General features: G+C 44.7%; 2 protein-coding genes across 2 annotated transcripts in view; both read right to left on the reverse strand.

The window, feature by feature from the left end:
• Positions 1-1677: 1677 nt before the first annotated feature.
• LOC138851070 (twisted gastrulation protein homolog 1-A-like) lies at positions 1678-38596 on the reverse strand. Its single transcript, XM_070104647.1, has 5 exons — positions 38442-38596; positions 34758-34983; positions 28561-28740; positions 6659-6857; positions 1678-3247 (listed from the first exon to the last, which is right to left on the reverse strand). Exons 2-5 carry the CDS (start codon positions 34981-34983, stop codon positions 3106-3108), a joined length of 747 nt encoding a protein of 248 aa, XP_069960748.1. The 5' UTR covers positions 38442-38596; the 3' UTR covers positions 1678-3105.
• Positions 38597-48522: 9926 nt separating this feature from the next.
• Positions 48523-72089, reverse strand: part of LOC128703405 (twisted gastrulation protein homolog 1-A) — a 23992-nt gene continuing 425 nt past the window's right edge. Inside the window, exons 2-5 of the mRNA XM_070104648.1 lie at positions 70549-70774; positions 66180-66380; positions 52512-52710; positions 48523-50042 (exon numbers count right to left, since the gene is read on the reverse strand). Coding sequence (XP_069960749.1) covers positions 49901-50042; positions 52512-52710; positions 66180-66380; positions 70549-70774 — 768 coding nt within the window. The 3' untranslated portion in view covers positions 48523-49900. The remainder of the gene's footprint in view (positions 50043-52511; positions 52711-66179; positions 66381-70548; positions 70775-72089) is intronic.

The following is a 72089-nucleotide window of genomic DNA, read 5'->3' on the forward strand; positions in this document are numbered from 1 at the left end:
TAATGTAGGCAAACACTAGGCTATGTTAGCCAGGGAGAACTGGCAGCCCAAGTTTGAATGCTGGGGCATGGGTATTGAGACCGCCATGCCTTCTTCTAAGACTAGACACCGTCGTAGCAGCAAGTGCCATGATCAGCAGGCGGCGCCCCCACATGTCTTTACATACTAGACCTGGGGAAATCTGGTGGAGGCACCTTGACGTACCATAGAAGTCCTCCTCCATCAGGCCCATACAGTAAGACAAGACCTCCCTTTTTTCTTAGGATCCTGGCCAGTGGCTGGGGAAAATTGCGAGTGAGTTGTGCTGTGGCCTTCGTGCAGCTGGCAGTTCATGACCAGTACGTACTGGCGCCTCTTGTCAGCCTAGAAGCTAGCGTCACTCTCTGCATAGTTAGTCTAGGGGATATATGCCCCCCTTGGAAATAGGAATTTCTGAGGTGCAGGCAGGTCACTAATAACGATTGAATATTGCAGGAATTAAGGCTCCCAGCTGCACGTGGTTCTGAGGGAAAGTCCATGAGGCTAAAGCTTAGGGAGGTTGAAGACCAGAATAGATTCTCCAACACCAAGTTAGTTAGTCCTTCATACGTGCATGCAGGCGAGATTTCTTGCAACATCAGTCATTTATGAAAATCTGTCCTATGAGCCACTTGTGATGCTGAGGTACCAACCTCAGGGCTCGGTGTCAACAGAGCTTGCCAGGGTAGACAACTCATATGGAGGCAGTCCAGACAAATTTTCACATGGCAGTTGTATATGTAGAAATGAAGATTATTATTATTATGGATTGCCCATATCCTTTTCCCCAGATTGTGGAAATTATCACCATCATCAGTCCTATTAAGTACCAATAACATCAGAAAATGTCAATACCTGGAGAGGGTTTTGGGGGTCAATGCCCCCGCAGTCTGGTCTGATTATAACTTGGTTATACTTTACATATGGACAGCTAGCATCACAACAGCTGATAGCTTAATTTAACAACTTTCAGAGATAGAATTCCATACCTCTATTATAGTAATAATAATAATAATAATAATAATAATAATAATATCTTTATTTCTACCAGTACATGTACAAGGTATACAGACCATAGCCGACATCAGTGACATACTACTATATAGAAAGTCACTTGTTACGTTAAACATTTCCAGCAAATTAGGTCGATTTTGTCCCACACCAGTCCACTAACACCCAGGATGCGACCCACACCAGTCCACTAACACCCAGGATGCGACCCACACCAGTCCACTAACACCCAGGATGTGACCCACACCAGTCCACTAACACCCAGGATGTGACCCACACCAGTCCACTAACACCCAGGATGTGACCCACACCAGTCCACTAACACCCAGGATGTGACCCACACCAGTCCACTAACACCCAGGTATGTATTTTCTCATGGGTGAACAGGGACAGCAGGTGTCTTATGGAAACACATCCTAATATTTTCCAGCCATACCAGAGATTCAAACTCCGGACCTCAATGTGAGAGCTGAGTGCACTAGGGATCGAGCTGTCACCAAGGGGTTTAGATACCCCAGGTTAAGAACCCTTGGTCTATATCATCGTCAGCAGCAATACCATCATATTGATGAGGGTCTCAGATCGAGACGAAAAGACCCAGACCAACTATTGTCCTCTGTCTACCCATGACTTAAATAGAAACACAAGGGAAAACACGTTTTTATTGCATATTCTGACAGTTAGTAACAATGGTAGAATAACTGACAAAATGTTAGGTAAATGAAGCTTAACAAAACTCCTGGAGAGCAAAAGGCTGCCATAATAAAACGTCACATTAGTTGCATGTGATTATTTACTTGACGTATTCTGATAAGTGTGAAATCTTAATTAATGTGAATATTCAAACATAAATTGATGCTACATTGTGTGTTGCTGATACATCTCGGTATAAATATAGAAATACACATCGTCAGGTCTACCTGCACATATACACCTCTTATAGTATATACTCAGTTAAACACATCTTGTCGTATACTCGTATACATTTCAATACATTTCTCAGTGCTTAACAATTCGTAAACAGGTGAAGTTATTTACCAATATTGTCTCTACGTCCACAGCAAGACTCGAACCTGCAAATAATATAACTTTGTAAACAAGCCTGGTACCCCAGGGTGTGGGGAAACATCGTCTACCTCCGGCTAGGCGCCTGTACTTATCTGGGGTCTGGCTCTGTGGTAAAGTACTGTGTTCTCTGATATAGAGTTTGCAGGTTCGAGCCCTGCTGTGGACGTAGAGATAATGTAAATATCTCTCAGTGTATATAGCATGGGAGATACACACCTCTCGGTGTATATCCAGTAAGATGTGTATTTTTCAGTGAACATACACTACACTGAGAGCCACACATGACTGTATATACCCTGACTGAGAGGTGTGTGTCTTTCGGTGTACATAGACATATGCATATATATCAGTGTACAAAAAAATGCCACAGTGAAAACAATAAATGAAACCTGATCAGTTTCATGTGTTTACATCTTCAGAAGATGTGTCTAAGCACATGAAAGTGCTCGGGTTTTATTTCTTATTGTCACTGTGGTATATTTCCTACTTGCAATCATGCGTTTGTGATTTCTTCCACATACGAGTATATAAATATAGGTATTTGTATATCAGTGTATATACATAGAGATGCAAACAGTAAGCAGGTGATATCACAATATACAGAACAACCACTGTGAAAAATAGTAAACTTACAAGCGCTCAACTCGTGAAATTGTAATGACACGATTGCAAACATACCATACCAGTGGCCAGCGTGTCGGCTTGGAGTTTTACGACTCTGATCGCGGGTTCTATGCCCGCTCGTGGTATTTTTTTTCCAAGTGTTTTCTTGATTTCTCACATTATCAAGGAACAATTGTTTGATATGAGAAATCTTGAAAGTGCTTGGATGTTCACTATTTTTCACAGTGTTTGTTCTGCATACACAGATACACAAATATCTGTACTTCCCTCTGAGTAATTTCTTCTTATACAAAAACTACAAGTTAGGCTGGCCATTGAAGGGCGGTTCAAATTCCTTGAATGAAGAGCTCCTCTGCCAGCATCAGGGCCACCTGTCTATGAGACCTACAAGTTTGGGTCGCCCTTAGCAGCCCCGTCACCCTGCGCGGCCGCTTCGTCAAAGTTATCAGCTGAGTTATTGGCCTGGTGCTGGTCAGTGAGGATGTCATCATGGTTCTCCTTGTTTACCATGGGGCATTGGATGCACCTGTGGGGGTATGGGGGGCATTAATGAGGAGTCAGGGTCGTTGCTGTCCGTCCTTGCATCAGCAAAAGTATTGATGTTATGATACAGATGCCTTATGCAATCTTAAAATGTAGGCGTATCAAATTCTAATGTGTGTGTGTGTGTACTCACCTATACGTCATTTCAGGGGTAGATTCACAGCTCTTCTTCATTAGACACTACTAGGTCCATTCTCTCCATGCTCCAAAAGCCTTATTGGACCTCTTCTTAAAGATATATATATATATATATATATATATATATATCTATATATATATATATATATATATATATATATATATATATATATATATATATATATATATATATATATATATGTCGTGTCGAATATGTAAAACTGGTCAATTAGCAAGAACTCCTTTAAAATTAAGTCCATTCTAAAATTTTCTCTTATACATTTAAAGATATATTTTTTTCATTACTGTTAATGTAAAAAAAATTAATTTTGTACCAAAAGAATCTTAGAAAACTTACCTAACCTTATTATAAAAAGAACAATTTATTTTAGCCTAACCCAACTAAATATATTTTAGATTTGTTTACAATAATTTAATACTAAATAAACACAGTGAAATATATTTTTTTCGTTAGGTTCAGAATGATTTTGGCGAAATTATTGCATACACAAATTTTCACTTGTCCTATATGGCAAGATGAGCGTTGCTATATAAGCCAAGATCGCAAGTTCTGCCTATTCGGCACGACATATATATATATATATATATATATATATATATATATATATATATATATATATATATATATATATATATATATGGATCCTACCTCCACTACACTGTCTGGCATGTGGTGTATATAATTCTGTAACTGACTCTGAAGAGATTTCTAAAAGCTAACCTGAGATCTCCCAGTTGCGCAAATGTTGCGGATACTGTTTCATGTGCCCCTTAGGCGATATACTTGGTGCTATTCTCAGCCAAATGCCCTTTTTAAGTAAAGTTTGCAGCCTTTGTCTTTGAGAATTTCTGTTCTTTGCTTGTCCCCTTCTTTTCATAACCTTGCATGGGCTGGGGCTGAATTCCAACAGTCACTTATCAGAGCAATTCCACAGCTTTTCCAGGTCCGTTTGTAGTCTTTCCTTGTATTGTGTGTTTATTCTCATCTTCACGTATTCTGAAACAAGGATACATCAGTGTCTTGTGGCAGTTTTTTCACATATCCCTGGAGTATACTTGAAGAGGGTTTCAGGGGTTATCACCCCCGAGGCATGGTCTGTGACCAGGTGTCGTGGGGGGTTCAGTGATGGATTTGGAGAATAAACACACACATGTTGGATGACTTGGCAGTGTGTATTAAATGAGAGAAGCCGAGAACTTGCCTGTCTGTCTGCCCTTGCCTTCTATTAAAACCTGACTGGCTGACCTGCTCTGAGGCACAGTGGTTCAAAAGGACTCGTGACATCGCAGCCAATGACTCACATAACGGTTAGTGATTCACCTAATGGTTTTAATGAAGTCACGTAGTCAGGGAGGTGGTGACTGTAACGGTTACTGGTATGAGTACACAGTACTACTGACACAGACCTCGTGGTGGATCAGGGCCTGATCAACCAGGCTGTTACTGCTGGCTGCACGCTAACCAATGTACAAACTACATCCTGGCTGGTCAAGTACTAACTTTAGGTGCTTGTCCACCTACTTGAAGACAGCCAGGGGTCTATTGGCAATCCCCTTTATGTATGCTGGGAGGCAGTTGAACAGTCTTGGGCCCCTGACACTTGTGTTGTCTCTTAGCGTACTCGTGGCGCCCCTGCTTTTCATTGTTACTCCAGCAGCATTACCAGTCCCTGTGATGATCTTGGTACAATCTTATTGTTACATTCATTTTAAAGCCGCTTCCTGTAATCACTTTTTGTTTCCTTATTGTTCGACATCTCTTGTTTTATTATAAAGCTGTCCCGTAGCTCGCTTGGAAGCACACTCAGCCCACACACTGAGGTCAGTGGTTTGATTCCTGGTACGGGTGGACACATTAGGGCGGGTTTCCTTAAGACACCTGTTGTCCCTGTTCACCTAGCAGTGAATAGGTACCGGGGTGTTAGCCGACTGGTGTGGGTGGTATCCTTAGGGACAAAAATAACGTAATTTACCCGAAATGCTCTGCATAACCTGGGACTTTCTGTATAGTATGTCACTGATGTCTGCTATGGTTCGTGTAAGTTGTATAATGTACTTGTAGAAGTAAAGATTATTAATATTATTAGTAGTAGTGGTATTATAATTAATATTAACAGTAGTTTGGCATTTGTCATATGCCTTGCCGCTTCATTACTGATGTCCATCACTGTGTTGTCATATTTCTGTCTTGGCCTCCTGCTGTTTGGTATCGGGTTGCACATCACTGTGCACAAATTTATAATAAATAAATAAATAAATAAATAAATAAATAAATAAATAAATCATCACCTTGAGTTTCCCAGTGTGGAGTGTGCCTAGTATGCACTCATATTACTCCTCACTGTCTGTGCAATTAAATAGCGTTTCACTATTTTAATATTTCACTTATTTTTTTAAAAATACAAAAAGTCCATAAAAATCTATGTGTTTTTGAAAATTTCGATATTTGAGAGGAGTTGGATTTACATACTTCATTTTTTGGTTAACCAAGCCCCACTGAAGTGTGATTTAAAGTGTTTCCTTCTACCTCTGTTCTCACTATCCTTCCCCAAACCATGGAACGGGTGGGGCTTGAACCTATGGCAAGAGAGTCCTAAAACTCACAGGCCAGTGCGTTCCCCACCAGGCCAGCTGACTCTAATAAGATTTATGCAGCAATTAAGATTCGTTTCATAATCTGGTATCCTGCTGGTAACATTATATCCGTTATCACTGAATTTAGTCACTGCGACTTTTTTTTGTGTTTTCTTAGGTATTTTACTGATATGTTAAGCTATGTATGATAATTGTACTTATGTGTATCTGTACCTAAATAAACTATATATCTGGGGACTGTTTATTCTGTCTTTCCATTCGTCCGTTATATCGACGGAATTCGTACACCATACCTTCAGTTTCCGTTCTCATACTGTGTTCTGGTTCTCTGTGTTCTGGTTCTCTGTGTTCTGGTTCTCTAGGTCATGTTTCTCTGTGTCCTGGTTCTCTGGGTCCTGGTTCTCTGGGTCCTGGTTCTCTGGGTCCTGGTTCTCTGGATCCTGGTTCTCTGTGTCCTGGTTCTCTGTGTTCTGGTTCTCTGTGCTCTGATTCTATATGTCTTGGTTCTGTGTCCTGATTCTGTGTGTCCTGGTTTCCTGATCCATGTCGTGGGTTATGGAGATAGAAGGGAAAATAGAGGGAGGTAGGGTAGGAGAGAGGTCCTTTTGTTAGAGATAGATAGATAGAGAGAATCACTCACCTACTCTCATTAACACCATAGTTGATGCATTGGGTGCCCACACACTCACAACATCCGTCGAAGAACCACCGGTAGGCAGCGGCGCCCATGGACTTACAGGTGTCCTTACACCTGCTGCCGGAGACACACTGAGACATGTACAACACTGTGCAGTTCACAGTCACTTGGTCCACCTGCGCAGTGTCCTGTGGGTGCACAACTGCGCACACGAGAAGAATTTAACAAAGTCATCCATAAAAACTTCATTTTCTCTGTAAACCATAATAAGACAGAAAACGGAAATAAGGGAAACTAATTTAAAACTTGCACTCTAGGGAAAAACATACTTTAAGATAATGAAGGTTTTATAATGACTGGATTATTGTTATAATAAAAAAGAAGCGTTAAACCTACACGGTATAATGACTGGAATATAGCATAAACTGGAGAACAGAGGTAAGAAATGCAATCAGGAATTGGAAGTAGTGAGGTTAGATCCGAGGAATGAGAGTGGTACCTCTAATTCCTTAAATCAAGAGACGCAGGAAAAAAGGTAAGTAAATTATTGAGTTTAGGAACTAAACTGAGTCCATCTATCATCATTCTATCATGCAGGAGGAGCCACATGTCTATGGTGCATCCAACAAAATAAGCAGACTCTTGGATGTCACTACCGCCCGGCTCCGGCTGGGTTACAAGTATCTTTGGCAGGTTAAATCACCACCACCAGATGTAGACCAAACGAAATGTAAACTTTGCCAGATGGATTATTGTCACACCTTGCGTCATTATGTACTGGAGTGCGATAAAATTAATGAATTTAGAAACAACTCACTCAGAAGTGTTCAAGAAATGGCTAAGTATTTTATCCACAGTGGTATATTACAGACCATTCTGGAGAAATACCCTGACTTTGCTAGCTGTAAATAAAGCATTACCACATATGTGTGTGTGTGTGTGTGTGTGTGTGTGTGTGTGTGTGTGTGTGTGTGTGTGTGTACTCACCTATTTGTGGTTGCAGGGGTCGAGTCTTAGCTCCTGGCCCTGTGTGTGTGTTTGTGTGTATGTGTATGAGTGTGTGTGTGTGTGTGTGTGTGTGTGTGTGTGTGTGTGTGTGTGTGTGTGTGTGTGTGTGTGTGTGTGTGTGTGTGTGTGTGTGAGTATGAGTGTGTGTGTATGAGTGTGTGTGTGTGTGTATGAGTGTGTGTGCGTGTGTGTGTATGAGTTTGTGTATGTGTGTATGTGTGTGTGTGTGTGTGTGTGTGTGTGTGTGTGTGTGTGTGTGTGTGTGTGTGTGTGTGTGTGTGTGTGTGATTATGTGTGTGTGTGTATGAATTTGTATGTGTGTGTGTGTGTGTGTGTGTGTGTGTGTGTGTGTGAGAGAGAGAGACTCAACAATCAACATTTGCACCAATAACTCACTACAGTTGTGACCAGGTGTGGAAGTGTGAATTGCTCATTACTCTAAAATTTGTTCATGATTGCAGCCATGTATACACGTAAGTAACCATTCTTACAGTATTCATTACCTTTGTAACTTGTGAGTTCATTACCTTTGTAACTTGTGAGTTCATTACCTTTGTAACTTGTGAGTTCATTACCTTGTACCTAGTTCAGCCATCAAAACTTTGGAGCCCGGTCCCTGGACCCATTATGTACCTCTGTAATCTTTTGACTACCGCCCACTGGATGGGTATGGGGTGCATAATAAACATATTAAACTAACTAACTGAATTTCACAAAAACTTAGAAAGTGAGTAATATTGACTGGCTTGAGCATCGGAGATACTTTTATTTTGTGCAAATAGAAAAGAAATGGGGTAATTTTTTGTCTCTAGAAATATTTAAAAAAGACCCGTTTATAATAAACTTATCCTAAGATAAACAAACCACGGTACGACTTGCTTGCCGTGAGTTCAACCCCATCCGTACAATGGTTCGTTTGTTGTCGTGTCATTACGATTTTGTGAGCCATGTTGACATAAGTTAACTTGGCCCGGCTTGCAAGGCTCTCTTTTCACACACTGAGGGTCCGGGTTTGATTCCCGGCAAGGGTATGAACATTGGGCGTGTTTCCTTACACGTGTCCTGCTCACCTAGCACGTAGGTACCTAAGTGTTAGTGGACTGGTGTGAATGGCATCCTGGCGGACAAGATTGAGGACCACAATGTAGCTAACCCTCCGGGGTTAAAAATCCCAACAAAATTTTATCTTACCCAAAGTTTAGTTGGTATTACTGGAACCTCATAAATTCTACCTCCCACCGTGTCTTCCATTGTAGATGACACCTGAGTTTGTCCTCCACTGAAGACACTGCAAGACCTTTAAATTACCTGGAGTTTACCTGGAGAGAGTTTCGGGGGTCAACGCCCCCGCGGCCCGGTCTGTGGGCCACAGAAAAAAATATGGAGTTCAATGATGAGAAATTTCAATTACTCCGATATGGAAAACGTGAGGAAATTAAAACTATATCGGAGTATAAAACAAATTTCAACCACACAATAGAACGAAAAACTAATGTGAAAGACCTGGGAGTGATAATGTCAGAGGATCTCACCTTCAAGGACCATAACATTGTATCAATCGCATCTGCTAGAAAAATGACAGGATGGATAATGAGATAAGATAAGATAAGATAAGATTTTGTTCGGATTTTTAACCCCGGAGGGTTAGCCACCCAGGATAACCCAAAAAAGTCAGTGCGTCATCGAGGACTGTCTAACTTATTTCCATTGGGGTCCTTAATCTTGTCCCCCAGGATGCGACCCACACCAGTCGACTAACACCCAGGTACCTATTTGCTGCTAGGTGAACAGGACAATAGGTGTAAGGAAACGTGTCGGAATTTCCACCCGCCGGGAATCGAACCAGGGCCCTCCGTGTGTGAAGCGGGAGCTTTAGCCACCAGACCACCGGGCCACCTTCAAAACTAGGGATTAGGGATGCCAAGCCCATGATGACACTCTTCAGGTCACTTGTTCTATCTAGGCTGGAATATTGCTGCACACTAACAGCACCTTTCAATGCAGGTGAAATTGCTGACCTAGAAAATGTACAGAGAACCTTCACGGCGCGCATAACGGAGATAAAACACCTCAATTACTGGGAGCGCTTGAGGTTCCTGAACCTGTATTCCCTGGAACGCAGGCGGGAGAGAGTTAGTTTAATATCTTTATCATGCACCCCATACCCATCCTGTGGGCGGTAGTCAAAAGATTACAGAGGTACATAATGGGTTCAGGGACAGGGCCTCAAAGTTTTGAAAGCTGAGCAAGTTACAAAGGTAATGAACTCACAATTTACAAAGGTAATGAAGTCACAATTTACAAAGGTAGTGAATTCCAGGTAGGTCTGGTCACAATCATGACAAGTTACAAAGGTATTTACAGATTACAGAGGTACGTAATGGGTCCAGGGACTGGGCCCCCAAAGTTTTGATAGCTGAACTAGGTACAAAGGTAATGAACTCACGAGTTACAAAGGTAATGAATCCTGTAAGAATGGTTACTTACGTTTATACATGGCTACAATCATGAACAAATTATAGAGTAATGAGCAATTCACACTTCCACACCCGGTCACAACTGTAGTGAGTTATTGGTGCAAATATTGATTGTTGAGTCACACACACACACACACACACACACACACACACGGGGCCAGGAGCTCGGACTCGACCCCCGCAACCTCAACTAGGCGAGCACACACACAAACACACTCATACACAAACTCATATACACACACACACACTCACACACAACACACACACACTCATACACAAACTCATACACACACACACACACACACACACACACACACACACACACACGCACACACACACACACACACACACACACACACACACACACACATACACAAACTCATACACACACGCACACACACTCATACACACACACACACACACAAAGGTTTGCAACCTGGAGTTTACCTGGAGAGAGTTCCGGGGGTCAACGCCCCCGCGGCCCGGTCTGAGACCAGGCCTCCTGGTGGATCAGAGCCTGATCAACCAGGCTGTTGCTGCTGGCTGCACGCAAACCAACATACGAGCCACAGCCCGGCTGATCCGGAACTGACTTTAGGTGCTTGTCCAGTGCCAGCTTGAAGACTGCCAGGGGTCTGTTGGTAATCCCCCTTATGTGTGCTGGGAGGCAGTTGAACAGTCTCGGGCCCCTGACACTTATTGTATGGTCTCTTAACGTGCTAGTGACACCCCTGCTTTTCATTGGGGGGATGGTGCATCGTCTGCCAAGTCTTTTGCTTTCGTAATGAGTGATTTTCGTGTGCAAGTTCGGTACTAGTCCCTCTAGGATTTTCCAGGTGTATATAATCATGTATCTCTCCCACCTGCGTTCCAGGGAATACAGGTTTAGGAACCTCAAGTGCTCCCAATAATTGAGGTGTTTTATCTCCGTTATGCGCGCCGTGAAAGTTCTCTGTACATTTTCTAGGTCGGCAATTTCACCTGCCTTGAAAGGTGCTGTTAGTGTGCAGCAATATTCCAGCCTAGATAGAACAAGTGACCTGAAGAGTGTCATCATGGGCTTGGCCTCCCTAGTTTTGAAGGTTCTCATTATCCATCCTGTCATTTTTCTAGCAGATGCGATTGATACAGTGTTATGGTCCTTGAAGGTGAGATCCTCCGACATGATCACTCCCAGGTCTTTGACGTTGGTGTTTCGCTCTATTTTGTGGCCAGAATTTGTTTTGTACTCTGATGAAGATTTAATTTCCTCATGTTTACCATATCTGAGTAATTGAAATTTCTCATCGTTGAACTTCATATTGTTTTCTGCAGCCCACTGAAAGATTTGGTTGATGTCTGCCTGGAGCTTTGCAGTGTCTGCAATGGAAGACACTGTCATGCAGATTCGGGTGTCATCTGCAAAGGAAGACACGGTGCTAGTCCCAGAGCTCAAGGGAATGTCGTACGAGGAAAGGTTAAGGGAAATCGGACTGACGACACTGGAGGACAGAAGGGTCAGGGGAGACATGATAACGACATACAAGATACTGCGGGGAATAGACAAGGTGGACAGAGATAGGGTGTTCCAGAGAGGGGACACAGGGACAAGGGGTCACAACTGGAAGCTGAAGACTCAGACGAGTCACAGGGACGTTAGGAAGTATTTCTTCAGTCATAGAGTTGTCAGCAAGTGGAATAGCCTAGCAAGTGAAGTAGTGGAGGCAGGAACCATACATAGTTTTAAGAAGAGGTATGACAAAGCTCAGGAAGCAGAGAGAGAGAGGATCCAGTAGCGATCAGTGAAGAGGCGGGGCCAGGAGCTGAGTCTCGACCCCTGCAACCACAATTAGGTGAGTACACACACACACACACACACAGGAGGCCAGGAGCTGAGTCTCGACCCCTGCAACCACAATTAGGTGAGTATATATACACACACACACACACACACTCATACGCAAACTCATACACACACACGCACACACACTCATACACACGCACACACACACACACAGGAGGCCAGGAGCTGAGTCTCGACCCCTGCAACCACAATTAGGTGAGTATACACACACACACGCACACACACACAAACATACACACACACACACACACAGCACACTAGGACAGAATGAGAGGTTGGAAGACATGGAAGGAACTAGGACATGTGCAAGGACCTTACCAGATACCTGTGGGGGCCAGGAACAGGTGAGCAGGAAGGACAAACCAAGAAGCATAGGGGCCATAACTAGGGAAGGGAGTGAAGGAAGGAACACTCCACGGGAAGGAACTAAAACACATCAGAGGATGCAATGTGAGTCACAGTGGGAGGTGGAAAGGGATAAGATAAGATAAGATAAGATTTCGTTCGGATTTTTAACCCCGGAGGGTTAACCACCCAGGATAACCCAAGAAAGTCAGTGCGTCATCGAGGACTGTCTAACTTATTTCCATTGGGGTCCTCAATCTTGTCCCCCAGGATGCGACCCACACCAGTCGACTAACACCCAGGTACCTATTTGCTGCTAGGTGAACAGGACAACAGGTGTAAGGAAACGTGTCGAAATGTTTCCACCCGCCGGGAATCGAACCCGGGCTCTCCGTGTGTGAAGCGGGAGCTTTAGCCACCAGACCACCGTGTTTGTCTATGGGCTAGACGAAGCTAAAGGGGAAACTTATGATGAAAGAAAGCAGGAGGAGAAAAAAGCGACTGAAGATATCATGAAGGTGATAGGCGAGGGGGACATGACCCTTGGTGGCAAATTTTCGGAGAATTGGGTGGTTCACAAAGAAAAGGAATCGGCCTCTCAAAGTAATTTTCAAGGCAGCAGAATCAACCCGAACCATGATCCTGCAGGAGAAAGCACGGCTGAGAGGCAAGCAGGAGTTCCGGAGTGTGTACCTCGATCGAGACAGAACACAGGACGAAAGGAAGACAATGAAAGAGAGAATTCAAAAACGTAAGGAGAAATGGGAGGAAATGAAAAAGGAGAGCAGAATAACCCAGGATCAAATGGAAGGACAAGCGCACCCCCCAGAAACACCTGCAGAAGGACTCCAGCCACGACACCCCCAAGGCAACTGAACAATCCAAACCAACCATCGCACACCGATCCCTCTGTTTCCACCCCCCGCACCACAGTTACAGTATTAGAACAGAAGTTGAAGGTTTGGTACACAAATGCAGGTGGATTAACGAATAAACATGAGGAATGGCAAGAAAGAATCGATGAGAAGTCCCCAGACATCATAGCAGTTACAGAAACAAAACTCACGGAGACAATAACAGATGCAATCTTCCCACCAGGATACCAGATCATGAGGAAAGATAGAAGGGGCAGGGGGGGAGGTGGGGTTCCTCTGCTCGTAAAAAACAGATGGAAATTCGAGATAATGGAAGGCATAGATGAGATGGGAGAAAGAGACTACATAGCAGGTACACTTCAGTCTGGGGAACACAAAGTGGCCATTGCAGTGATGTATAATCCACCACAGAACTGCAGGAGGCCAAAAGAGGAATATGAAGAGAGCAACAGAGCAATGGTGGACACACTTGCTGAGGTGGCAAGAAGAGCTCACTCCAGCAGAGCAAAGTTGCTGGTTATGGGGGATTTCAACCACAGGGAGATTGACTGGGAAAACCTGGAGCCACATGGGGGTCCCGAAACATGGAGAGCCAGGATGTTGGACGTGGTGCTGGAAAACCTCATGCACCAACATGTTAAGGACACTACCAGAGTGAGAGGGGAGGATGAACCAGCAAGATTGGACCTTGTGTTCACCCTGGGCAGCTCAGACATTGAGGACATCAAGTATGAGAGTCCCCTAGGAGCTAGCGACCACGTGGTTCTGTGCTTTGAATACATAGTAGAGCTGCAAGTGGAGAGAATAACAGGAGTTGAATGGGAAAAGCCTGACTATAAAAGAGGGGACTACATAGGGTTGAAGAACTTCCTGCGGGAGGTCCAGTGGGACAGAGAACTGGCAGGAAAGCCAGTAAATGAAATGATGGAATATGTAACAACAAAATGCAAGGAGGCAGTGGAAAGGTTTATTCCCAAGGGCAACAGTAACAACGGGAAGACCAGAACGAGCCCCTGGTTTACCCGACGGTGTAAGGAGGCAAAAACAAAGTGCAATAGAGAATGGAAAAGTACAGAAGGCAGAGAACACACGAAAATAGGGAGATCAGTCTCAGAGCCAGGAATGAGTACGCACAGGTAAGGAGGGAGGCCCAGCGACAGTATGAAAATGACATAGCATCGAGAATCAAGACTGACCCGAAACTGTTGTATAGCCACATCAGGAGGAAGACAACAATCAAAGACCAGGTGATCAGATTAAGGACAGAAGGTGGAGAACTCACAAGAAATGATCAGGAGGTATGTGAGGAGCTGAACAGGAGATTTAAGGAAGTTTTTACAGTAGAGACAGGAAGGGCTGTGGGAAGACAGCACAGAAGGGAACATCAAGAGGGAATATACCAACAAGTGTTGGATGACATACGAATAACTGAGGAGGAGGTGAAGAAGCTCTTAAGTGACCTTGACACCTCAAAGGCGATGGGACCAGACAACATCTCCCCATGGGTCCTTAGAAAAGGAGCAGAGATGCTGTGCGTGCCTCTAACCACAATCTTCAACACATCCCTTGAAACTGGGCAACTACCTGAGAAATGGAAGACAGCTAATGTAGTCCCCATATTTAAGAAAGGAAACAGAAACGAGGCACTAAACTACAGACCTGTGTCTCTGACATGTATTGTGTGCAAAGTCATGGAGAAGATTATCAGGAGGAGAGAGGTCGAACACCTGGAAAGGAACAAGATTATAAATGAAAACCAGCATGGGTTCATGGAAGGCAAATCTTGTATCACAAACCTCCTGGAGTTTTATGACAAGGTAACAGAAGTAAGACACGAGAGAGAGGGGTGGGTAGATTGCGTTTTCCTAGACTGCAGGAAGGCTTTTGACACAGTTCCCTACAAGAGATTAGTGCAGAAACTGGAGGATCAAGCGCATGTAAAAGGGAGGGCACTGCAATGGATAAGGGAATACCTGACAGGGAGGCAGCAACGAGTCATGGTACGTGAAGAGGTATCACAGTGGGCGCCTGTTACGAGCGGGGTCCCACAGGGGTCAGTTCTAGGACCAGTGCTATTTTTGATATATGTGAACGACATGATGGAAGGAATAGACTCTGAAGTGTCCCTGATCGCAGATGACGTGAAGTTGATGAGAAGAATTAAATCGGACGAGGATGAGGCAGGACTGCAAAGAGACCTGGACAGGCTGGACATGTGGTCCAGTAACTAGCTTCTCGAATTCAATCCAGCCAAATGCAAAGTCATGAAGATTGGGGAGGGGCAAAGAAGACCGCAGACAGAGTATAGGCTAGGTGGACAAAGACTACAGACCTCACTCAGGGAGAAAGACCTTGGGGTGACCATAACACCGAGCACATCACCGGAGGCACACATCAACCAAATAACCGCTGCAGCATACGGGTGCCTGGCAAACCTGAGAATAGCGTTCCGATACCTTAATAAGGAATCGTTCAAGACACTGTACACTGTGTATGTTAGGCCCATACTGGAGTATGCAGCACCAGTCTGGAACCCACACCTGGTCAAGCACGTCAAGAAGTTAGAGAAAGTACAAAGGTTTGCAACAAGGCTAGTCCCAGAGCTCAAGGGAATGTCGTACGAGGAAAGGTTAAGGGAAATCGGACTGACGACATTGGAGGACAGAAGGGTCAGGGGAGACATGATAACGACATACAAGATACTGCGGGGAATAGACAAGGTGGACAGAGATAGGATGTTCCAGAGAGGGGACACAGGGACAAGGGGTCACAACTGGAAGCTGAAGACTCAGACGAGTCACAGGGACATTAGGAAGTATTTCTTCAGTCATAGAGTTGTCAGGAAGTGGAATAGCCTAGCAAGTGTAGTGGAGGCAGGAACCATACATAGTTTTAAGAAGAGGTATGATACAGCTCAGGAAGCAGAGAGAGAGAGGACCTAGTAGCGATCAGTGAAGAGGCGGGGCCAGGAGCTGAGTCTCGACCCTGCAACCACAATTAGGTGAGTACAATTAGGTGAGTACACACACACACACACACACACACACACACACACACACACACACACACACACACACTCATACACAAACTCATACACACACACGCACACACACTCATACACACACACACACACAGGAGGCCAGGAGCTGAGTCTCGACCCCTGCAACAACAATTAGGTGAGTACACACACATACACACACACGTGATAAAGCTTTATTTGAGAGAGATATATGATTATATACACCTGGAAAATCCTAGAGGAACTAGTACCGAACTTGCACACGAAAATCACTCACTACGAAAGCAAAAGACTTGGCAGACGATGCACCATCCCCCCAATGAAAAGCAGGGGTGTCACTAGCACGTTAAGAGACCATACAATAAGTGTCAGGGGCCCGAGACTGTTTAACTGCCTCCCAGCATACATAAGGGGGATTATCAATAGACCCCTGACTATCTTCAAGAAGGCATTGGACATACACTTAAAGTAAAGTACCTGACCAGCCAGGCTGTGGTTCGTACGTCGGGTTACGTTCGGCCAAAAGTAACAGCCTGGTTGATCAGGCTCTGATCAACACTCAGGGCCGGGTCACAGACTGTAATGTCGATTAGAACTTTAGCTTTCTATCTTAAACAATTGATCACGCAAACTGTTTCTTGATTATAATAAATAAAAGGGAGAAGGCTGGGTGACTCTGGTTACTTAAGGAGGTTTGAAGCCTATCAATCACAAGGTTATTAAAGGTTCATATTTTTTTACACCAGCAGACAAGATAAATTAAGGTTGAGATTAAGTAGAGCTCAACATACATACACAGAGACATCCACATCTCGCTGTATATAATATGCTCAGGCCAGGTCCATACAACACAGAAGCCCGTCCAGGGAGATGGAATATGACAGGGAAACCCGTCCAGGGAGATGGAATATGACAAGGAAACCCGTCCAGGGAGATGGGATATGACAAGGAAACCCGTCCAGGGAGATGGAATATGACAGGGAAACCCGTCCAGGGAGATGGGATATGACAAGGAAACCCGTCCAGGGAGATGGGATATGACAAGGAAACCCGTCCAGGGAGATGGAATATGACAGGGAAACCCGTCCAGGGAGATGGGATATGACAAGGAAACCCGTCCAGGGAGATGGAATATGACAGGGAAACCCGTCCAGGGAGATGGGATATGACAAGGAAACCCGTCCAGGGAGATGGGATATGACAAGGAAACCCGTCCAGGGAGATGGAATATGACAGGGAAACCCGTCCAGGGAGATGGGATATGACAAGGAAACCCGTCCAGGGAGATGGGATATGACAAGGAAACCCGTCCTGGGAGATGGGATATGACAAGGAAACCCGTTCAGGGAGATGGGATATGACAGGGAAACCCGTCCAGGGAGATGGGATATGACAAGGAAACCCGTCCAGGGAGATGGAATATGACAGGGAAACCCGTCCTGGGAGATGGGATATGACAAGGAAACCCGTCCAGGGAGATGGAATATGACAGGGAAACCCGTCCAGGGAGATGGAATATGACAAGGAAACCCGTCCAGGGAGATGGGATATGACAAGGAAACCCGTCCAGGGAGATGGAATATGACAGGGAAACCCGTCCAGGGAGATGGAATATGACAGGGAAACCCGTCCAGGGAGATGGGATATGACAAGGAAACCCGTCCAGGGAGATGGGATATAACAGGGAAACCCGTCCAGGGAGATGGGATATGACAAGGAAACCCGTCCAGGGAGATGGGATATGACAAGGAAACCCGTCCAGGGAGATGGGATATGACAAGGAAACCCGTCCAGGGAGATGGGATATGACAAGGAAACCCGTCCTGGGAGATGGAATATGACAAGGAAACCCGTCCAGGGAGATGGGATATGACAAGGAAACCCGTCCAGGGAGATGGAATATGACAAGGAAACCCGTTTACCTGGAGTTTACCTGGAGAGAGTTCCGGGGGTCAACGCCCCCGCGGCCCGGTCTGAGACCAGGCCTCCTGGTGGATCAGAGCCTGGTCAACCAAGCTGTTGCTGCTGGCTGCACGCAAACCAACATACGAGCCACAGCCCGGCTGATCCGGAACTGACTTTAGGTGCTTGTCCAGTGCCAGCTTGAAGACTGCCAGGGGTCTGTTGGTAATCCCCCTTATGTGTGCTGGGAGGCAGTTGAACAGTCTCGGGCCCCTGACACTTATTGTATGGTCTCTTAACGTGCTAGTGACACCCCTGCTTTTCATTGGGGGGATGGTGCATCGTCTGCCAAGTCTTTTGCTTTCGTAGTGGGTGATTTTCGTGTGCAAGTTCGGTACTAGTCCCTCTAGGATTTTCCAGGTGTATATAATCATGTATCTCTCCCTCCTGCGTTCCAGGGAATACAGGTTTAGGAACCTCAAGCGCTCCCAATAATTGAGGTGTTTTATCTCCGTTATGCGCGCCGTGAAAGTTCTCTGTACATTTTCTAGGTCGGCAATTTCACCTGCCTTGAAAGGTGCTGTTAGTGTGCAGCAATATTCCAGCCTAGATAGAACAAGTGACCTGAAGAGTGTCATCATGGGCTTGGCCTCCCTAGTTTTGAAGGTTCTCATTATCCATCCTGTCATTTTTCTAGCAGATGCGATTGATACAATGTTATGGTCCTTGAAGGTGAGATCCTCCGACATGATCACTCCCAGGTCTTTGACGTTGGTGTTTCGCTCTATTTTGTGGCCAGAATTTGTTTTGTACTCTGATGAAGATTTAATTTCCTCATGTTTACCATATCTGAGTAATTGAAATTTCTCATCGTTGAACTTCATATTGTTTTCTGCAGCCCACTGAAAGATTTGGTTGATGTCTGCCTGGAGCTTTGCAGTGTCTGCAATGGAAGACACTGTCATGCAGATTCGGGTGTCATCTGCAAAGGAAGACACGGTGCTGTGGCTGACATCCTTGTCTATGTCGGATATAAGGATGAGGAACAAGATGGGAGCGAGTACTGTGCCTTGTGGAACAGAGCTTTTCACCGTAGCTGCCTCGGACTTTACTCTGTTGACGACTACTCTCTGTGTTCTGTTAGTGAGGAAATTATAGATCCATCGACCGACTTTTCCTGTTATTCCTTTAGCACGCATTTTGTGCGCTATTACGCCATGGTCACACTTGTCGAAGGCTTTTGCAAAGTCTGTATATATTACATCTGCATTCTTTTTGTCTTCTAGTGCATTTAGGACCTTGTCGTAGTGGTCCAATAGTTGAGACAGACAGGAGCGACCTGTTCTAAACCCATGTTGCCCTGGGTTGTGTAACTGATGGGTTTCTAGATGCGTGGTGATCTTGCTTCTTAGGACCCTTTCAAAGATTTTTATGATATGGGATGTTAGTGCTATTGGTCTGTAGTTCTTTGCTGTTGCTTTACTGCCCCCTTTGTGGAGTGGGGCTATGTCTGTTGTTTTTAGTAACTGTGGGACGACCCCCGTGTCCATGCTCCCTCTCCATAGGATGGAAAAGGCTCGTGATAGGGGCTTCTTGCAGTTCTTGATGAACACAGAGTTCCATGAGTCTGGCCCTGGGGCAGAGTGCATGGGCATGTCATTTATCGCCTGTTCGAAGTCATTTGGCGTCAGGATAACATCGGATAGGCTTGTGTTAATCAAATTTTGTGGCTCTCTCATAAAAAATTCATTTTGATCTTCGACTCTCAGTCTGGTTAGCGGCTTGCTAAAAACTGAGTCATATTGGGACTTGAGTAGCTCACTCATTTCCTTGTTGTCATCTGTGTAGGACCCATCTTGTTTAAGTAGGGGCCCAATACTGGACGTTGTTCTCGATTTTGATTTGGCATAGGAGAAGGAATATGACAGGGAAACCCGTCCAGGGAGATGGGATATGACAAGGAAACCCGTCCAGGGAGATGGGATATGACAAGGAAACCCGTCCAGGGAGATGGGATATGACAGGGAAACCCGTCCAGGGAGATGGAATATGACAGGGAAACCCATCCAGGGAGATGGAATATGACAGAGAAACCCGTCCAGGGAGATGGGATATGACAAGGAAACCCGTCCTGGGAGATGGAATATGACAAGGAAACCCGTCCAGGGAGATGGGATATGACAAGGAAACCCGTCCAGGGAGATGGGATATGACAAGGAAACCCGTCCAGGGAGATGGAATATGACAAGGAAACCCGTCCAGGGAGATGGGATATGACAAGGAAACCCGTCCTGGGAGATGGAATATGACAAGGAAACCCGTCCAGGGAGATGGGATATGACAAGGAAACCCGTCCAGGGAGATGGGATATGACAAGGAAACCCGTCCAGGGAGATGGGATATGACAAGGAAACCCGTCCAGGGAGATGGGATATGACAGGGAAACCCGTCCAGGGAGATGGAATATGACAAAGAAACCCGTCCAGGGAGATGGAATATGACAGGGAAACCCGTCCAGGGAGATGGAATATGACAGGGAAACCCGTCAAGGGAGATGGAATATGACAGGGAAACCCGTCCAGGGAGATGGAATATGACAGGGAAACCCGTCCAGGGAGATGGAATATGACAAGGAAACCCGTCCAGGGAGATGGAATATGACAGGGAAACCCGTCCAGGGAGATGGAATATGACAGGGAAACCCGTCCAGGGCGATGGAATATGACAGGGAAACCCGTCCAGGGAGATGGAATATGACAGGGAAGCCCGTCCAGGGAGATGGAATATGACAGGGAAACCCGTCCATGGAGATGGAATATGACAGGGAAACCCGTCCAGGGAGATGGAATATGACAGGGAAATCCGTCCAGGGAGATGGAATATGACAGGGAAACCCGTCCAGGGAGATGGAATATGACAGGGAAACCCGTCCAGGGAGATGAAATATGAAAACGAAACCCGTCTAGGGAGATGGGATATGACAGGGAAACCCGTCCAGGGAGATGGGATATGACAGGGAAACCCGTCCAGGGAGATGGGATATGACAGGGAAACCCGTCCAGGGAGATGAAATATGAAAAGAAAACCAGTCTAGGGAGATGGGATATGACAGGGAAACCCGTCCTGGGAGATGGGAGACAGGGAAACCCGTCCAGGGAGATGGGATATGACAAGGAAACCCGTCCAGGGAGATGGGATATGACAGGGAAACCCGTCCAGGGAGATGGGATATGACAAGGAAACCCGTCCAGGGAGATGGAATATGACAAGGAAACCCGTCCAGGGAGATGGAATATGACAAGGAAACCCGTCCAGGGAGATAGAATATGACAATGAAACCCGTCCAGGGAGATGGAATATGACAAGGAAACCCGTCCAGGGAGATGGAATATGACAATGAAACCCGTCCAGGGAGATGGAATATGACAAGGAAACCCGTCCAGGGAGATGGAATATGACAATGAAACCCGTCCAGGGAGATGGGATTTGACAAGGAAACCCGTCCAGGGAGATGGGATTTGACAAGGAAACCCGTCCAGGGAGATGGGATTTGACAAGGAAACCCGTCCAGGGAGATGGAATATGACAAGGAAATCCGTCCAGGGAGATGGAATATGACAGGGAAACCCGTCCAGGGAGATGGAATATGACAGGGAAACCCGTCCAGGGAGATGGAATATGACAGGGAAACCCGTCCAGGGAGATGGAATATGACAGGGAAACCCGTCCAGGGAGATGGAATATGACAGGGAAACCCGTCCAGGGAGATGGGATATGACAAGGAAACCCGTCCAGGGAGATGGAATATGACAGGGAAACCCGTCCAGGGAGATGGAATATGACAGGGAAACCCGTCCAAGGAGATGGAATATGACAGGGAAACCCGTCCAGGGAGATGGAATATGACAGGGAAACCCGTCCAGGGAGATGGAATATGACAGGGAAACCCGTCCAGGGAGATGGGATATGACAAGGAAACCCTTCCAGGGAGATGGGATATGACAAGGAAACCCGTCCAGGGAGATGGAATATGACAAGGAAACCCGTCCAGGGAGATGGAATATGACAAGGAAACCCGTCCAGGGAGATGGAATATGACAAGGAAACCCGTCCAGGGAAATGGAATATGACAAGGAAACCCGTCCAGGGAGATGGAATATGACAAGGAAACCCGTCCAGGGAGATGGAATATGACAAGGAAACCCGTCCAGGGAGATGGAATATGACAAGGAAACCCGTCCAGGGAGATGGAATATGACAAGGAAACCCGTCCAGGGAGATGGAATATGACAAGGAAACCCGTCCTGGATGATAGCTGACATATATCATTACATTTTTCTATGTAATCCATCCCGTGTTGTGGAATAGGACTGGGGAAACGTGACTAACTTTTGTTACTACTACGTAATTATAGTGTGGAATGGCGCAGCAGTGTATTGTGAGTGTTCCCACAGTGTAACTATCATATAGTGTAGCTACAGACTACTGGTGTTCCCACACTGGAACTATCATATGGAGCAGAAGCACCACAATGTTGGTGTTCCCACAATGTAACTGTGGGTATTCCCACAATGAAAATCATGTAGAACATAGCAGCAGCATACTATGGGTGTTCCCACAATATAACTCAGTTTTTAGCAAGCCGCTAACATAAGAACATAAGAAAGGAGGAACACTGCAGGAGGCCTGCTGGCCCATACTAGGCAGGTCCTTTACAATTCATCCCACTAACAAAACATTTGCCCAACCCAATTTTCAATGCTACCCAAGAAATAAGCTCTGATGTGAATGTCCCACTCAAATCCAACCCCTCCCACTCATGTACTTATCCAACCTAAATTTGAAACTACCCAAAGTCCCAGCCTCAATAACCCAATTAGGTAGACTGTTCCACTCATCAACTACCCTATTTCCAAACCAATACTTTCCTATGTCCTTTCTAAATCTAAACTTATCTAATTTAAATCCATTACTGCGGGTTCTCTCTTGGAGAGACATCCTCAAGACCTTATTAATATCCCCTTTATTAATACCTATCTTCCACTTATACACTTCGATCAGGTCTCCCCTCATTCTTCGTCTAACAAGTGAATGTAACTTAAGAGTCTTCAATCTTTCTTCATAAGGAAGATTTCTAATGCTATGTATTAATTTAGTCATCCTACGCTGAATGTTTTCTAACGAATTTATGTCCATTTTGTAATACGGAGACCAGAACTGAGCTGCATAATCCAGGTGAGGCCTTACCAGACTGAGAGTCGAAGATCAAAATGAATTTTTTATGTAGAAAGCCACAGAATTTGGTTAACACAAGCCTATCTGATGTTATCCTGACGCCAAATGACTTCGAACAGGCGATAAATGACATGCCCATGCACTCTACCCCAGGGCCAGACTCATGGAACTCCGTGTTCATCAAGAACTGCAAGAAGCCCCTATCACGAGCTTTTACCGTCCTATGGGAGGCCTGGTCACAGACCGGGCCGCGGGGGCGTTGACCCCCGAAACTCTCTCCAGGTAAACTCCAGGTATGGAGAGGGAGCATGGACACGGGGGTCGTCCCACAGTTACTAAAAACAACAGACATAGCCCCACTCCACAAAGGGGGCAGTAAAGCAACAGCAAAGAACTACAGACCGATAGCACTAACATCCCATATCATAAAAATCTTTGAAAGGGTCCTAAGAAGCAAGATCACCACCCATCTAGAAACCCATCAGTTACACAACCCAGGGCAACATGGGTTTAGAACAGGTCGCTCCTGTCTGTCTCAACTATTGGACCACTACGACAAGGTCCTAAATGCACTAGAAGACAAAAAGAATGCAGATGTAATATATACAGACTTTGCAAAAGCCTTCGACAAGTGTGACCATGGCGTAATAGCGCACAAAATGCGTGCTAAAGGAATAACAGGAAAAGTCGGTCGATGGCTCTATAATTTCCTACAGATTGTAATAAAGTTGGTAGAATTACCGACAATATGTAAAGTAAAAGGACACAAGTGCAACTAATGTGACATTTATTGTGGCAACGTTTCGCTCTCCAGGAGCTTTATCAAGCCATTACAAACAATATATGGACACAGAGGGTATATAAAGGCTCAGAGTGAGGTGAATACTAGTGAGGTACCATTTCGATGTTCACTAGTGGTAGTAGTAGTAGTAGTAGTAGTAGTAGTGGTAGTGACAAAAGTAATACAATATGGTAGAGCAATTAATTCGTACATGAGTAAAAGGATATAAAAGCTATTACTTGGGTAACATAAAAATAGGTTGGACAAATATAAACTGGAATGAGGCAGCTTGTTTCAGTGTTCACTCTCTGTGCTTTGTGTAGTATAACAGGAGAGACTATGTGATGGCAGGGTTTACTGTTTTCAGGAGGATTCTTGCTAAGACTTCGGAGATGGTGAAGCTGCCGTTGTTTTGTTTAATTGTATTCGAAACAGCGATCAGTGCTGATTCGAGGCACTTGCGTCTGCGGAAATTAGTTTCTTTGATCACTAATTGGGCGTCTCTGAATTTCATGAGATGATTGGTGGAATTTCGGTGTTGTACACAGGCGTTGTTCAGGTTATCGTTCCTACATGCGTAAATGTGTTCATTGAGGCGGGTGTCGAGGTTTCTGGCTGTTTCACCTACGTAAATCTTGTCACAGCCTCCACAGGGTATAGTGTAAACTCCTGCATTGACTGGTTCGTGGTGCTTGGATTTTGTCCTGGTTATATCCTTTATTGAAGTGCTAGAAGCGATGGCGACTCTGGTGTTAGCTTGTGAAAGTGCTTTTGAGACGTTCAGTGCAACCTGACTGTTGGGAAGAATTATAACTTTGCTGGGAGTGGTGTTGATGCGTGGAGAATTTATGATCTGAAGAGCTCTTTTCTTGCAGTCTTTGATGAAAAAAGAAGGAAAATGTAACTCTGTGAATGTTTGGTGAATGTATGTACACTCCTCGTCAAGAAACTCAGGACTACAAATTCGGTATGCTCTTAGGAAAAACCCGATGATGATGCCTCTTTTGGTCTTGGTATCTTGACTCCACGCATCAACACCACTCCCAGCAAAGTTATAATTCTTCCCAACAGTCAGGTTGCACTGAACGTCTCAAAAGTACTTTCACAAGCTAACACCAGAGTCGCCATCGCTTCTAGCACTTCAATAAAGGATATAACCAGGACAAAATCCAAGCACCACGAACCAGTCAATGCAGGAGTTTACACTATACCCTGTGGAGGCTGTGACAAGATTTACGTAGGTGAAACAGCCAGAAACCTCGACACCCGCCTCAATGAACACATTTACGCATGTAGGAACGATAACCTGAACAACGCCTGTGTACAACACCGAAATTCCACCAATCATCTCATGAAATTCAGAGACGCCCAATTAGTGATCAAAGAAACTAATTTCCGCAGACGCAAGTGCCTCGAATCAGCACTGATCGCTGTTTCGAATACAATTAAACAAAACAACGGCAGCTTCACCATCTCCGAAGTCTTAGCAAGAATCCTCCTGAAAACAGTAAACCCTGCCATCACATAGTCTCTCCTGTTATACTACACAAAGCACAGAGAGTGAACACTGAAACAAGCTGCCTCATTCCAGTTTATATTTGTCCAACCTATTTTTATGTTACCCAAGTAATAGCTTTTATATCCTTTTATTCATGTACGAATTAATTGCTCTACTACTACTACTACCACTAGTGAACATCGAAATGGTACCTCACTAGTATTCACCTCACTCTGAGCCTTTATATACCCTCTGTGTCCATGTATTGTTTGTAATGGCTTGATAAAGCTCCTGGAGAGCGAAACGTTGCCACAATAAATGTCACATTAGTTGCACTTGTGTCCTTTTACTTTACATATAATTTCCTCACTAACAGAACACAGAGAGTAGTAGTCAACAGAGTAAAGTCCGAGGCAGCTACGGTGAAAAGCTCTGTTCCACAAGGCACAGTACTCGCTCCCATCTTGTTCCTCATCCTCATAGCTGACATAGACAAAGATGTCAGCCACAGCACCGTGTCTTCCTTTGCAGATGACACCCTAATCTGCATGACAGTGTCTTCCATTGCAGACACTGCAAGGCTCCAGGCGGACATCAACCAAATCTTTCAGTAGGCTGCAGAAAACAATATGAAGTTCAACGATGAGAAATTTCAATTACTCAGATATGGTAAACACGAGGAAATTAAATCTTCATCAGAGTACAAAACAAACTCTGGCCACAAAATAGAGCGAAACACCAACGTCAAAGACCTGGGAGTGATCATGTCGGAGGATCTCACCTTCAAGGACCATAACATTGTATCAATCGCATCTGCTAGAAAAATGACAGGATGGATAATGAGAACCTTTAAAACTAGGGAGGCCAAGCCCATGATGACACTCTTCAGGTCACTTGTTCTATCTAGGCTGGAATATTGCTGCACACTAACAGCACCTTTCAAGGCAGGTGAAATTGCTGACCTAGAAAATGTACAGAGAACCTTCACGGCGCGCATAACGGAGATAAAACACCTCAATTACTGGGAGCGCTTGAGGTTCCTGAACCTGTATTCCCTGGAATGCAGGCAGGAGAGATACATGATTATATACAACTGGAAAATCCTAGAGGGACTAGTACCGAACTTGCACACGAAAATCACTCACTACGAAAGCAAAAGACTTGGCAGACGATGCAACATCCCCCTAATGAAAAGCAGGGGTGTCACTAGTACGTTAAGAGACCATACAATAAGTGTCAGGGGCCCGAGACTGTTCAACTGCCTCCCAGCACACATAAGGGGGATTACCAACAGACCCCTGGCAGTCTTCAAGCTGGCACTGGACAAGCACCTAAAGTCAAATTCAAATTCAAATTCAAAGTTTATTCTCTATAAGGATTACAATGCTGAGTTTACAGAAATTTGGTTATTGTGTGGTTTACATGTAGTAAAATTGTGATTACAGAGTGAACCACTAGAACGCTTAGCATGGCTAGGCATTTCGGGCAGACTTAGTTTTATTCTTAAATGTAAAATATTACAAATTATGAGGTAAGTTGGTATTATGGCTAAGTGACTAAATACTAGTTTGTGAGTTTAGCAATGTGAATGCTTTTGTTTTGGCACAGTATATAGTTTCAGTATTGGAGTATCACAGGATTCATTATTTTAAGATTGAGATTAATATTTCTGTTTATGGTCACATGAGTGAGTGAGTGTAAGTGTGAACCACCAGGTGGTATTCGTGTAGTTAGTTGATGAGGTGTATCAGGGAGATAAAATGTTTTCTAATGGTAGTATTGAAGGTGATGAATGTGTCTGCAGTTCTAGAGTTTTCAGGTAGGGTATTCCAGATTTTAGGGCTTTTGACATACATTGAATTTTTGTAAAGGTTTAGTCGGACACGGGGAATGTCGTAGAGATGTTTGTGTCTGGTGTTATGCCTGTGGGTTCTGTCACAACTATCAAGAAAGCATTTTAGGTCAAGGTTGATATTAGAGTTTAAGGTCCTGTAGATGTAGATTGCACAGTAGTAAGTGTGGATGTACTGAACAGGGAGTAAGTTTAGATCTATGAAGAGTGGGGGGGGGGTGTGTTGCCAGGGATGGGATTTAGTGATTATTCTTACTGCAGCTTTTTGTTGGGTTATTATTGGCTTTAGGTGTGTTGCTGCAGTTGATCCCCAAGCACAAATAGCATAGGTGAGATATGGATAAACAAGTGAGTGGTATAGTGTGAGAAGGGCATTTTGCGGCACGTAGTATCGTATCTTGGAGAGGATCCCAACCGTTTTGGATACTTTTTTGGTTATATGCTGGATATGGGTGCTGAAATTCAGGTTGTTGTCAAGGTATAAGCCTAGGAATTTGCCCCCATTATTTCTGGTAATTAGAGTGTTGTCAATCTTAATGTTAATTTGTGCATCTCCTGCTCTGCTACCAAACATAATATAGTAGGTTTCGTCAGTGTTAAGCGTAAGTTTATTGGCTGTCATCCAAGTCGATATTTTAATCAGCTCCTCATTCACAATGGTGTTGAGGGTGGCAAGATTAGGGTGAGAGATGACATAAGTCGTGTCATCAGCAAAGAGAATGGGTTTCAGGTGTTGGGATACGTTTGGAAGGTCATTGATGTATATGAGGAAGAGCAGGGGACCAAGGACACTTCCCTGCGGAACTCCAGTATCAAGTGGCCGTGTTGCTGATGCTGTGTCTTTAATGGTGACGTTCCTGACCAGCCGGGCTGTGGCTCGTACGTTGGTTTGCGTGCAGCCAACAGTAACAGCCTGGTTGATCAGGCTCTGATCCACCAGGAGGCCTGGTCACAGACCGGGCCGCGGGGGCGTTGACCCCCGGAACTCTCTCCAGGTAAACTCCAGGTATATAATGTATATCGTATAGAACAGAGTAGCAGCAACCTACAAAGTACAAGATACAACTCACCTAGTTTGTATTTGCTCTTGTCGAGATCGTTGGAGTCGATGGGGAATTCCATGGATGTCCATCTCAGCATGGGATCCTTCTCTGCCGTAAGAGCTTGGAAGAGCTGCGGGAAGGGCTCAGCCAGGTCCCCGACCTGTGAGTCGATCTTCTCCATGACCTGGCTCCTGGGCTCACACGTGCCTGGAACATAATTTACCTTATGTATTGGCTGGCTACTCCTCCCTACCCTGGGTTATCCTGGGTGGCTAACCTTCCCTACCCTGGGTTATCCTGGGTGGCTAACCTTCCCTACCCTGGGTTATCCTGGGTGGCTAACCTTCCCTACCCTAGGTTATCCTGGGTGGCTAACCTTCCCTACCCTGGGTTATCCTGGGTGGCTAACCTTCCCTACCATGGGTTATCCTGGGTGGCTAACCTTCCCTACCCTAGGTTATCCTGGGTGGCTAACCTTCCCTATCCTGGGTTATCCTGGGTGGCTAAAAATTCCTACCCTGGGTTATCCTGGGTGGCTAACCTTCCCTAACCTGGGTTATCCTGAGGGGCTACCACTCCCTAGCCTGGGTTATCCTAGGCGGCTAACCCTCCCTTCCTAGGGTTATCCTGGGTTGCTACCCTTCCCTTCCCTGGGTTATTCTGGGTGACTAACCCTCCCTACCCTGAGTTATCCTGGGTGGCTAACTCTCCCTACTCTGGGTTATCCTGGGTGGCTACCTCTCCCTACCCTGGGTTATCCTGGGTGGCTAACCTTCCCTACCCTGGGTTATCCTGGGTGGCTAACCTTCCCTACCCTAGGTTATCCTGGGTGGCTAACCTTCCCTACCCTGGGTTATCCTGGGTGGCTAACCTTCCCTACCCTGGGTTATCCTGGGTGGCTAACCTTCCCTACCCTGGGTTATCCTGGGTGGCTAACCTTCCCTACTCTAGGTTATCCTGGGTGGCTGCCCCTCCCTACTCTGGGCTATCTTGGGTGGCTACCCCTCCCTACTCTGGGTTATCCTGGGTGGGTGCCCCTCCATACCATTGGTTATCTTGGGTGGCTGCCCCTCCCTACCATTGGTCATCTTGGGTGGCTGCCCCTCCCTACCACTGGTTATCCTGGGTGGCTGTCCCTCCCTACCATTGGTTATCTTGGGTGGCTGCCCCTCCCTACCATTGGTTATCTTGGGTGGCTGCCCCTCCCTACTCTGGGCTATCTTGGGTGGCTACCCCTCCCTACTCTGGGTTATCCTGGGTGGCTGCCCCTCCCTACTCTGGGTTATCTTGGGAGGCTACCCCTCCCTACTCTGGGTTATCCTGGGTGGCTGCCCATCCCTACCATTGGTTATCTTGGGTGGCTACTCCTCCCTACCGTTACAACCTATACAGATGTTTACCTGGAGTTTACCTGGAGAGAGTTCCGGGGGTCAACGCCCCCGCGGCCCGGTCTGAGACCAGGCCTCCTGGTGGATCAGAGCCTGATCAGCCAGGCTGTTGCTGCTGGCTGCACGCAAACCAACATACGAGCCACAGCCCGGCTGATCCGGAACTGACTTTAGGTGCTTGTCCAGTGCCAGCTTGAAGACTGCCAGGGGTCTGTTGGTAATCCCCCTTATGTGTGCTGGGAGGCAGTTGAACAGTCTCGGGCCCCTGACACTTATTGTATGGTCTCTTAACGTGCTAGTGACACCCCTGCTTTTCATTGGGGGGATGGTGCATCGTCTGCCAAGTCTTTTGCTTTCGTAGTGGGTGATTTTCGTGTGCAAGTTCGGTACTAGTCCCTCTAGGATTTTCCAGGTGTATATAATCATGTATCTCTCCCTCCTGCGTTCCAGGGAATACAGGTTTAGGAACCTCAAGCGCTCCCAATAATTGAGGTGTTTTATCTCCGTTATGCGCGCCGTGAAAGTTCTCTGTACATTTACTAGGTCGGCAATTTCACCTGCCTTGAAAGGTGCTGTTAGTGTGCAGCAATATTCCAGCCTAGATAGAACAAGTGACCTGAAGAGTGTCATCATGGGCTTGGCCTCCCTAGTTTTGAAGGTTCTCATTATCCATCCTGTCATTTTTCTAGCAGATGCGATTGATACAGTGTTATGGTCCTTGAAGGTGAGATCCTCCGACATGATCACTCCCAGGTCTTTGACGTTGGTGTTTCGCTCTATTTTGTGGCCAGAATTTGTTTTGTACTCTGATGAAGATTTAATTTCCTCATGTTTACCATATCTAAGTAATTGAAATTTCTCATCGTTGAACTTCATATTGTTTTCTGCAGCCCACTGAAAGATTTGGTTGATGTCTGCCTGGAGCTTTGCAGTGTCTGCAATGGAAGACACTGTCATGCAGATTCGGGTGTCATCTGCAAAGGAAGACACGGTGCTGTGGCTGACATCCTTGTCTATGTCGGATATAAGGATGAGGAACAAGATGGGAGCGAGTACTGTGCCTTGTGGAACAGAGCTTTTCACCGTAGCTGCCTCGGACTTTACTCTGTTGACGACTACTCTCTGTGTTCTGTTAGTGAGGAAATTATAGATCCATCGACCGACTTTTCCTGTTATTCCTTTAGCACGCATTTTGTGCGCTATTACGCCATGGTCACACTTGTCGAAGGCTTTTGCAAAGTCTGTATATATTACATCTGCATTCTTTTTGTCTTCTAGTGCATTTAGGACCTTGTCGTAGTGGTCCAATAGTTGAGACAGACAGGAGCGACCTGTTCTAAACCCATGTTGCCCTGGGTTGTGTAACTGATGGGTTTCTAGATGCGTGGTGATCTTGCTTCTTAGGACCCTTTCAAAGATTTTTATGATATGGGATGTTAGTGCTATTGGTCTGTAGTTCTTTGCTGTTGCTTTACTGCCCCCTTTGTGGAGTGGGGCTATGTCTGTTGTTTTTAGTAACTGTGGGACGACCCCCGTGTCCATGCTCCCTCTCCATAGATGGAAAAGGCTCGTGATAGGGGCTTCTTGCAGTTCTTGATGAACACAGAGTTCCATGAGTCTGGCCCTGGGGCAGAGTGCATGGGCATGTCATTTATCGCCTGTTCGAAGTCATGTGACAGAGGGAACAGACAAAAAAAGGGGGGGGGGTTGGCCTGTACATTGCAGAGTCACTTGTTTGCACAGAACTGCTAAATGCCTCAAATGATGTAGTGGAAGTTTTAGCAGTAAAGGTCGAGAACCAAAACCTAGTCATTGTGGTAGTCTACAAGCCTCCGGATGCAACATCCCAGCAATTCCAGGAACAGCTGTTAAAAATTGACCACTGTCTGGACAATCTTCCAGCTCCTGCACCCAACATCTTGCTCCTGGGGGATTTCAACTTAAGGCACCTAAAATGGAGGAATATAGCAAATAATATTGTTGCAGTAACAACACCAGGATGCAGCTCTGATGAAAACTCACACTCACACAAGCTTTTAAATCTCTGCACAAAATTCAATTTAAACCAGCAAATAATAGAGCCTACTAGACTGGAGAATACACTAGACCTCATCTTCACTAACAATGATGATCTGATAAGAAATGTCACCATATCAAAAACAATATACTCAGATCACAACATAATTGAGGTTCAGACATGTATGCGTGGAGCCCCAGACCGACATAATGAGACTAGTCACGAGGGAGCATTCACCAAATTCAACTTCAATAACAAAAACATAAAGTGGGACCAAGTAAACCAAGTCCTAACCGATATAAGCTAGGAAGATATACTAAGCAACACAGACCCCAACTTATGCCTAGAACAGATTAACTCGGTGGCACTCGATGTATGCACAAGGCTTATTCCTCTAAGAAAAAGGAGGAGTAGATGTAAAATAGAAAGAGACAGGCGCTCCCTTTACAGGCGACGGAAAAGAATAACAGAGCGGCTAAAAGAGGTCAATATATCTGAAATGCGTAGGGAGACACTGGTCAGAGAAATAGCAAGCATCGAACTTAAGCTAAAGGAATCTTATAGGAGTCAGGAATCGCGGGAAGAACTAAAAGCCATAAATGAAATCGAAAGAAACCCAAAGTATTTCTTCTCCTATGCCAAATCAAAGTCGAGAACTACGTCCAGTATTGGGCCCCTACTTAAACAAGATGGGTCCTACACAGATGACAGCAAGGAAATGAGTGAGCTACTCAAGTCCCAATATGACTCAGTTTTTAGCAAGCCGCTAACCAGACTGAGAGTCGAAGATCAAAATGAATTTTTTATGAGAGAGCCACAGAATTTGGTTAACACAAGCCTATCCGATGTTATCCTGACGCCAAATGACTTCGAACAGGCGATAAATGACATGCCCATGCACTCTGCCCCAGGGCCAGACTCATGGAACTCCTTTCAAGGCAGGTGAAATTGCTGACCTAGAAAATGTACAAAGAACCTTCACGGCGCGCATAACGGAGATAAAACACCTCAATTACTGGGAGCGCTTGAGGTTCCTAAACCTGTATTTGCTGGAACGCAGGAGGGAGAGATACATGATTATATACACCTGGAAAATCCTAGAGGAACTAGTACCGAACTTGCACACGAAAATCACTCACTACGAAAGCAAAAGACTTGGCAGACGATGCAACATCCCCCCAATGAAAAGCAGGGGTGTCACTAACACGTTAAGAGACCATACAATAAGTGTCAGGGGCCCGAGACTGTTCAACTGCCTCCCAGCATACATAAGGGGGATTACCAACAGACCCCTGGCAGTATTCAAGCTGGCACTGGACAAGCACCTAAAGTCGGTTCCTGACCAGCCGGGCTGTGGCTCGTACGTTGGTTTGCGTGCAGCCAGCAGTAACAGCCTGGTTGATCAGGCTCTGATCCACCAGGAGGCCTGGTCACAGACCGGGCCGCGGGGGCGTTGACCCCCGGAACTCTCTCCAGGTAAACTCCAGGTACCATTGGTTATCTTGGGTGGCTGCCCCTCCCTACTATTGGTTATCTTGGGTGGCTGCCCCTCCCTACCATTGGTTATCTTGGGTGGCTGCCCCTCCCTACTATTGGTTATCTTGGGTGGCTGCCCCTCCCTACCATTGGTTATCTTGGGTGGCTGCCCCTCCCTACCATTGGTTATCTTGGGTGGCTGCCCCTCCCTACCATTGGTTATCTTGGGTGGCTGCCCCTCCCTACCATTGGTTATCTTGGGTGGCTGCCCCTCCCTACCATTGGTTATCTTGGGTGGCTGCCCCTCCCTACTATTGGTTATCTTGGGTGGCTGCCCCTCCCTACCATTGGTTATCTTGGGTGGCTGCCCCTCCCTACCATTGGTTATCTTGGGTGGCTGCCCCTCCCTACCATTGGTTATCTTGGGTGGCTGCCCCTCCCTACCATTGGTTATCTTGGGTGGCTGCCCCTCCCTACCATTGGTTATCTTGGGTGGCTGCCCCTCCCTACCATTGGTTATCTTGGGTGGCTGCCCCTCCCTACCATTGGTTATCTTGGGTGGCTGCCCCTCCCTACCATTGGTTATCTTGGATGGCTACCACTCCCGACCCTGGGTTATCCTGGGTGGCTGCCGCTCCCTACCATTGGTTATCCTGGGTGGCTACCCCTCCCTACCATTGGTTATCTTGGGTGGCTACCACTCCCTACCCTGGGTTATCCAGGGTGGCTGCCCCTCCCATCTGCCTAGCAATATCTTTCTGGTAATATCAACATTACTGTGATGGAAATAGCACAGAGGGGTGTAAAGAACCTTGTTCAAGACTCTTAAGTATTAAAGGTCTCACTGTGTTGTAGAAGTCTTGAGTACCTCAGGACACAGGATACCTCAGGATGCAGGATACCCCAGGACACCCCAGGACACAGGATACCCCAGGACACAGGATACGCCAGGATACAGGATACCCCAGCATACAGGACACCCCAGGACGCAGGATACCCCAGGATGCAGGATACCCCATGACACAGGATACCCCAAGACACAGGATACCTCAGGACACAGGATTCCCCAAGACACAGGATACCCCAGGATACAGGATACCCCAAAATAGAGGATACCCCTGGATACAGGATACTCCAGAACACAGGATACTCCAGGACACAGGATACCCCAGGACACAGGATAACCCAAGATACAGGCTACCCCAGGACACAGGATGACACAGGACACAGGATGACTCAGGATACCCGAGGACACAGGATACCCAGGACACATCATACCCCAGGACACAGGATACCCCAAGAAACAGGATACCCCAGGACACAAGATACCCCAGGATACATACCAAGGCAGGAGCAGCACTCTGAGTACAAGTACCCAAGACACTTGGCACAGTCCCTGCAACAAGTACAGTTGTTGTTGGCAGAGTTGGTGAGGTCACACCTGCAAGCCAGGGTCAATATCCACCTGCTGACCATGCTGGCACAAACTACCTCGTTGCACGCCCCTGCCGCCTCCACGCCCACCAGTGCCAGGACCAGGCACGCCCACACCATAGACGCCCAACGCATCTGTAAAATTTAGTTATCAAGGGTAAGCACTAAACCCATAAGTTCTACATAGCAATTCGGGCCTGTATAAGTTGCATCGTGTACTCACGAAAATAGACTATTTCAGGAAGTCCTCACTTTACGTCGTCGATATGTTCTTGAAAAACTGCGACTAAGCGAAACGACGTATAACGAATTCAGTTTTACCACATGCTAATGGATTAAACAAGAATTAAGTTGCTAGGGCAAAGGAGAACTAAGACGGAGGACAATAGTGTTGCAGACGCCATCACTATGGAGTATACCTGGAGTTTACCTGGAGAGAGTTCCGGGGGTCAACGCCCCCGCGGCCCGGTCTGTGACCAGGCCTCCTGGTGGATCAGAGCCTGATCAACCAGGCTGTTGCTGCTGGCTGCACGCAAACCAACGTACGAGCCACAGCCCGACTGATCAGGAACTGACTTTAGGTGCTTGTCCAGTGCCAGCTTGAAGACTGCCAGGGGTCTGTTGGTAATCTCCCTTATGTGTGCTGGGAGGCAGTTGAACAGTCTCGGGCCCCTGACACTTATTGTATGGTCTCTTAACGTGCTAGTGACACCCCTGCTTTTCATTGGGGGGATGGTGCATCGTCTGCCAAGTCTTTTGCTTTCGTAGTGAGTGATTTTCGTGTGCAAGTTCGGTACTAGTTCCTCTAGGATTTTCCAGGTGAATATAATCATGTATCTCTCCCTCCTGCGTTCCAGGGAATACAGGTTTAGGAACCTCAAGCGCTCCCAGTAATTGAGGTGTTTTATCTCCGTTATGCGCACCGTGAAAGTTCTCTGTACATTTTCTAGGTCGGCAATTTCACCTGCCTTGAAAGGTGCTGTTAGTGTGCAGCAATATTCCAGCCTAGATAGAACAAGTGACTTGAAGAGTGTCATCATGGGCTTGGCCTCCCTAGTTTTGAAGGTTCTCATTATCCATCCTGTCATTTTTCTAGCAGATGCGATTGATACAATGTTATGGTCCTTGAAGGTGAGATCCTCCGACATGATCACTCCCAGGTCTTTGACGTTGGTGTTTCGCTCTATTTTGTGGCCAGAATTTGTTTTGTACTCTGATGAAGATTTAATTTCCTCATGTTTACCATATCTGAGTAATTGAAATTTCTCATCGTTGAACTTCATATTGTTTTCTGCAGCCCACTGAAAGATTTGGTTGATGTCCGCCTGGAGCCTTGCAGTGTCTGCAATGGAAGACACTGTCATGCAGATTCGGGTGTCATCTGCAAAGGAAGACACGGTGCTGTGGCTGACATCCTTGTTTATGTCGGATATGAGGATGAGGAACAAGATGGGAGCGAGTACTGTGCCTTGTGGAACAGAGCTTTTCACCGTAGCTGCCTCGGACTTTACTCTGTTGACGACTACTCTCTGTGTTCTGTTAGTGAGGAAATTATAGATCCATCGACCGACTTTTCCTGTTATTCCTTTAGCACGCATTTTGTGCGCTATTACGCCATGGTCACACTTGTCGAAGGCTTTTGCAAAGTCTGTATATATTACATCTGCATTCTTTTTGTCTTCTAGTGCATTTAGGACCTTGTCGTAGTGATCCAATAGTTGAGACAGACAGGAGCGACCTGTTCTAAACCCATGTTGCCCTGGGTTGGGTAACTGATGGGTTTCTAGATGGGTGGTGATCTTGCTTCTTAGGACCCTTTCAAAGATTTTTATGATATGGGATGTTAGTGCTATTGGTCTGTAGTTCTTTGCTGTTGCTTTACTGCCCCCTTTGTGGAGTGGGGCTATGTCTGTTGTTTTTAGTAACTGTGGGACGACCCCCGTGTCCATGCTCCCTCTCCATAGATGGAAAAGGCTCGTGATAGGGGCTTCTTGCAGTTCTTGATGAACACAGAGTTCCACGAGTCTGGCCCTGGGGCAGAGTGCATGGGCATGTCATTTATCGCCTGTTCGAAGTCATTTGGCGTCAGGATAACATCGGATAGGCTTGTGTTAATCAAATTTTGTGGCTCTCTCATAAAAAATTCATTTTGATCTTCGACTCTCAGTCTGGTTAGCGGCTTGCTAAAAACTGAGTCATATTGGGACTTGAGTAGCTCACTCATTTCCTTGCTGTCATCTGTGTAGGACCCATCTTGTTTAAGTAGGGGCCCAATACTGGACGTTGTTCTCGATTTTGATTTGGCATAGGAGAAGAAATACTTTGGGTTTCTTTCGATTTCATTTATGGCTTTTAGTTCTTCCCGCGATTCCTGACTCCTAAAGGATTCTTTTAGCTTAAGTTCGATGCTTGCTATTTCTCTGACCAGTGTCTCCCTACGCATTTCAGATATATTGACTGAGCTGGGCTGCTACAGAGTTGTATATTTACTCTATTATTGACATTTTTATTGCTTCAGATATCACAAGTTTTTCAGAATTATGTAAAAAACATGCTACATAGTGTAAAAACCGAATACAAACAACCAAAAGGGAGGAAATTGATATATTAAAGCTGGGTAGCACCTGTGTCTTTGTTGACACATGCAGACTCACCTGTTATTTGTATGTTTTGCAGCTTTAAACATTTCTTAAAACGTTCAGACCAACTACGACTTGCCACAAAGGTTTCATTTTCACGACTAGAACCCTGTTTTTTTTTCTTTAGATCTTCAAATAAATTTAAAATCTTTCATCTGTATAGCCATTAGAGAACATTTAGAGTTACACCGATGCTCGTCCTCCATCCAGGTGTTTAAAAGTATTTCCATATTTTCCATTCTTGGCCTGGAATTTTCTTTTTCTCATCAACGTTATACCGAAACGACGTTGAAAGAAACGACGTTAAGTGAGAACTTGCTGTATTATTATTGTTAAGCATACATGCATGTCTGGTATGAGATAATATATAAAGTTACTGTGTTATTTGGTGTTAAATGGTGTTAACTGGTGTGTTAACAAGTGTGTTAATTGATGTTAAATGGTGTTAAGTGGTGTTAACAGGTGTGTTAACTAGTTCGATAATTGGTGTGTTAACAGTGTGTTAACTGGTTCGTTAATTGGTGTATTAACAGTGTGTTAACTGATGTGTTAACAATGTGATAATTAGTATGTTAGCAGTGTGATAACTGGTGTATTAACTGGATACCTTGGATACTTTTCCAGGATCACTGAGGTGCAGGGGACTGGGGCTATGCAATACGAGGATACTTTACCAGGATCACCGAGGTACAGGGGACTGGGGCTATGCAATACAAGGATACCTCTCCAGGATCACTGAGGTACAGGGGACTGGGGCTATGCAATACAAGGATACCTCTCCAGGATCACTGAGGTGCAGGGGACTGGGGTTATGCAATACGAGGATACCGTAGGGTAACTCAGATTCCTTAGACCAAGAGTCCTTCACCTCATTAACAGCAACAGGAAAGGAAAGACCGAGTGACAGAATTACTGGAGGAGTGTGAAGGAGAGATGGAGGGGCACAGTACTCACCTTGACCAGTTATGGGCACGGGTATGGGTGTATCGACCCTCAGGGCACACAACAGGGTATCTCCCAGAAATAGGGAACTAAGAGCGCCCAAGGGCACAAGAAATGAGTAAAATCTCAGCAGCAACACCTCACAGACACACACACGAGGAACCTAGCCTGACTAAGCAACAGGTACACACGTTAGGGCACGACAGCCCTGCCAGTTCACAACATTGCCTAATTTCTCTTAACAAAACTAACAATTTCTACAAATTTACTGCCATCAAAAAGCTTAAAATGCATTGAGTAAATGATAGAAAAGAGCAGAGATAGTGAAAAGAGGAGATGAAAGGGTGAATGATGGGTAAACATCACTAAAATAAACAACTCTGTTGAGTGGTAAAGATACTCAGGCAAGGTTCGTGGACAGCCAATCAGATCGCAGCATACGATGCCCATTGACGTCATACAATCAGTGATTGAGTAGAATTTAAAGTGGGTATTGCGTTGCTTGATGTTCTGGCCACGCTACTGGTGTGTGAGCCACACTACTGGTGTGTGGGTCACACTACTGGTGTGTGGGTCACACTACTGGCGTGTGTGGGTCACACTATTGGTGTGTGGGTCACACTATTGATGTGTGGGGCCACACACCTGTTTTTAACTTCTAAATAAATAATATTTATCATAAGGACCCCAATGAAAATAAGTCACTGTGTCAGACTTTTTTTGGGTTATCTTAGTCTCTACACATATGCTGCTGTGTATGACAATCTATATAACTATTTGTATATACCTGAATAAAGTTACTTATAGCAATTTGCACAATTAATCTGTAGTTACAAAATAAACGAGTTTATCTTAAAAATTATTTTCTTTCTTTCGATTTAATCTGAAAACGAAAATATTATTGGGTAACTTATGAAAAAGAATTGCAATTTTTTTTCTCTTCCTCTCGTTTTCAACTGTCACCTCGCATTTTTATTTCCTTCGTTGTTTACTTCCTTTAATGTGCACAGTGCTCTTATGAGGATAAACTTGGGAAGAAGGAGAGTGGAAATAAGTGTATAATGGTTGTCAGGGAACAGGACAAGTCTGTCCTGACACGGGTCTTTGTTGTATGATGCCCCACAACTCGAGCTTATGGTCATCTGACCAAAAGAGTCACTGAGATATCCTAGAACAAAGTCAGTTAAGGTGCTGGATGGGGAAAATAGTTCAGCAGACGAGGGAATGATGAGCTTATACGCCGTAGAGGATAAAGTGTTTTCCATGAAAGCAGAACAATATGGGTTTGTCATTAACAATAAAAAGGTGCCTTTGGAGACTGACAATGGGGCGTCCATCCCGACATTATCCAAAGACTGGGTAGAAGCAGTAAAGGGCACATTGAACCATATTTTAGGAGGGTAACTGCTTATAATAACTGGAAAATAACTTACAGGGAAGGTGGTTTTGCCGGTAAGATATAATAATTTAGAGGTGTCACAAGACTTTTATGTAGTAAAGTCTAATAATAGTAACTTGTGTAAATTAGATGAATCTACCAAAATTAACAAATTAGACAGTGCTGAAAAAATGTTAGATAATTTTAGAGTAGATTTTAGTAAACCTATCTCCAGCATTGTGGCCACAATTCATGTGAAAAGTGATGTTGTCCCTAAGTTTGTGAAAGCAAGGTGTTGTGATAGAAACACAGGCCTTATCTCTAGGCTTTATTGAACATAGAATCTTCATAGTACTTCTGCAACAACAAAATATAATGACTAGTACATCTAATAACTGCTTCTACAGGGATGGTGATGTCTTGCATATGTCAAGAGAAAAGTTATAACTACAGGCCACATATTTAAACTCACCATGTAATCTGCATCACTAATATATTGATATAAAAGAAGAGAATCACACACCATGTGTTGGCGCCCATGACACACACCAAACTGTTGTTGTTGTTAAGGGCCCCGAGAAGTGGTGCAGTATTATCCTGTTGCTGCTCCCCACAGGAGCAGTATCACTACAATCTCCCCCTTCTAAAATATCAGAGACAGTAATCTCCCAAACTGTTAGGTGGGTGACGTATACGTCCCGACCTTCGTACCCCTTGAGCCTCTTCCCCAGGTTCAATATTTTCCAGCGGGGTTTGACTAACTGCTGGAGCAGAATCCTCTATTTCTGTAGGGGTAGTCTCAAGGGGCTTTCCAGGAGAAAACGAAGCATCTTTCACGTCTATTGGTGTATCTTGAGATTCCACACTAATGGGGATTTCAACTGGGGCTAAATGCCTTATAGATACTGTAGTCTCTTCACCATTTTGGTAGCGAATATGGGCGTAATGTGGATTAGCTTGCAGGAGCTCTACCTCTTCCACTAAAGGATCCGTCTTGTTCATCCTACGGTGACTCTTCAGGAGAACGGGTCCAGGATGACATAACCAAGTGGGCACGGAAGCTCCCATAGAGGAACGACGTGAATAGTTGAGGAGTCTTTCATGAGGGGTTGCATTAGTAGCTGTGCACAGCAATGATCTAATAGAGTGAAGAGCATCAGGTAGGACAGTTTGCCAGTGTTCAACAGGTAGATTGCGCGACTTCAATGTCATTGTAACTGCCTTCCATATAGTACCATTGAACCGCTCCACTTGACCATTTCCTTGAGGGTTGTAGCTTGTTGTTCTGCTGCAGGCAATACCTTTGCTAGCCAAAAACTCCTGAAGTTCGTTACTCATGAACGAGGATCCCCTGTCTGAATGGATATAAGCTGGCATACCAAAAATAGAGAACAACTGTGAAAGACGACTAATAACAGTTGAAGCAGTCACATTTGCACAGGGGAACACAAAGGGAAACCTTGAATATTCATCTACTATGTTAAGGAAATATCTATTCTGATTTATGCTTGGTAGAGGTCCTTTGAAATCTATATTCAGTCTCTCGAAAGGCTGGGTGGATTTTATGAGATGAGTCTTCTCTGGCTGATGAAAGTTTGGCTGCACTCTGCACATACTCTGCATGCTCTGATCACTTGTCGCACATCTTCCACTGAGTAGGGCATGTTCTTTGATTTGACAAAATGGTACAGGCGTGTAACTCCTGGGTGACACAAAGTCTTGTGGAGCGCTGAGAGTAATTGCAAATCATGACATGCTGCTCCACAGTGGGACCTAGAGAATGCATCAGGTGAGATGTTCTCTTGACCCGGTCGGTACAGAATATCAAAGTCATAACACGATAGTTCCATCCTCCAGCGTAATATCTTGTCATTCTTTATCCTACTTTTGTGCTTCTTGTCGAACATATACATCACGGACCGTTGGTCAGTCCTTATGGTGAAATGTCTACCAGTTAAATAATGCCTCCAGTGGCGAACTACTTCTATTATGGCCTGGGCTTCCTTTTCTACAGCAGCATAACACTTCTCTGATCCTTGAAAAGTTCTCGAAAAGAAGGCTACTGGTCGTCCTGCCTGAGATAAGACTGCAGCAATGGCAATGTCAGATGCATCCGTTTCCACTTCGAATGGTAGGGACTCATCAATGGCTTGAACTACTGAGTTTTCAATGTCCTGTTTAAGAGTATGGAAAGCGGCTTCTGCTTCCTTTGTCACAGGAAATGTGGTAGCACTCAATGGGCGGACTTTACTTGAATAGTTGTAGATCCATTGTGAGTAATAAGCAAAGAGACCAAGAGTTCTTCGGAGTGACTTTTTGTCTTGAGGCATTGGAAGTTCCCGTAGAGGTCGTAGTCGTTCAGGGTCTGGGAATATTGAACCTCCTTCCACTACATAACCAAGGATGCTAAGCCTTTTAGTTGAAAAAGTACACTTTTCCTCATTGTAACTGATATTTTTCTTCTTGGCGGCTTCCAAAAACTTATCAAGGTTTGCATCATGTTCCTCCTGGGTCTTGCCACAAATGGTAACATTATCTAAATACGCATAAGTTTCCATGAGTTGCTCTTCCTGAGTGAATCCATAATTCGTTGGAAGCAGGCTACCCCATTGGTGACTCCAAAAGGGACTCTGGTAAACTGATACAGGCCATCACTAGCCTGAAACGCTGTGTATGGTTTATCTTCATTCCTTATAGGGACTTGATGATAGGCACTCTGTAGATCAATTGTGCTAAACACATAGTACTGAGCAATTTTGTTCACTGTATCATTAATTCGAGGTAGAGGGTACCCATCAAGAAGCGCAAATTTGTTGATTGTCTCAGAGTAATCGATAGCCAGTCTCCGTTTCCTATAATCATCCTTAACAACAACAACCTGTGCACGCCAAGGGGAATTACTCGGTTCTATAATACCCTCCTTCAGCAGCCTCTGAGTTTCTTTCTCAATGAACATCCGATCCTCATAAGAATAGCGGCGTGACTTAGCTGATATAGGATGGCAATCCGCGGTAAGATTTGCAAACAGCATTGGTGGGTCTACCTTTAAAGTGCTAGGTCCACAGACAACAAGAGGAGGTAGTTCACCTCCATATGTTAAGGTGACACTACCATGCAGCTTCTGAAAGTCCTGACCAAGGATGACATCAGAGCACAGTTGTGGCAGAATAGCTAAATGTACATCTTGATAATCCTTTCCATTAACTCTGAGATTTACCTTACAAAACCCTAAGGTCTGAATAGAGAGAGATGTTGATGCCATGGAAACGGTACCTGATGAGTGATGTAGAGTCAAGGAGTGGCGTTTAACTAAGTCAAGGTTGATGAAACTCTCTGAGTTGCCACTATCAATAAGACCATCTACTTCTGTTCCTTTGATGAATACACCACTCTTAACGCGTACCCATGATCCTTGTGGTACGCCACTCTTAATGCATTCCCATGATCCTTGTGGAACACCACTCTTAACGCGTTCCCATGATCCTTGTGGAACACCATTCTTAATGCATCCCCATGATCCTTGTGGAACACCACTCTTAAAACACAAATATACTCGACAAACTGGTCCTTGTACAACATGATGAGAATCCAAACCTCCTTATAAAATTGAAGCAGATCGGAAGAGCATTCTCAAGGTATTTAATGGAATCGACAGCGATTTTTGGATGTATAAAACTGACAAAAGAGGGACAACATATCCCAAGAAGAATTTGAATTTACATCCCAGATACACAAATGCTGAAAGTTTAAAGCCTATCAGATGACTCATTATTGTACAGAAACATGGAAGGAAAAAATAAAAACACTGTACCTGAGTGTGTGACCGGCTCTACAACAAAGTAGTAAGAAAGTAAAAACTTACCACTACTGCTACCACCACTCTACGTGACCAAGGATTCCTTGTCTTGACTTCCCCGGCGCTGAGGGCCAGGAGAACTGTATTCCTCAAGCTACTCGACAGCCTCATCACTGCACAGGCCACTGAAGATATCAAATCATCTATTGAAGCACAGAACCCCTGGGTAAGGTGGACTACATTACCAAGATACCCAATGCTTCATCCATGCTGAAGGTGACCTTCAGCGGCGTCAACATGGCAACCAGAGCTCTAGCTGAGGGCCTGGCCATTCACTACGTCCACATCAATTCAACCTTCATCGAAGAAGAAAAATTCCTACAAATCCCACACTGCTACAACTGCTACTCTTACCTGCATACCACTAAAGTCTGCACTACCAAGGACAAAAAATTCTGTCCCACCTGTGGCCTCGAAGGTCACGATTTCAAAAACTGCACCACTGCTGCACCACCTAAATGCCTGAACTGCAAGAATGATCACCACACACTCGCAGCCAGATGCCCTACCAGAAGTGACATAGTAAATAAACAATTCCAGCAACAAAACAAACCCAACCCACAAACAACCTCATATGCCACCATCACCAAGCTTCAGGCACAACTCCACTAAGATCCTACAAGCCACGCAAGCAGCCTCCACCACTCCTCTGCCAGCTCCTGCTGGTGACTCCACCAAAATCCTTTACTGCATCATGTATGCCCATGAACAGAATGCAGCTGAGCCTGGCTCCTTCAATACTACCATCAACGAACTCCTCAAGCTCAACAACATGCCAAGTTTCCCATTTCCTACGTCACCACCTTCCACCGAGGTTCTCCAATCCACGGCAAAGGTCACCAACATTGTCGTTGCTCCACCACCACCAGACATTGAGTCGGCCCAATCAGAGATCTCTGAGACCTCAGAAGAACCCACTAACGAGAACCAACTAGAAACCTCTGAGACCTCAGAAGGACCCACCCACGAGAACCCAACACCACTTGCCTCTACTCCTGCTGCTATTGACCCACCAGAAACCCCGACTCATCCAGCCCGCACTCCAACCACCACGTTCTACACCACGAAACAATACAGCAATGCTATGCCCAGCTCAGAACTCAGACAACGACTCCTAGACAACACCGCAAAGTACACCTGCCACGGAAACCCACCTCCAACCCTACAAGACATACTCAACACCCTCAACGACGAAAGGTACATTCACCTCAAAGTGAAGGTACAACACCTCTCAAGAACAAAATTCAATGCAGTCATAAACGGCTCCCACTGCAGCGCAGTATAAATCATCACCTACCAAAGTCCCCCAGCACTTTGCTATTTAGCTAAAGCTGGGGTGTGGCTCCAAAACAACCCTGTTTTCCTGGGCACCACCAGCCATCTCCAGCCGGGCACCTGAGTACCAGCCCTACTCTACCGACACTACTGCCACCAGCACATCTCGCTCCAACACAACCTCCTGCAGTACCTCTGCACATCACGCTCCAAAGTGGACGGGCCACTCACCTCTGCAACCCCACCTCCTACTCCACCCTCCCAACCTCTTCCATTTTTCCAGCCCTCCCCTCCCTCTTTCTTCCCATCCTCACCAACCCTCAGAACTTGAACTTGAAGTGTTTAATGCCTTACTACATTATAGATCTTAAAAATAAAAACACTGTACCTGAGTATGTGACCGGCTCTACAATAAAGCAGTAAGAAAGTCAAGTGTTTAATGCCTTACAACATTATAGATCTTAAAAATAAAAACACTGTACCTGAGTATGTGACCGGCTCTACAATAAAGCAGTAAGAAAGTAAAGTGTTTAATGCCTTACAACATTATAAATCTTAAAAAGTCACAAAAAAACGAAAGTTCAGTATTAGAACGTTTTATTTAAGCAGTTATATTCTATTTAAAATTTTCTACAAATTTCTGAGATTTTTTCTTAAGAAACTGATATACAAATTATTATTATTATAATCAAGGGGGAAGCGCTAAACCCGGAGGATTATACAGCGCCTGGGGGGGGGATGTGGAAGGCATTCAGACTTAATTCGGGGAACTGGAGCACAGATCCAATTCCCTAAATCAAGAGCCCCTCACCAACATCAAGGAACTGATATACAAAGACAGCCGAGGCACTGAAATAAAATGTTAAAGTTGGCACCCACAAAGTCCATTAACAACCAGAAGCTTCGTCTAGATAAGATATATAACACTGGAGGTTTGAAGCCAGTCGGATGTGGCATTCATAGGGTACTGCATAAAAAATATTTCTTAATTTTCCTAATTTCTTCAATACAGAAGTCAAATACTCTATTATTATTGCAACTAAGCGCTAAACCCATCAGAGTCACACAGTGCAGCACTTAATCTATGATTACAGACCGTAGCTGAGTTGGTAGCGCACTCACCTCACACACTGAGGTCCGTGGTTCAAGCCCCGGTACGGGTGGACACATAAGGACATGTTACCTTAAGACACCTGCTGTCTATGTTCACCTAGCAGTAAGTAGGTACCTGGGTGTTAGTCAGCTGGTGTGGGTCGCATCCTGAGGACAAAATTAACCTAATTTGCCCAGGGGCTTTAATATGGTAGTTGTACATGTAGAAATAATAATAATAATAATAATAATTATTATTATTATTGATTGCCCATATTCCTCTCCCCAGACTGTGGAAATTTATCACCATCACAAGTCCTATTAAGTACCAGTAACGTTAGAAAATACCAATACCTGGAGAGGATTTTGGGGGTCAACGCCCCCGTAGTCTGGTCTGTTATAACTCTGTTCTACTTTATATATGGACAGCTAGCATCATAACAGCTGACAGCTTAATCTAACAACTTTAAAAATTGGTTAGAGATGGAGTTCCATACCCCCGGTATAATAATAATAATAATAATAATAATAATAATAATAATAATAATAATAATAATAATATAATAATAATATCATTTACTACCAGTACATGTACAAGGTATGCCAGTACATGTACAAGGTATACCAGTACATGTACAAGGTATACCAGTACATGTACAAGGTATACCAGTACATGTACAAGGTATACCAGTACATGTACAAGGTATACCAGTACATGTACAAGGTATACCAGTACATGTACAAGGTATACCAGCACATGTACAAGGTATACCAGTACATGCACAAGGTATACCAGTACATGTACAAGGTATACCAGTACATGTACAAGGTATACAGATCATAGCTGACATCAGTGACATACTACTATATAGAAAGTTGCTTGTTATGCTGAGCATTTCCCGCAAATTAGGTCAGTTTTGTCCCAGGATGTGACCCACACCAGTCCACTAACACCCAGGATGTGACCCACACCAGTCCACTAACACCCAGGATGTGACCCACACCAGTCCACTAACACCCAGGATGTGACCCACACCAGTCCACTAACACCCAGGATGTGACCCACACCAGTCCACTAACACCCAGGATGTGACCCACACCAGTCCACTAACACCCAGGATATGACCCACACCAGTCACCTAACACCCAGGATGTGACCCACACCAGTCCACTAACACCCAGGATGTGACCCACACCAGTCCACTAACACCCAGGATGTGACCCACACCAGTCCACTAACACCCAGGATGTGACCCACACCAGTCAACTAACACCCAGGATGTGACCCACACCAGTCAACTAACACCCAGGATGTGACCCACACCAGTCCACTAACACCCAAGATGTGACCCACACCAGTCCACTAACACCCAGGATGTGACCCACAACAGTCAACTAACACCCAGGATGTGACCCACACCAGTCCACTAACACCCAGGATGTGACCCACACCAGTCCACTAACACCCAAGATGTGACCCACACCAGTCCACTAACACTGAGGATGTGACCCACACCAGTCCACTAACACCCAGGATGTGACCCACACCAGTCAACTAACACCCAGGATGTGACCCACACCAGTCAACTAACACCCAGGATGTGACCCACACCAGTCCACTAACACCCAGGATGCGACCCACACCAGTCCACTAACACCCAAGTTGTGACCTACACCAGTCCACTAACACCCAGGATGTAACCGACACCAGTCAACTAACACCCAGGATGTGACCCACACCAGTCCACTAACACCCAGGATGTGACCCACACCAGTCCACTAACACCCAGAATGCGACCCACACCAGTCCACTAACACCCAGGATGCGACCCACACCAGTCCACTAACACCCAGGATGTGACCCACACCAGTCCACTAACACCCAGGATGTGACCCACACCAGTCCACTAACACCCAGGATGCGACCCACACCAGTCAACTAACACCCAGGATGTGACCCACACCAGTCCACTAACACCCAGGATGCGACCCACACCAGTCCACTAACACCCAGGATGTGACCCACACCAGTCCACTAACACCCAGGATGTGACCCACACCAGTCCACTAACACCCAGGATGCGACCCACACCAGTCCACTAACACCCAGGATGTGACCCACACCAGTCCACTAACACCCAGGATGCGACCCACACCAGTCCACTAACACCCAGGATGCGACCCACACCAGTCCACTAACACCCAGGTATGTATTTTCTCATGGGTGAACAGGGACAGCAGGTGTCTTATGGAAACACATCCTAATATTTTCCAGCCATACCAGAGATTCGAACTCCGGACCTCAATGTGTGAGCTGAGTGCACTAGGGATCGAGCTGTCACCAAGGGGTTTAGATACCCCAGGTTAAGAACCCTTGGTCTATATCATCGTCAGCAGCAATACCATCATATTGATGAGGGTCTCAGATCGAGACGAAAAGACCCAGACCAACTATTGTCCTCTGTCTACCCATGACTTAATAGAAACACAAGGGAAAACACGTTTTTATTGCATATTCCGATAATTAGTAACAATGGTAGAATTACCGACAAAATGTTAGGTAAATGAAGCTTAACAAAATTCCTGGAGAGCGAAACGTTGCCACAATAAAACGTCACATTAGTTGCATGTAATCATTTACTTGTATTCTGATAAGTGTGAAATCTTAACTAATGTGAATATACAAACATAAATTGATATTACATCATGTATTGCTAATACATCTCGGTATATATATAGAAATACACATCGTCAGGTGTATGTACACATATACACCTCTCATAGTTATACACATCTTGTCGTATACTCGTATACATTTCAATACATTTCTCAGTGCTTAACAATTCGTAAACAGGTGAAGTTATTTACCAATATTGTCTCTACGTCCACAGCAAGACTCGAACCTGCAAATAAAATAACTTTGTAAACAAGCCTGGTACCCCAGGGTGTGGGGAAACATCGTCTACCTCCGGCTAGGCGCCTGTACTTATCTGGGGTCTGGCTCTGTGGTAAAGTACTGTGTACTCTGATACGGAGTTTGCAGGTTCGAGCCCTGCTGTGGACGTAGAGACAATGTAAATATCTCTCAGTGTATATAGCATGGGAGATACACACCTCTCGGTGCATATCCAGTAAGATGTGTATTTTTCAGTACACATACATCACTGCATATACCTTGACAAGTGTGTGTCTTTCAATGTAAATACACTTATGCACACATATCAGTGTACGAAAAAAATGCCACAGTGAAAATAAATAAAACCGGATCGGTGTTTACATCTTCAGAAGATGTGTCTAAGCACATGAAAGCCTTCGGGTTTTATTTCGTATTCTCACTGTGGTATATTTCCTATTTGCAATCACGCGTTTTATTATGATTTCTTCCACATACGGGTATATAAACATAGGTGTTTGTATACCAGTGTATATACATAGAGATGCAAACAGTAAACAGGTGATATCACAATACGCAGAACAACCACTGTAAAAAATAGTGAACTCACGAAATCGTAGTGACACGATTGCACACAAACCATTCCAGTGGCTAGTGTGTCGGTCTGGAGTTTTATGACTCTGACCACGGGTTCTATCCCAGCCCAAGGTATGTTTTTTTCTAAGCGGTTTCTTGATTTCTCACATTATCAAGGAACAATTGTTTGATAATATGAGAAATCCCAAAAGTGTTTGGATGTTCACTATCGTTCACAGTGTTTGTTCTGTATACACATTTACACAAACCTCTGTAATTTCCCCTGACTAATATCTGCTTCTTCCACGAAAACTACAAGTTAGGCTGGCCATTGAAGGGCGGTTCAAATTCCTTGGATGAAGAGCTCCTCTGCCAGCATCAGGGCCACCTGTCTATGAGACCTACAAGTTTGGGTCGCCCTTAGCAGCCCCGTCGCCCTGCACGGCCGCTTCGTCAAAGTTATCAGCTGAGTTATTGGCCAGGTACTGGTCAGTGAGGACGTCATCATAGTCGTCCTCGTCTACCATGGGGCATTGGATGCACCTGTGGGGGTATGAGGGCATTAATGAGGAGTCAAGGTCGTTGATGCCCGTCCTCGCATTAGTGAAAGTATTGATGTTGTGTTACAGATGCCATACACGGTCTTAACATGTAGGTGTATCAAATTCTATTGTGTACTCACCTATTTGTACTCACCTATTTGTGGTTGCAGGGGTCGAGTCCTAGCTCCTGGCCCCGCCTCTTCACCGGTTGCTACTAGGCCCTCTCTCTCCCCGCTCCATGAGCTTTATCAAACCTCGTCTTAAAACTGTGTATGGTTCCTGCCTCCACTACGTCATTTTCTAGGCTATTCCACTGTGTGTGTGTGTGTGTGTGTGTGTGTGTGTGTGTGTGTGTGTGTGTGTGTGTGTGTGTGTGTGTGTGTGTGTACTCACCTATATGTCATTGCAGGGGTCGATTTACAGCTCCTCTTCGTTAGTTGCTACTAGATCCATTCTTTCCCTGCTCCAAGAGCCTTATTGGACCTCTTCTTAAAGCTGTATATGGATCCTACCTCCACTACAGTCTGGCATGTGGTGTATATAATGCCGTAACTGACTCAAGAGATTTCTAAAAAGCTAACCTGAGATTTGCCAATTGCACAAATGTTGCAGATGTTGACTGATGTACCCCTCAGGCGATATGCTTGGTACTATTCTCAGCCAAATGCCCTTCTTAAGTCTTTGTCTTTGAGCATTTCTGGTTTTTGTTGTTCCCCTTCTTTTCATAACCTTGCATGAGCTGGGGTTGAAATCCAACAGCCACTTATCAGAGCAATTCTGCAGGTTTTCCAGGTCCGTTTACAGCGTTTCCTTGTCTTCTGTGTTTATTCTCATCTTCACGTACTCTGAAATAAGGATACATCAGTGTCTTGTGGCAGGCTTTTCACATATCCCTGGAGTATACTTGAAGAGGGTTTCACAGGTTAAGGCCATAGCGGGCCGGTCTGTGACCAGGCCTCGTGGTGGATCAGGCCCTGATCAATCAGGCTATTACTGCTGGCCGCACGAAAACCAATGTACAAACCACATCCTGGCTGGTCAAGTACTAACTTTAGGTGCCTGTCCACCTCCCTCTTGAAGACAGGCAGGGGTCTATGCTGGGAGGCAGCTGAACAGTCTTGGGCCCCTGACACTTGTGTTGTCTCTTAGCGTACTCGTGGCGCCCCTGCTTTTCATTGTTACTCCAGCAGCATTACCAGTCCCTGTGATGATCTTGGTACAACCTTGATTGTTACATATATTTCAAAGCCGCTTCCTGTAATCACTTTTTGTTTCCTTATTGTTCGACATCTCTTGTTTTATTATAAAGCTGTCCCGTAGCTCGCTTGGAAGCACACTCAGCCCACACACTGAGGTCAGTGGTTTGATTCCCGGTACGGGTGGACACATTAGGGCGGGTTTCCTTAAGACATCTGTTGTCCCTGTTCACCTAGCAGTGAATAGGTACCGGAGTGTTAGTCGACTGGTGTGGGTGGTATCCTGGGGGACAAAATTAACGTAATAATAATAATAATATTAATAATAATAATCACTATCCTTCCCCAAACCTATGGCAAGCGAATCCTAAAACTCACTGGCCAGTGCGTTCCCCACCAGGCCAGCTGGCTCTAATAAGATTTATTCAGCTAATAAGATTCGTCTCAAAATGTGGTATCCTGCTGGTAATATTACATCCATTATCATTGAATTTAGTCACTGCGACTTTTTTTTTTTGTGTGTTTTCTTAGGTATTTTACTTGTATGTTAAACCATGTTAAACTTATGTATATCTATACCTAAATAAACTTATATATCTGGGGACTCTTTATTCTGTCTTTTCATTCGTCTGTTATATCGACGGAATTCGTACACCATACCTTCAGTTTCCGTTCTCATACTGTGTTCTGGTTCTGTGGGTCCTGGTTCTGTGGGTCCTGGTTCTGTGGGTCCTGGTTCTGTGGGTCCTGGTTCTGTGGGTCCTGGTTCTGTGGGTCCTGGTTCTGTGGGTCCTGGTTCTGTGGGTCCTGGTTCTGTGGGTCCTGGTTCTGTGGGTCCTGGTTCTGTGGGTCCTGGTTCTGTGGGTCCTGGTTCTCTGGGTCCTGGTTCTCTGGGTCCTGGTTCTCTGGGTCCTGGTTCTCTGGGTCCTGGTTCTCTGGGTCCTGGTTCTCTGGGTCCTGGTTCTCTGGGTCCTGGTTCTCTGGGTCCTGGTTCTCTGGGTCCTGGTTCTCTGGGTCCTGGTTCTCTGGGTCCTGGTTCTCTGGGTCCTGGTTCTCTGGGTCCTGGTTCTCTGGGTCCTAGTTCTGTGCTATGATTCTGTGTGTTTTGATTCTTTGTGTCTTGGTTCTGTGTCCTGATTTTATGGAGATATGGGTTATGGAGATAGGAGGTAGAGTAGAGGGAGGTAGGGGTTGGAGAGAGGTTCTTTTGTTAGAGAGAGAGAGAGAGAGAGAGAGAGAGAGAGAGAGAGAGAGAGAGAGAGAGAATCACTCACCTACTCTCATTAACGCCATAGTTGATGCATGGGTTGCCCACACACTCACAACATCCGTCGAAGAACCACCGGTAGGCAGCGGCGCCCATGGACCTACAGGTGTCCTTACACTTGCTGCCGGAGACACACTGAGACATGTACAACACTGTGCAGTTCACAGTCACTTGGTCCACCTGCGCAGTGTCCTGTGGGTGCGCAACTGCGCACACGAGAAGAATTTAACAAAGTCATCCATAAAAACTTTATTTTCTCTGTAAACCATAATAAGACAGAAAACGGAAATAAGGGAAACTAATTTAAAACTTGCACTCTAGGGAAAAACATACTTTAAGATAATGAAGGTTTTATAATGACTGGATTGTTATAATAAAAAGAAGCGCTAAACCTACACGGTATAATAACTGGAATATAGCATAAATTGGAGAACAGAGGAAAGAAATGTAATCAGGAATTGGAAGTAGTGAGGTTAGATCCGAGGAATGAGAGTGGTACCTCTAATTCCTTAAATCAAGAGTCGCAGGAAAAAAGGTAAGTAAATTATTGAGTTTAGGAACTAAACTGAATTTCACAAAAACTTAGAAAGTGAGTAATATTGACTGGCTTGAGCATCGGAGATACTTTTATTTTGTGCAAATAGAAAAGAAATGGGGTAATTTTTTGTCTCTAGAAATACGTATGCTGGGAGGCAGTTGAACAGTCTCGGGCCCCTGACACTTACTGTATGGTCTCTTAACGTGCTAGTGACACCCCTGCTTTTCATTGGGGGGATGTTGCATCGTCTGCCAAGTCTTTTGCTTTCGTTGTGAGTGGTCTTCGTGTGCAAGTTTGGTACTAGTCCCTCTAGGGTTTTCCAGGTGTACATAATCATGCATCTTTCTCGCCTGCGTTCCAGGGAATACAGGTTCAGGAACTTCAAGCGCTCCCAGTAATTGAGGTGTTTTATTTATTTATTTATTTATTAATTTGAACATGATACAGAGAAGTACAAGGAATACAATTTTTAAAGTGCAGCATGCCAAAGCCCCTTGTATGCAGAGCATTATGGGCAGCTTAAAATTAACTTAAGATTAACTAAGCAATGATATATTCGGTGGTACAAAAATTATTGTAAAACGGATAACAATTTAGTACAAGTGAGTATTACAAAGACAGGTCATATGATCATTTACTGTGGCGCTGTGCAATCGGTAGAATGGAGTATTCTGTTAGGTAATGAAGTTAAATAGTAACAAAGTTTGATTGGGCCACAGGTTGACATTTATGAGATACAATAATGAGATACGTGAAGGTTCTCTGTACATTTTCTAGGTCAGCAATTTCACCTGCCTTGAAAGGTGGTGTTAGTGTGCAGCAATATTCCAGCCTAGATAGAACAAGTGACCTGAAAAGTGTCATCATGGGCTTGGCATCCCTAGTTTCGAAGGTTCTCATTGCTACGTTCAAACCTACAGATATCTTGTAGATTAACCTTTAACAAATCCACTATACCACAACTAAATAAGAAATGCAAAGATAGGCTAAATGCTCTCAAAGCTGTTGCTGGCTACAATCCCAACTATGGTGCTAATGTTGCTGGCTACAACCCCAACTATGGTGCTAATGTTGCTGGCTACATCCCCAACTATGGTGCTATTGTTGCTGGCTACAACCCCAACTATGGTGCTAATGTTGCTGGCTACAATCCCAACTATGGTGTTAATGTTGCTGGCTACAACCCCAACTATGGTGCTAATGTTGCTGGCTACATCCCCAACTATGGTGCTATTGTTGCTGGCTACAACCCCAACTATGGTGCTAATGTTGCTGGCTACAACCCCAACTATGGTGCTAATGTTGCTGGCTACAACCCCAACTATGGTGCTAATGTTGCTGGCTACATCCCCAACTATGGTGCTAATGTTGCTGGCTACAACCCCAACTATGGTGCTAATGTTGCTGGCTACAACCCCAACTATGGTGCTAATGTTGCTGGCTACAACCCCAACTATGGTGCTAATGTGATAATCGTGAGAATGATGTACATAGACTATGTTAGGTCCTTAATTGATTATGCTGCTCCCATGTTGATATTAGCTAGATAAAGTTCTCTCCGACCCTTGGAGTTAATGCAAAATGAAGCTCTCAGAATTATTCTTGAGTGTCCCAGATCTACAAAGGTTCTTAATATGAGGAAGGAGCTTGGTATTTCTAGTATCAGTGATAGGATTGTTGAGATTAACACTGTACTCGGTATTAGAATGTTGAGAAATGAACACAGATCTAAATGGATTGTGAAAACGTGCCATTGCATAAAGTTTTATAACCTGCATGAACTGTATCACCGTAGACAACAAGAGCATTTCACCCCTCCATGGAATTTGTGTTCATTTAATATCACATACCTGCAAGTTCCTCAACAAAAAGCTGCAGTAAGAATAATCACTAAATCCCATCCCTGGCAGCACACCCCCCCACTCTTCATAGATCTAAACTTACTCCCTGTTCAGTACATCCACACTTACTACTATGCAATCTACATCTACAGGACCTTAAATTCCAATATTAACCTTGACCTAAAACGCTTTCTTGATAGTTGCGACAGAACCCACAGGCACAACACCAGACACAAACATCTCTACGACATTCCCCGTGTCCGACTAAACCTTTACAAAAATTCAATGTATGTCAAAGGCCCTAAAATCTGGAACACCCTACCTGAGAACTCTAGAACTGCAGACACATTCATCACCTTCAAAACTACCATCAGAAAACATCTTATCTCCCTGATACACCCCGTCAACTAACTACACGAATACCACCTGGTGGTTCACACTTACACTCACTCACCCATTTGACCATAAACAGAAATATCAATCTCAATCTCAAAATAATGAATCTTAACTAGTCATAAGTTGGCCTGTGATACTCCAATACTGAAACTATGTATAGTGCCAAAACAAAATCATTCACATTGCTAAACTCACAAACTAGTATTTAGTTACTTAGCCTTAATACCAACTTACCTCATAATTTTGTAATATTTTAAACTTAAGATTTAATTTAAGTCTGCCCGAAATGCCTAGCCATGCTAGGTGTTCTAGTGGTACACTCTGTAATTATTATTTTACTACATGTAAACCACACAATAACCAAATTCTGTAAACTCAGCATTGTAATCCTTATAGAGAATAAACTTTGAATTTGAATTTGAAAGTAATCCCTTCCTTAAATCTCTTGTTAGAGCAACTGCTCAAGAAGAAATTTCTCACCCAGCTGGTAGTAATAAGTTACCACAAGTTATATACACTGATGGATCTAAACAGGAGTCTTCTGGCAGGGCTGCATCTGCTCTTGTTGCCACCTCCCTAGTTATGAACGATAATAAATTTGTTGAGTTAGGCATAAGAATTAACAACTGGGCGTCTACACTGCAAACTGAATTGTTTGCAATCCTAATGGCGCTAAAGCTAACCTTTGACACTGAGCTTGACTCTATCATCATTACTGATTCTATGTCATCATTGAAGGCTCTTGACTCACATAATGACTCCAACAACATGCTCATTGGAGAAGCCAGGTATAGATACTCAAAAATTAGGGACAAAGGAATTAATGTACAATTGCTATGGATCCCATCACACATTGGATTACTCCTTCATGATAAAGTTGATATGTTAGCCAAGAAGAGTATCGAGAAGGAGAATGTAGAATATAACTGGTATAACTGTGTCTAGCATTAGGAATAATATTAGGAGAGAAGTAAATAATGAAAATGATTGTTATAGGAATGCAGTTAGAAGCCTGAGTAGATCTATAACCCACTATGATAACATGAACGTAGATAAGTATGTTTATGGAGCAATGTGAACACTGACTGATGATGTAGTGGCCAGGCTTAGGCTTGGTTACAAGTACTGACTGATGTTGTAGTGGCCAGGCTTAGGCTTGGTTACAAGTACTGACTGATGTTGTAGTGGCCAGGCTTAGGCTTGGTTACAAGTACTGACTGATGTTGTAGTGGCCAGGCTTAGGCTTGGTTACAAGTACTGACTGATGTTGTAGTGTCCAGGCTTAGGCTTGGTTACAAGTACTGACTGATGTAGTAGTGTCCAGGCTTAGGCTTGGTTACAAGTACTGACTGATGTTGTAGTGGCCAGGCTTAGGCTTGGTTACAAGTACTGACTGATGTTGTAGTGTCCAGGCTTAGGCTTGGTTACAAGTACTGACTGATGTTGTAGTGGCCAGACTTAGGCTTGGTGACAAGTACTTCTGGCAGTTTGGGAGACACACAGAAGATGATCAAACTAAATGTAAATTATGTGATCAGATATATGGTCACTGTCTTGAACACTATGTGCTTAATTGTCCACTTATTGAGGAATACAGAGACAGACAGTATAATAACCTATGTGACATGTCAAGATATCTTATTAATGAAAATAAGATACCAGATATACTAAACAAATTTCCTAAATTTGCTTATAACAGATAAGTGAACTATAGATATGTAGATATAAATCCATATGTATTCCTGTTAACTCTTTGGGGCCTAGTTCCTAGGTCTTTTGTGTATCCATATGTTCTCGCGCTACCGTCCACAGGATGGATATGAGGTGCACAATAAACTAGCCACTTCGGTGGCAAAATCTAATCTAATCTCATCCTGTCATTTTTCTAGCAGATGCGATTGATACAATGTTATGGTCCTTGAAGGTGAGATCCTCCGACATGATCACTCCCAGGTCTTTGACGTTCGTTTTTCGCTCTATTTTGTGGAAGGAATTTGTTTTATACTCCGATAATATTTTAATTTTCTCACGTTTACCATATCGGAGTAATTGAAATTTCTCATCGTTGAACTTCATATTGTTTTCTGCAGCCCACTGAAAGATTTGGTTGATGTCCGCCTGGAGCCTTGCAGTGTCTGCAATGGAAGACACTGTCATGCAGATTCGGGTGTCATTTGCAAAGGAAGACACGGTGCTGTGGCTGACATCCTTGTCTATGTCGGATATGAGGATGAGGAACAAGATGGGAGCTAGTACTGTGCCTTGTGGAACAAAGCTTTTCACCGTAGCTGCCTCGGACTTTACTCTGTTGACGACTACTCTCTGTGTTCTATTAGTGAGGAAATTATAGATCCATTTACCAACCAGCTGGGCTGTGGGTCGTACGTCGGGTTGCGTGCGGCCAACAGTAACAGGCTATTTGATCAGGCCTTGATCCACCATGAAGCCGACGGAGCGTTGACCCCCGAAACCCTCTCCAGGTATATTGCATAAAAAACAATTCTATTGCTAAAATCACCCCCCTCCCCCCAAAAAAATAAATTTGCACAACAAATAACTAATTTTGCCGGACTAGGAATAGAGTAACTCTTACAAAAATAAAAAATAAATTATTAATTCAATTTTATCTCCAAAATATGCCTGTCACTTTTGACACAGGGAAACCCGTCCAGTAATATGGACTATGACAGGGAAACCCGTCCAGTAATATGGACTATGACAGGGAAACCCGTCCAGTAATATGGACTATGACAGGGAAACCCGTCCAGTAATATGGACTATGACAGGGAAACCCGTCCAGTAATATGGACTATGAGAGGGAAACTCGTCCAGTAATATGGACTATGAGAGGGAAACCCGTCCAGTAATATGGAATATGAGAGGGAAACCCGTCCAGTAATATGGACTATGACAGGGAAACCCGTCCAGTAATATGGACTATGAGAGGGAAACCCGTCCAGCAATATGGACTATGACAGGGAAACCCGTCCAGTAATATGGACTATGACAGGGAAACCCGTCCATTAATATGGACTATGAGAGGGAAACCCGTCCAGCAATATGGACTATGACAGGGAAACCCGTCCAGTAATATGGACTATGACAGGGAAACCCGTCCAGTAATATGGACTATGACAGGGAAACCCGTCCAGTAATATGGACTATGACAGGGAAACCCGTCCAGTAATATGGACTATGACAGGGAAACCCGTCCAGTAATATGGACTATGACAGGGAAACCCGTCCAGTAATATGGACTATGAGAGGGAAACCCGTCCAGTAATATTGACTATGACAGGGAAACCCGTCCAGTAATATGGACTATGACAGGGAAACCCGTCCAGTAATATGGACTATGACAAGGAAACCCGTCCAGTAATATGGACTATGACAGGGAAACCCGTCCAGTAGTATGGTCTATGACAGGGAAACCCGTCCAGCAAAATGGACTATGACAGGGAAACCCGTCCAGTAATATGGTCTATGACAGGGAAACCCGTCCAGTAATATGGACTATGAGAGGGAAACCCGTCCAGTAATATGGACTATGAGAGGGAAACCCGTCCAGTAATATGGAGTATGACAGGGAAACCCGTCCAGTAATATGGACTATGACAGGGAAACCCGTCCAGTAATATGGACTCTGACAGGGAAACCCGTCCAGTAATATGGACTATGACAGGGAAACCTGTCCAGTAATATGGACTTTGACAGGGAAACCCGTCCAGTAATATGGACTATGACAGGGAAACCTGTCCAGTAATATGGACTATGACAGGGAAACCCGTCCAGTAATATGGACTATGACAGGGAAACCCGTCCAGTAATATCGACTATGACAGGGAAACCCGTCCAGTAATATGGACTATGACAAAGAAACCCGTCCAGTAATGTGGACTATGACAGGGAAACCCGTCCAGTAATATGGACTATGACAGGGAAACCCGTCCAGTAATATGGACTATGACAGGGAAACCCGTCCAGTAATATGGACTATGACAGGGAAACCCGTCCAGTAATATGGACTATGACAGGGAACCCTGTCCAGTAATATGGACTAAGACAGGGAAACCCGTCCAGTAATATGGACTATGACAGGGAAACCCGTCCAGTAATATGGACTATGACAGGGAAACCCGTCCAGTAATATGGACTATGACAAGGAAACCCGTCCAGTAATATGGACTATGACAAGGAAACCCGTCCAGTAATGTGGACTATGACAGGGAAACCCGTCCAGTAATATGGACTATGACAGGGAAACCAGTCCAGTAATATGGACTATGACAGGTAAACCCGTCCAGTAATATGGACTATGAGAGGGAAACCCGTATAGTAATATGGACTATGACAGGGAAACCCGTCCAGTAATATGGACTATGACAGGGAAACCCGTATAGTAATATGGACTATGACAGGGAAACCCGTCCAGTAATATGGGCTATGACAGGGAAACCCGTCCAGTAATATGGACTATGACAGGGAAACCCGTCCAGTAATATGGACTATGACAAGGAAACCCGTCCAGTAATATGGACTATGACAAGGAAACCCGTCCAGTAATATGGACTATGACAGGGAAACCCGTCCAGTAATAAGGACTATGACAGGGAAACCCGTCCAGTAATATGGACTATGACAGGGAAATCCGTCCAGTAATATGGACTGACATGGAAACCCGTCCAGTAATATGGACTATGACAGGGAAACCCGTCCAGTAATATGGACTATGACAGGGAAACCCGTCCAGTAATATGGACTATGACAGGGAAACCCGTCCAGTAATATGGACTATGACAGGGAAACCCGTCCAGTAATATGGACTATGACAGGGAAACCCGTCCAGTAATACGGACTATGACGGGGAAACCAGTCCAGCAATATGGACTATGAGGGGGAAACCCGTCCAGAAATATGGACTATGACATTGAAACCTGTCCAGTAATATGGACTATGAAAGGGAAACCCGTCCAGTAATATGGACTATGACAGGGTAACCCGTCCAGTAATATGGACTATGACAGGGAAACCCGTCCAGTAATATGGACTATGACAGGGAAACCCGTCCAGTAATATGGACTATGACAGGGAAACCCGTCCAGTAATACGGACTATGACGGGGAAACCAGTCCAGCAATATGGACTATGAGGGGGAAACCCGTCCAGTAATATGGACTATGACATTGAAACCCGTCCAGTAATATGGACTATGAAAGGGAAACCCGTCCAGTAATATGGACAATGACAGGGAAACCCGTCCAGTAATATGGACTATGACAGGGTAACCCGTCCAGTAATATGGACTATGACAAGGAAACCCGTCCAGTAATATGGACTATGACAGGGAAACCCGTCCAGTAATATGGACTTTGACAGGGAAGCCCGTCAAGTAATGTGGACTATGAGAGGGAAACCCGTCCAGTAATATGGACTATGACAGGGAAACCCGTCCAGTAATATGGACTTTGACAGGGAAACCCGTCCAGTAATGTGGACTATGACAGGGAAACCCGTCCAGTAATATGGACTATGACAGGGAAACCCTTCCAGTAATATGGACTATGACAGGGAAACCCGTCCAGTAATTTGGACTTTGACAGGGAAACCCGTCCAGTAATATGGACTATGGCAGGGAAACCCGTTCAGTAATATGGAATATAACAAGGAAACCCGTCCAGTAATATGGACTATGACAGGAAAACCCGTCCAGTAATATGGACTATGACAAGGAAACCCGTCCAGTAATATGGACTATGACAGGGAAACCCGTCCAGTAATATGGACTATGACAGGGAAACCCGTCCAGTAATATGGACTGAGGGGGAAACCCATCCAGTAATATGGACTATGACAAGGAAACCCGTCCAATAATATGGACTATGACAGGGAAACCCGTCCAGTAATATGGACTATGACAGGGAAACCAGTCCAGTAATATGGACTGAGGGGGAAACCCATCCAGTAATATGGACTATGACAGGGAAACCCGTCCAGTAATATGGACTATGACAGGGAAACCCGTCCAGTAATATGGACTATGACAAGGAAACCCGTCCAGTAATATGGACTATGACAGGGAAGCCCGTCCAGTAATATGGACTATGACAGGAAAACCCGTCCAGTAATATGGACTATGACAGGGAAACCCGTCCAGTAATATGGACTATGACAGGGAACCCCGTCCAGTAATATGGACTATGACAGGGAAACCCGTACAGTAATACGGACTATGACGGGGAAACCAGTCCAGCAATATGGACTATGAGGGGGAAACCCGTCCAGTAATATGGACTATGACATTGAAACCCGTCCAGTAATATGGACTATGAAAGGGAAACCCGTCCAGTAATATGGACTATGACAGGGAAACCCGTCCAGTAATATGGACTATGACAGGGTAACCCGTCCAGTAATATGGACTATGACAAGGAAACCCGTCCAGTAATATGGACTATGACAGGGAAACCCGTCCAGTAATATGGACTTTGACAGGGAAACCCGTCCAGTAATGTGGACTATGAGAGGGAAACCCGTCCAGTAATATGGACTATGACAGGGAAACCCGTCCAGTAATATGGACTTTGACAGGGAAACCCGTCCAGTAATGTGGACTATGACAGGGAAACCCGTCCAGTAATATGGACTATGACAGGGAAACCCTTCCAGTAATATGGACTATGACAAGGAAACCCGTCCAGTAATATGGACTATGACAGGGAAACCCGTCCAGTAATATGGACTATGACAAGGAAACCCGTCCACTAATATGGACTATGACAGGGAAACCCGTCCAGTAATATGGACTATGACAGGGAAACCCGTCCAGTAATATGGACTGAGGGGGAAACCCATCCAGTAATATGGACTATGACAAGGAAACCCGTCCAATAATATGGACTATGACAGGGAAACCCGTCCAGTAATATGGACTATGACAGGGAAACCAGTCCAGTAATATGGACTGAGGGGGAAACCCATCCAGTAATATGGACTATGACAGGGAAACCCGTCCAGTAATATGGACTATGACAGGGAAGCCCGTCCAGTAATATGGACTATGACAGGAAAACCCGTCCAGTAATATGGACTATGACAGGGAAACCCGTCCAGTAATGTGGACTATGACAAGGAAACCCGTCCAGTAATATGGACTATGACAAGGAAACCCGTCCAGTAATATGGACTATGACAAGGAAACCCGTCCAGTAATATGGACTTTGACAAGGAAACCCGTCCAGTAATATGGACTTTGACAACGAAACCCGTCCAGTAATATGGACTATGACAGGGAAACCCGTCCAGTAATATGGACTATGACAAGGAAACCCGTCCAGTAATATGGACTATGACAGGGAAACCCGTCCAGTAATATGGACTTTGACAGGGAAACCCGTCCAGTAATGCGGACTATGAGAGGGAAACCCGTCCAGTAATATGGACTATGACAGGGAAACCCGTCCAGTAATATGGACTTTGACAGGGAAACCCGTCCAGTAATGTGGACTATGACAGGGAAACCCGTCCAGTAATATGGACTATGACAGGGAAACCCTTCCAGTAATATGGACTATGACATGGAAACCCGTCCAGTAATTTGGACTTTGACAGGGAAACCCGTCCAGTAATATGGACTATGACAGGGAAACCCGTTCAGTAATATGGACTATGACAAGGAAACCCGTCCAGTAATATGGACTATGACAGGGAAACCCGTCCAGTAATATGGACTATGACAAGGAAACCCGTCCAGTAATATGGACTATGACAGGGAAACCCGTCCAGTAATATGGACTGAGGGGGAAACCCATCCAGTAATATGGACTATGACAGGGAAACCCGTCCAGTAATATGGACTATGACAGGGAAGCCCGTCCAGTAATATGGACTATGACAGGAAAACCCGTCCAGTAATATGGACTATGACAGGGAAACCCGTCCAGTAATGTGGACTATGACAAGGAAACCCGTCCAGTAATATGGACTATGACAAGGAAACCCGTCCAGTAATATGGACTATGACAAGGAAACCCGTCCAGTAATATGGACTTTGACAAGGAAACCCGTCCAGTAATATGGACTTTGACAACGAAACCCGTCCAGTAATATGGACTATGACAGGGAAACCCGTCCAGTAATATGGACTATGACAAGGAAACCCGTCCAGTAATATGGACTATGACAGGGAAACCCGTCCAGTAATATGGACTTTGACAGGGAAACCCGTCCAGTAATGCGGACTATGAGAGGGAAACCCGTCCAGTAATATGGACTATGACAGGGAAACCCGTCCAGTAATATGGACTTTGACAGGGAAACCCGTCCAGTAATGTGGACTATGACAGGGAAACCCGTCCAGTAATATGGACTATGACAGGGAAACCCTTCCAGTAATATGGACTATGACAGGGAAACCCGTCCAGTAATTTGGACTTTGACAGGGAAACCCGTCCAGTAATATGGACTATGACAGGGAAACCCGTTCAGTAATATGGACTATGACAAGGAAACCCGTCCAGTAATATGGACTATGACAGGGAAACCCGTCCAGTAATATGGACTATGACAAGGAAACCCGTCCAGTAATATGGACTATGATAGGGAAACCCGTCCAGTAATATGGACTGAGGGGGAAACCCATCCAGTAATATGGACTATGACAAGGAAACCCGTCCAATAATATGGACTATGACAGGGAAACCCGTCCAGTAATATGGACTATGACAGGGAAACCAGTCCAGTAATATGGACTGAGGGGGAAACCCATCCAGTAATATGGACTATGACAGGGAAACCCGTCCAGTAATATGGACTATGACAAGGAAACCCGTCCAGTAATATGGACTATGACAGGGAAGCCAGTCCAGTAATATGGACTATGACAGGAAAACCCGTCCAGTAATATGGACTATGACAGGGAAACCCGTCCAGTAATGTGGACTATGACAAGGAAACCCGTCCAGTAATATGGACTATGGCAAGGAAACCCGTCCAGTAATATGGACTATGACAAGGAAACCCGTCCAGTAATATGGACTATGACAAGGAAACCCGTCCAGTAATATGGACTATGACAAGGAAACCCGTCCAGTAATATGGACTATGACAAGGAAACCCGTCCAGTAATATGGACTATGACAAGGAAACCCGTCCAGTAATATGGACTATGACAAGGAAACCCGTCCAGTAATATGGACTATTACAAGGAAACCCGTCCAGTAATATGGACTATGACAAGGAAACCCGTCCAGTAATATGGACTATGACAAGGAAACCCGTCCAGTAATATGGACTATGACAAGGAAACCCGTCCAGTAATATGGACTATGACAAGGAAACCCGTCCAGTAATATGGACTCCGACAAGGAAACCCGTCCAGTAATATGGACTATGACAGGGAAACCCGTCCAGTAATATGAACTATGACAAGGAAACCCGTCCAGTAATATGGACTATGACAAGGAAACCCGTCCAGTAATATGGACTATGACAAGGAAACCCGTCCAGTAATATGGACTTTGACAAGGAAACCCGTCCAGTAATATGGACTATGACAAGGAAACCCGTCCAGTAATATGGACTTTGACAAGGAAACCCGTCCAGTAATATGGACTCTGACAAGGAAACCCGTCCAGTAATATGGAATTTGACAAGGAAACTCGTCCAGTAATATGGACTTTGACAAGGAAACCCGTCCAGTAATATGGACTTTGACAAGGAAACCCGTCCAGTAATATGGACTTTGACAAGGAAACCCGTCCAGTAATATGGACTATGACAAGGAAACCCTTCCAGTAATGTGGACTATGACAAGGAAACCCGTCCAGTAATATGGACTTTGACAAGGAAACCCGTCCAGTAATATGGACTATGACAAGGAAACCCGTCCAGTAATAAGGACTATGACAAGGAAACCCGTCCAGTAATATGGACTTTGACAAGGAAACCCGTCCAGTAATATGGACTATGACAAGGAAACCCGTCCAGTAATATGGACTATGACAAGGAAACCCGTCCAATAATATGGACTTTGACAAGGAAACCCGTCCAGTAATATGGACTTTGACAAGGAAACCCGTCCAGTAATATGGACTTTGACAAGGAAACCCGTCCAGTAATATGGACTTTGACAAGGAAACCCGTCCAGTAATATGGACTATGACAAGGAAATCCGTCCAGGGAGATGGGATATGACAAGGAAACCCGTCCAGTAATATGAACTATGACAAGGAAACCCGTCCAGGGAGATGGGATATGACAAGGAAACCCGTCCAGTAATATGAACTATGACAAGGAAACCCGTCCAGGGAGATGGGATATGACAGGGAAACCCGTCCAGGGAGATGGGATATGACAGGGAAACCCGTCCAGGGAGATGGAATATGACAAGGAAACCCGTCCAGGGAGATGGAATATGACAAGGAAACCCGTCCTGGATGATAGCTGACATATATCATTACTTTTTTCTATGTAATCCATCCCGTGTTGTGGAATAGGACTGGGGAAACGTGACTAACTTTTGTTCCTACTACGTAATTATAGTGTGGAATGGCGCAGCAGTGTATTGTGAGTGTTCCCACAGTGTAACTATCATATAGTGTAGCTACAGACTTCTGGTGTTCCCACACTGGAACTATCATATGGAGCAGAAGCACCACAATGTTGGTGTTCCCACAATGTAACTGTGGGTATTCCCACAATGAAACTCACGTAGAACATAGCAGCATACTATGGGTGTTCCCACAATATAACTTGTGCATAATAGAGTATCAGCACATTGTGGGGGCGTTGACTCCCGGAACTCTCTCCAGGTATACTCCAGGTATATAATGTAAATCGTATAGGACAGAGTAGCAGCAACCTACTAATGTCTCCAACACTGTCAGTACAAGATACAACTCACCTAGTTTGTATTTACTCTTGTCCAGATCATTGGAATCTACGTCTGAGACAGCCAGGTCGATGGGGAAGGTCATGGATGTCCATCTCAGCATGGGATCCTTGTCTCCCGTAAGAGCTTGGAAGAGCTGCGGGAAGGGCTCAGCCAGGTCCCCGACCTGTGAGTCGGTCTTCTCCATGACCTGGCTCCTGGGCTCACACATGCCTGCAACATAATTTACCTTATTATGTACGCCATATATAAGCACTATTTGCAACGTTTACAGAGCTCTTTGACCAGGTAGGATACTCAGCTTTTATAGCCATAACACACACACACACACACACACACACACACAGACGGGTCCTGAGAGAAGCAGAGTCACTATGTGTTTCGCTAACAAAAATCTTCAACAATTCTAACGAAATAGGGCAACTGTCTGAGGTGTGGAAGACAACAAATGTAGTCCCAGTTTTCAAGATAGGAGACTGACAGAACAGCATTAAACTGCAGACCAGTGTGACTGACATGTATACTAAAGTGAAGAAGTTTATCAGAAGGGTGGTGGAGCACACAGAAAGAAATGGACTCATACATGACAATCAGCAGAGCTTCAGGGATGGGAAATACTGTGACACAAACCTATTGGAATTCTAATACAAGGAAATAGTAGTAAGACAGGAGAGATAGGGGTGATAGACTGCCTTTTCTTGGACTGTAAGAAGGCTGTCGACACAGTACCGCACAAGAGACTTGTACAAAAGCTAGAGGAGCAGGCAGGAATAACAAGGAAAACACTGCAATGGATGAGGGAATAACCGACATGATGGAAACAACGAGTGATGGTACGTGACGAAGTGTCAGAGTGGGCGTATGTGTCGAGTGAAGTTCCACAAGGGTCAGTCCTAGGTCCGGTGCTGTTTCTTGTATATGTGAAAGGGGTTTCTTAAAGTTCTTAATGAACACGGAGTTCCATGAGTCTGGGCCTGGGGCTGAGTGCATGGGCATGGTGCCAATGGCTTTCAAAATCCAGTGGAGACAGGATTGTGTCAGCAATGTGGTACACATTAACAGGGTTTTGAGGCTCATTCATGAAAAAAATAATTTGGATTATCGATCTTTAGACTGATTACTGGCTCGCTAAACAAAGAATTGTACTAAGACTTCCTTATCATTTATTTGTTGTCATCTGTGTAAGTCCCATCTTGTCTGAGCAGGGACCCGATGCTAGATATGGTCATTGCCTTTTTTTGGCATATGAAAAAATATTTCGAATTTCTTTCAGTTTCACTAATCTCTTTTAGCTCCTCTTGTCTCTCCTGGATCCTGTATGAGCCATTTCCTGGTCAGTGCTCCTTTCGTATTTCAGATAATCTAGCTCCCTTAAGTTCAGTGATTCTTCGCCTCCTGTACAGGTAACATCTGTCTGTCTGTCTCTCCAGCTTACTTCTCTTCTTTCTTAGAGTAATATACCTTGAACATGGAAATAAATAGTTCTGTTTGTGACTTGAAAAAGCCCACTGTGTGGGCGAAACGTAGTCAATAAAGGATCACATTATACTGCATTTGTGTTTATATTTCCACCTTGAACATACTTCAGCTGCCAGGAAGATGGTCCTTTCAAGGCACTGGTTTGAATCCAAGTTATTTAAGATATCTTCCCAACACGTTTCGTTTAAGACATGGTTTGCCTGATCCCAGTGAAGGCACCTTCGTATCTGTATATATTTTGCTGGTCAGGATCCCTGTGTAACTTTGAACTTTGATTAGGTTGCGATACGAATTAATTTTTGATATGTTTCTTACCAGATCCTCATTATTTGTGAAAATAACGTCAAATTTGTTTTCCAGTCTTGTTGGCTCCATTATCTGTTGACTTAGAGTTTGTTTATTGCAGAGATTCGTGTGTGTGTGTGTGTGTGTGTGTGTGTGTGTGTGTGTGTGTGTGTGTGTGTGTGTGTGTGTGTGTGTGTGTGTGTTTATGTGTGTGTGTGTGTATGTGTGTGTGTATGTGTGTGTGTGTATGTGTGTGTGTGTGTATGAATTTGTATGTGTGTGTGTGTGTGTGTCTCAATCAATATTTGCACCAATAACTCACTACAGTTGTGACCGGGTGTGGAAGTGTGAATTGCTCATTACTCTATAATTTGTTCATGATTGTAGCCATGTATAAACGTAAGTAACCATTCTTACAGGATTCATTACCTTTGTAACTCGTGAGTTCATTACCTTTGTACCTAGTTCAGCCATCCAAACTTTGGAGCCCAGTCCCTGGACCCATTATGTACCTCTGTAATCTGTAAATACCTTTGTAACTTGTCATGATTGTGACTAGACCTACCTGGAGTTCATTACCTTTGTAAATTGTGAGTTCATTACCTTTGTAAATTGTGAGTTCATTACCTCTGTAACTTGCTCAGCTATCAAAACTTTGGAGTACAGTCCCTGGACCCATTATGTACCTCTGTAATCTTTTGACTACCGCCCACAGGATGGGTATGGGGTACATAATAAACATTAAACTAACAATTAAACTAAGCAACTGCTGTGTGTTTGTGACTTTTCATCTGAATTCATGGATTTTTTTTATAACATTATTTACTACGTTCTTCCATTCTGTATGTCTTAGACTGAAGTCACCCAGCAGCAAAATGTTTGGGGATGGGGACTGGATGGTTTTCCAGAAAGAAAATTAACAATAGCTGCTCCCTGAACTGTTGGGAAGTTGGATCTGGTGACTTATATACAACCACAATGACTGAGCTTTGGTTCCCTTGTTAGAATTTCAACTACGTTATTTGTGGTGTTCAGTATTATTATAATCAAAAAGAAGCGCTAAGCCACAAGGGCTATACAGCATGATGTTCAGTAACTGTGCATATGAGCGACTATGACATACAGGCCAACTCCACCTTTTTGTCTGTTCTTTCTGTGGCATCTAAAAAAAGTTGTGCCCTGTTATTCATATTTCGCTGTCAGAGTGGCCTTTTGTGTGGGTCTCTGTGAAATCTGTAAACATCGCATTTCACTCCTCTACAAGTCCAGTGATGAAAAGTATTTTGTTGTTGATGGATAGCTCAATTAAGTACCCGTATATTCGCAAATACAAATGAAGTCGTATTATGTGTCTGTTGAGGGGATGTTGTTGTTGGCATCAGTACTTGTTGTTCTGGGGTGGAGGGCCACTGGCTGTGCCTCCAGTCCAGCAAGGCTCAAAAGTGGTCAAATATTTTAGACATTTCTTTCCACGTTTTCATTTCCTGTCACTATAAAATCACCTGGAGTGGGATCCTCGTAACTACTAATGTTTGTTATGGTGGATCTGTATCTCCTGGTTCCTTTTAAACAGCATGCAAGGCAGTTGGTATTGTAACACTGAGGACTGATAAGTGACACATTTCAGGGCGGAAGAATTTACAGGAGGTATAATAACAATTTTCTTTGGACAAGAGGTCGCGGCATATTTTGGGATACTCAAAGTTGCACGTTCCATTTGTTTTCCCAAATATTCCATGCTAACAGATGCCCCATGCGTAGAATTTGCGCTATTTTCATTTTCGTTTGCTAGAATTTGTGGTAGATTCATTCTCAGTTTGTGTAGATGCTAGAAATACACTACTATTATTAGTAACCATAATAGTAACACCATTACCAGCTATTTCTAGTATACCAACACTCATCCCCAAGCACACTCCTATACATCTGTCTTGGAGGCTGTGGTTTTGATCACGTTAGTTACCTTACAAGTGTTGTTGTTGTTTACTTAGCAGTAAGTAGGTACCTGGGTGTTAGTCACCTTACAACTGCTGTCATTGTTCACTTAGCAGTAAGTAGGTACTTGGGTATTATTCAACTGATGTAGGTGGCATCTTGGGGGACAAGTTTGAAGGACCACAATGGAAATAAGACTCTTTGATGACCCACTGACTTTCTCAGGTTATCCTGGGTGGCTAACCCTCTCTACCCTGAGTTATCCTGGGTGACTAACCCTCCCTACCCTGGGTTATCCTGGGTGGCTAACCCTCCTATCTTCCTAGCAACAATATCTTCCGGGTAATAATGTTACAGTGACGGTAATAGCACACGGGCGAGTACATACAGAACCTTCTTTGAGAAGTTTGTGTATTGAAGGTGTCACTTAGCTGGAAGTCTGGTGTATACTACGTGGAGTTGAAGGAACTAAGAAGATCATGTATACTTTTGGACACAGGATACCCCAGGATGCAGGATACCCCAGGACACCCCAGGACACAGGATACCCCAGGACACCCCAGGACACTGGATACCCCAGGACACCCCAGGACACAGGATACCTCAGAACACATGATACCTCAGGACACAGAATACCCTAGGACACAGGATACCCCAGGACACAGGATGACAAGATACATACCAAGGCAGGAGCAGCACTCTGTGTACAAGTACCCAAGACACTTGGCACAGTCCCTGCAACAAGTACAGTTGTTGTTGGGAGAATTGGTGAGGTCACACCTACAAGCCTGGGTCAACATGCACTTGCTGACCATGCTGGCACAAACTACCTCGTTGCACGCCCCTGCCGCCTCCACGCCCACCAGTGCCAGGGCCAGGCACGCCCACACCATAGACGCCCAACGCATCTGTAATATTTAGTTAAGAGGGTAAGCACTAAACCCATAAGTTCTACATAGCAATTGGGACGTGTATAAGTTGTATCGTGTACTCGTGAAAAATAAAGATTAATATTACAGGAAGTCCTCGTTTAACGTCGTCGATATGTTCTTCGAAACTGCGACTTTAAGCGATACAACGTATAACGAAACCAGTTTTACCACATGCCAATTGATTTAAATAAGAATTAAGTTGCTAGGGCAAGAGAGAACTGAGAGGGAGGGCAGTAGTGTTGCAGACGCCATCACTATGGAGTAGATCATCTGGGGCGATATAAAGTCGTATATTAACTCTATTATTGATATTTTTAATTTTGTTTTAGGTATCACAAGTTTTTCAGAATTATGTAAAAAACACGTTACATAGTGTAAAAACCGAATACAAACAACCAAAAGGGAGGAAATTGATATATTAAAGCTGGGTAGCACCTGTGTCTTTGTTGACACTTGCAGACTCACCTGTTATTTGTATGTTTTGCAGCTTTAAACATTTCTTAAAACGTTCAGACCAACTACGACTTGCCACAAAGGTTTCATTTTTACCACTAGAACCCTGTTTTTTTTCTTTAGATCTTCAAATAAATTTAAAACTTTCATCTGTATAGCCATTAGAGAACATTTAGAGTTACACCGATGCTCGTCCTCCATCCAGGTGTTTAAAAGCGTTTCCATATTTTCCATTCCATTTTTTTTTCATCAACGTTATACCGAAACGACGTTAAGTGAGGACTTGCTGTATTATTAAGCATACATGCATGTCTGTTATGAGATAATAAGTTATTGTAGGCACAGAAAGTGTAAACAGGTGTTATCTGGTAACTGGTGTGTTAATTGGTATGCTAATAGCGTGTTAACTGATTTGTTAATTGGTGTATTAGCAGTGAGAACAGATGTCTTAACTGGCGTGTTAACAGTGTGGTAACTGATGTGTTAACCGGATACCTTTCCAGGATCACCGAGGTACAGGGGACTGGGGTATGCAATACGAGGATACCTTTCTGGGATCGCCGAGGTACAGGGGACTGGGGCCATGCAATACTAGGATACCTTTCCAGGATCACAGGTACAGGGGACTGGGGGTATGCAATACGAGTATACCTTTCCAGGATCACAGGTACAGGGGACTGGGGGTATGCAATACGAGGATACCTTTCCAGGATCACAGGTACAGGGGACTGGGGCTATGCAATACGAGGATACATTTCCAGGATCACTGAGGTACAAGGGACTGGGGCTATGCAATACGAGGATACCTTTCCAGGATCACTGAGGTACAGGGGACTGG

The sequence above is a fragment of the Cherax quadricarinatus genome, chromosome 93 (genome assembly GCF_038502225.1).
Source record: "Cherax quadricarinatus isolate ZL_2023a chromosome 93, ASM3850222v1, whole genome shotgun sequence".
NCBI classification, from domain to species: domain Eukaryota; kingdom Metazoa; phylum Arthropoda; class Malacostraca; order Decapoda; family Parastacidae; genus Cherax; species Cherax quadricarinatus.

Excerpts from the sequence above, each read along its gene's own strand:
- LOC138851070 (XM_070104647.1), bottom strand. The coding sequence starts at position 34,983 with ATGCGTTGGGCGTCTATGGTGTGGGCGTGCCTGGTCCTGGCACTGGTG. Across the intron at positions 6,858-28,560 it reads CAAGAGCAAATACAAACTAG|TTGTGCACCCACAGGACACT; the intron begins GTGAGTTGTATC and ends TCGTGTGCGCAG. Across the intron at positions 3,248-6,658 it reads TATGGTGTTAATGAGAGTAG|GTGCATCCAATGCCCCATGG; the intron begins GTGAGTGATTCT and ends ATACCCCCACAG.